The sequence below is a fragment of the Amaranthus tricolor genome, chromosome 5 (genome assembly GCF_026212465.1).
Source record: "Amaranthus tricolor cultivar Red isolate AtriRed21 chromosome 5, ASM2621246v1, whole genome shotgun sequence".
Classification (NCBI taxonomy): Eukaryota; Viridiplantae; Streptophyta; class Magnoliopsida; order Caryophyllales; family Amaranthaceae; genus Amaranthus; species Amaranthus tricolor.
Genome location: NC_080051.1, coordinates 27,206,123 through 27,264,435, shown reverse-complemented (window position 1 = coordinate 27,264,435; position 58,313 = coordinate 27,206,123). Strand labels below are relative to the sequence as shown.

The 58,313-nt window shown below is 33.3% G+C and overlaps 6 protein-coding genes and 1 long non-coding RNA gene across 13 annotated transcripts in view; 4 read left to right on the top strand and 3 right to left on the bottom strand.

Annotated features, from left to right (window-relative positions):
- Nucleotides 1-5,160, top strand: part of LOC130814029 (DUF21 domain-containing protein At4g14240-like) — an 8,734-nt gene extending 3,574 nt beyond the window's left edge. The window contains exons 5-13 of the mRNA XM_057680008.1: nt 1,339-1,422; nt 1,567-1,638; nt 1,740-1,807; nt 2,038-2,125; nt 2,229-2,302; nt 2,380-2,749; nt 3,042-3,088; nt 3,155-3,233; nt 4,211-5,160. Coding sequence (XP_057535991.1) covers nt 1,339-1,422; nt 1,567-1,638; nt 1,740-1,807; nt 2,038-2,125; nt 2,229-2,302; nt 2,380-2,749; nt 3,042-3,088; nt 3,155-3,233; nt 4,211-4,240 — 912 coding nt within the window. The 3' untranslated portion in view covers nt 4,241-5,160. The remainder of the gene's footprint in view (nt 1-1,338; nt 1,423-1,566; nt 1,639-1,739; nt 1,808-2,037; nt 2,126-2,228; nt 2,303-2,379; nt 2,750-3,041; nt 3,089-3,154; nt 3,234-4,210) is intronic.
- Nucleotides 5,161-9,188: 4,028 nt separating this feature from the next.
- LOC130814028 ((S)-ureidoglycine aminohydrolase) lies at nt 9,189-17,835 on the top strand. 2 transcript variants are annotated; one of them, XM_057680007.1, is made up of 13 exons: nt 9,189-9,372; nt 9,466-9,594; nt 10,265-10,352; nt 10,434-10,510; nt 10,690-10,729; nt 10,945-11,011; nt 12,416-12,501; nt 13,915-13,996; nt 14,526-14,582; nt 15,498-15,536; nt 15,876-15,946; nt 17,061-17,114; nt 17,214-17,835. In XM_057680007.1, exons 1-13 carry the CDS (start codon nt 9,318-9,320, stop codon nt 17,284-17,286), a joined length of 918 nt encoding a protein of 305 aa, XP_057535990.1. In that variant the 5' UTR covers nt 9,189-9,317; the 3' UTR covers nt 17,287-17,835. The 2 variants fall into 2 exon arrangements, with proteins under 2 accessions (XP_057535990.1, XP_057535989.1); XM_057680006.1 differs by having other exon boundaries at nt 9,194-9,319.
- Nucleotides 17,836-19,441: 1,606 nt separating this feature from the next.
- LOC130814027 (trihelix transcription factor ASIL2-like) lies at nt 19,442-23,752 on the top strand. 3 transcript variants are annotated; one of them, XM_057680004.1, is made up of 2 exons: nt 19,442-21,007; nt 23,059-23,752. In XM_057680004.1, exon 1 carries the CDS (start codon nt 19,732-19,734, stop codon nt 20,860-20,862), a length of 1,131 nt encoding a protein of 376 aa, XP_057535987.1. In that variant the 5' UTR covers nt 19,442-19,731; the 3' UTR covers nt 20,863-21,007; nt 23,059-23,752. The 3 variants fall into 3 exon arrangements, with proteins under 3 accessions (XP_057535987.1, XP_057535988.1, XP_057535985.1); XM_057680005.1 differs by lacking the exon at nt 23,059-23,752 and adding an exon at nt 22,592-22,733; XM_057680002.1 differs by lacking the exon at nt 23,059-23,752 and adding an exon at nt 22,592-22,723 and having other exon boundaries at nt 19,442-22,139.
- Nucleotides 23,753-24,224: 472 nt separating this feature from the next.
- On the bottom strand, nt 24,225-32,783 carry LOC130814026 (uncharacterized). 4 transcript variants are annotated; one of them, XM_057680000.1, is made up of 9 exons: nt 32,538-32,783; nt 32,125-32,189; nt 31,506-31,632; nt 30,311-31,050; nt 27,851-28,024; nt 27,607-27,723; nt 26,281-26,460; nt 25,609-25,655; nt 24,225-24,749 (listed from the first exon to the last, which is right to left on the bottom strand). In XM_057680000.1, exons 2-9 carry the CDS (start codon nt 32,170-32,172, stop codon nt 24,377-24,379), a joined length of 1,806 nt encoding a protein of 601 aa, XP_057535983.1. In that variant the 5' UTR covers nt 32,173-32,189; nt 32,538-32,783; the 3' UTR covers nt 24,225-24,376. The 4 variants fall into 4 exon arrangements, with proteins under 4 accessions (XP_057535983.1, XP_057535982.1, XP_057535984.1 ...); XM_057679999.1 differs by having other exon boundaries at nt 32,424-32,740; XM_057680001.1 differs by having other exon boundaries at nt 32,655-32,728.
- A 1,332-nt stretch (nt 32,784-34,115) lies between these two features.
- Nucleotides 34,116-41,359, bottom strand: LOC130814025 (uncharacterized). Its single transcript, XM_057679997.1, has 5 exons — nt 41,106-41,359; nt 38,494-38,674; nt 36,957-37,389; nt 36,004-36,072; nt 34,116-34,764 (listed from the first exon to the last, which is right to left on the bottom strand). Exons 1-5 carry the CDS (start codon nt 41,190-41,192, stop codon nt 34,269-34,271), a joined length of 1,266 nt encoding a protein of 421 aa, XP_057535980.1. The 5' UTR covers nt 41,193-41,359; the 3' UTR covers nt 34,116-34,268.
- Nucleotides 41,360-44,421: 3,062 nt separating this feature from the next.
- Nucleotides 44,422-44,838, top strand: LOC130813629 (uncharacterized). Its single transcript, XM_057679465.1, has 2 exons — nt 44,422-44,731; nt 44,813-44,838. Exons 1-2 carry the CDS (start codon nt 44,422-44,424, stop codon nt 44,836-44,838), a joined length of 336 nt encoding a protein of 111 aa, XP_057535448.1.
- Nucleotides 44,839-45,030: 192 nt separating this feature from the next.
- On the bottom strand, nt 45,031-56,967 carry LOC130814024 (uncharacterized). The gene is made up of 5 exons (XR_009042274.1): nt 56,178-56,967; nt 54,695-54,769; nt 48,265-53,909; nt 46,782-46,856; nt 45,031-45,996 (listed from the first exon to the last, which is right to left on the bottom strand). It is a non-coding gene; the product is annotated as an uncharacterized LOC130814024 (long non-coding RNA).
- Between the last annotated feature and the right edge of the window lie 1,346 nt (nt 56,968-58,313).

Here is a 58,313-nt window from a genome sequence, read left to right as displayed (position 1 = left end):
GACTGGCAATGACCATGGGGTCTGAATGCCTAACATTACTATCTACTTTCCGTGTTAGTTTGTATTTTCATCCATATCAGCGGGGTTAAACAGCAGCACACTCATGGAAAACCTACTCTGTAGAATTTTTCAATGTCGACTGGAAACCCAATCATGAACCGACCCAATAAGAACATATTGATAATACTCAAACAGAATCGCATGCTGATTAAGCACATGAAAACCCTGCATATGATCCGAGCCGAACGTCTGAACTACTCTTAAACAATTGAAACCATTGTAGTTGTCATTAAATATTAGTTTCACTTGCTAAGGATAGAGAAAGCGCGATGAGCTCACTAGCTGATGAAGATGGAAGTGTTCCTATTTCACCAATAACATTTGTTCCTTATTGATAGAGCTCTAGAAGTAAGATGACAGGGAGCTAAACATTTTTGCTGAAGGTAGATGGTTGATAGCTTAGTTTAGCTATGTTCTACTGGAATTAAGACAAGGAAAATATTACAGGCTTAGCCTAGCTCTGGACAAGGTTTAGAGAAAGTTAATTTTTAAGAGAGATGGTCAGACAGTGCATAAGGCAAGCACCACAGCAGATAGAGAGCATGAACCTAGTGGACTTCTTATTGTAAATCGAAGCTGTTCAGGAAACAGATTTCATTTTGTAGGCCAACACTCCAAAGCAAACCCCAATTTTTTTTTCCAAAGATAGGCACTTGAAGGTCAACAGTTGGACTTATTTGTAGGTTGTTACAAGAGAAATGAAAGGAAATGAGGAGAGGGCGCTAGCAAGGTAATCAATGTTAGTATCTCATAATTCTGTAATGTGAATTAAGGAGCAAACAATCAAGCAAAACGGCTATGACTAGGGAGGGAAAATCAGGATCAAGAAACCCGGTAAAACAGCTATGATGAGAAGGAGAAAGTTGAGAGGAAGGCATATGAGATTTATTACATCATTTTTTTTTGTGTAGCAGACACTGGTCTCTTTAATTGCCAGATTGTCTTGTGTTTTCTATAATGACTCCTATATTGAAAGCTTCCTTTCCTTCCCTCTAGTTTAATTTTTTGTTTGATTGATTGTATTAATCTAGTTTGTAGCACATTTATGACATGCGCCATGAAATGCATAGTAGACTTTAGATAGCTGGGCGTATAGGAGCCAGGATGGTTTCATCATAAGCTTTTCTGTTAGTGAAGGGTTGGAAAGACTACAGCCTCTTTAGGCGACCGACTAGATCACTGGATAAGCATTATGTGTAGTTAAAAATACTTATAGATTAAATTCACTCTTTATGAAGCTATTTTCTCTAGTATTTGTTTCATATTTTAATTTCACAGGTGCTGGATGCAATTCTTGGACATGATACTACATTATTTAGGCGAGCGCAATTAAAAGCCCTGGTCTCTATACACAGCATGGAGGTATCAATTATTATTTTTTGTACGAGGAAAATTAATCATTTTTACTAGATCAGCTTAAAGACTGTGTCGTGAATACTCACCTGCCAAATATTGATATTTTAATCAACTTGTGTATCTATTCCTCCACTTTGATTTTTTATTTAGGAAGGTAAGGGTGGAGAATTGACACACGATGAGACAACAATAATCAGTGGAGCACTGGATTTGACGGAGAAGGTATCTTGGAACCTGAGGGAATGTTTCTTCTTTGATTTGATGCTTTGCATCTTTTCCTATAAAATTGAACATTACTGTTTTGACTTGTTACCTTTCTACAGACAGCTGTAGAGGCAATGACACCCATAGAATCAACGTTTTCCCTAGATGTGAACTCCAAGCTTGACTGGTAAGTTTGTCCTATGCCTCATCAGTGCTTCCTGGAAATATTCTTCTGATGTGCATGTGAAGCTTAGGGGATACATCTTGACTAGTTTTCTTGGCTTAGGGCACACCTCATGTTTAGTTTTCTTTGTAAGTTTTAGGAGGACTAGAGGCTTTGGTCGGGTTTGTTACTGAAAATAACGATAGCTAAGTAATAAAATTACTTTGACATTTTTATAATTTTGTTAAATGCAGGGAAGCAATGGGAAAAATACTTGCACGTGGTCATAGTCGTGTTCCTGTATATTCTGGGAACCCTAAAAACATTATAGGACTGTTGCTGGTGGGTGAGCAAACTCCAAACTGTGCTTTTGCAAGGAAAATATTTCTTTTAAAGCAATGTACGTTTTTAACCCATATTTCTTCTTGGATTTATGGTCATTTAGGTGAAAAGCCTACTCACAGTGCGGCCAGAAACTGATACTCCAGTCAGTGCAGTTTCTATTCGCAGAATTCCACGGTTAGCTCATAGCGCATATATTTGCTTTTACTCTTGGTTCTGGGTTTCAAGCTGATTGTCAGGAATTGTTAAAACAGGGTTCCTGGAGACATGCCCCTCTATGATATCCTAAACGAGTTTCAAAAAGGAAGCAGCCATATGGCTGCTGTGGTGGAAGTCAAATTAAAAACTAAAGAAAGTCGGCAAGTCAACAATAAAGAACAAGTTGAAATATATAGTCCTCCTGTTGACCCCGAATTGACAACCCCTTTGCTTCAAAAAGCTGACAAAAAATTAGATTGTGTTCTTGATATGGATCAACAGCTTTGGACAGGAAAAAAGAATAGCCAAAATCTTGACGAGAATAATGATAAACCCAACGGATTTCTTGATTGTTCGGAAGATATTGAAGATGGGGATGTTATTGGAATTATTACATTAGAGGACGTCTTCGAGGAACTTTTGCAGGTTGGCTTCGTGTATCATGTACCCATTTAAGTCTAGTTTAATGAAAATTGCATTGTTACAGATCTTTTCAAGAGCATTTGATGTTTACATTCACGCAGTAGCTGTAGTCAGTAGTGTCGTTTTATAGGGCCTCCGTTAGTTTCTTTTATCTCTTCCCTTCTTTCATTTTTTACTCCCTCTCCTTTTCATTACCGAATTAGTCGGAGGTTATTATTTTCTGCCATCTTTGGGGAAGGAGGGAGGGGTTTTGTATTCTAAGCCAGATTCATCATATTGGTTACTGCTTGTGCAGGAAGAGATTGTTGACGAGACTGATGTTTATGTTGATGTACATAAAAGGTAGAGTGGTGAAATCATTAAGTATGTGTTAGTTCATTAATACAGAAACTAATATGCTATTTACAGGATACGTGTTGCCGCGGTAGCAGCTGCAACATCCGTTGCGCGAACTCCATCTGTCTCCCGTAAACTAGTTGCTCAAAAGGTGCGAATGACAGTATCTTTGTTCATAGTATTTATCTGTGCACTGTTCGTGGATTGCATATAGGTGATGCTGTAATGATCCAGATTGTACCAATATGAGGAAGAGAGATTAGGGATTAGGAGTAAAGAAGTAGAGGTTGAGAAGAAATTAAAGAAATAGAATAAGAAATAAAGAACAGAGAGTAGAGGGAGAGAGAGAGAGAGAGAGAGAAACATAAGAGGGAGAATTCAGATCAAATTCATTTCTTTCGTGAATCCTTATGCCTTATTACAATATCTATTTATAGTTATCTAACCTAACAACTTATAACAAACTGATACGATTTGGCCGTTCAATTACAAATATTCTTTTCTAGAATTATCTGGCATATTTCTTCTGACAGAATTGATATTAGATGTTTGCTCACGTGTTACTTGCATGACAGATGCTCATTAGTAAGTGTAAGAAGTAGATTTGAGATAATTTGAGGTTTGCTAATCAAATGTCATATTCCCACGCAAAGCTCATCACGGGCATAAATGGCCCTCAAACGAATCTGTAGTGTAGCATTGTTGACACTTCACTGTTTGAAAATTGAGGTTTGCAAGTGATGTACTTGTGCTTCCATGTCCCACTTAATTTGCTAAAATTGGTTTTCCAACGCGAGAGCTTTTAAGAGCTATAGTAGCAAAGTGAGTGCGATAGAGGGAGTAATTTTTGTGGCATTGAAGGAGTGGGATTGTCTTTCGGGCAATGTTATGATTCTTCTTAGTGGCTTTTTTTTTTTTTTTTTTTTTTTTCTTTCTAAACCTTCTCTTTTCTTTTCCTTTGAATTGTTGAGTTCTTGTTCTTGCTTGCCTGTTGGGTTTTGATTAACATTTCTCTTGCCCTGAAAATTTTCAACACTGTTTTGGGTAAAAGATCTTCATCTTAAGATAATGTGTTTGTATTCTCGATTTATTTACTGAATAATTGTTTTCCTTCTACTGTATGCTTAGGGAGAGCAAAACAGGCCCGCGAAGTTGTGAAGAAGTCTGAACAAAACTTCCACATCAAATGATGCCTGAAAACCTGTTCTGCCACAATGTGTCATATATGCCACCTCAATACTGAGTTCCCGTTTTTCAGTAGTATATTCCACAAAGAAATAGGCTAAGCAGGGTCGTTTTGATCCGTTTCTACTAAAGGAGCTGTATATTATACTGTAATCGTAGCTGTTAAAAGTTAGTTTTGTATCTAATGATGTTAGCAGACTCGGGGGTTGAACAATCTGGAAAAGGTTTACCATTACTGAGTTTGCAGATTGTTCAATGAAATGGTTATGTCAGTGCATTTACTTTGTAGATATAGTGCATGCACTGATGCACCTGATTACAGAAACTTTGTCTATGCCAAGAACCCCTTTACTAATTTAGTCGAGTATATATTCTGTAATTCTGACTTAGAAGTTGAAATTCACATCCAAATACTAAAATTCGGTTTCAAAGTACTCTTTGAAACAGGCTGTAAAGTTCATTGGTACCTGAAGCATGACGATAAACCTCGTCAATAGCAATATATTTTCAATAACCAAACGGCCTGTTAAGATCATAGTAACACGTATTGTATAGTTGAATCAGGAGGATGAAATTCTTGATCAATTAGGTAAGCAGGAAGGATTCACATGCTTGCCTGCATCAAAATCAGTCATTCTTGAGTTAACTCTTACATAAAGAAATAGGCTTACAAATGTTGAGATGGTAATGTATATTGTCTCAAAGGACTGCCAAGGAGCTGCTCTAGTATGGTTGTTAAAAACCATTCACACCTTCTTTTATGTCTCCTAACTAATAATTTATCCTTATTTAGTCATTTTGATCTATCTTCAGAAGCCCGTGTTTAAGTAAATATAACAACAATGTCAAAGCTTTAATTTGGTAACAAGATAATGTGATTATCGTATAGTCAAATATCGAGCAAAATTATAACCGACTTAAAATACATTTTTTTAATCATTTAGTGTTGCAAAATTAGACCCAACAAGGAAAAGGAAGAATGAGAGGAGGCTTACAACATTATGTAATGTAAGCAAGTCAACAATGTCTCTTGAACACCTAGCAGGCCCCTTAGCCTCACCAATACTTGCTGCTCCGAACCTTGCTTATGCTCTCCTAAGCACTCCTCCGTATGATTTGATACTTACCATTTCATTCATGAACCTCTTTAATTTACAAAACCATCTTTCTTAGCAGTTGGCTTATTCAGCTAGCTTGTCCACTTTTTCTTATTTTTTAACGACTTTTGGCCTGTTGGTCTACTTTTTAATACTAAATAGCCAACAAATAATACCTAATTTTACAAAACATCTTCCTACATAGTTGACTTATTTTGCAATTTAATAGGCAATATTTTCAGGTGATCAAATAAGCCAACTAAAAAACCATAGCCAACAACAATCTGCCAAACAATCCCATAAAAACTAATTAACAATGTTACTGATTTTTTCTTATTATATTACAATTTACAAGTATATAATTAAAAAATCAATCAGCTAAACTATTAACAATGTTATTGATTTTAATTATTATTATCAATGAAACATCGTTGAATGTATCAACCTACCCTATCATAATAATAAAAACATAATGCTATTGTTGAAAATAACTTTTTTGACATTGTTCTACAAATTTTGAACGGAATAACATTTGAAGTAGAAAAAAATCTAACAATTGCTAAGGTCACCCATATAAAAACATTTAGGAGAATATGTAGGAATGGTAGGAGTGTAAAATTACATCTGTTTTATGCGATATTTGTTTCAAGGTATATATATATATATATATATATATATATATATATATATATATATATATATATATATATATATATATATATATATATATATATATATATATATATATATATAAATTTGAGGCTAATGGATGTATATGAATATAAAAAATTTTACCATCATGGCCTATAAGTAGTTGTTGGTTGGTGAATATAAAATTTTAGCCGCTCCATATTCACTAGCCTCAACCCTCACCCATAAGCATCCGTCGTGTCCATACCCACCCACGTTATATCTATAATGTACTAATTTATATTAATTTTGTATATCATTATTAAAAACTATATATTGACAAAACATTAAGATATTAATTTTATCTTATTACATTGTGTTATCTAAATAAAATTAGATATATGATAAAATTAAATGGAGCGTATATAACACGAACGAATATGAAGTGAATGCGAGGCAGGTATAAGATGATAGACATGTCCAATTGACAATAGTGGATGTGAATGAGTTTAAATACATATGCTATGGAAGTTTTTGCGTCATAAGTGGTGGGTAGGTTGTAGACAGTCAAAATTCTAAATGGGTAGAATTTAGGGGTGTAAGTTTATTGTCTGGTTTGGATTGAATACAAATCCAAATCAAACCAAATAAAATTCAGTTTTAATTTTTTCGGTCTAAATTCAAATTATATTTTTTATAATCCAAATTGAACCAAACTGATTTATAAATTGTCAATCCTAATTGAATCAATTTAACCAAATTGACAAGATTGCACTGAATTGAAAATTTACACTAAATTAACTAATTTACATCTAAATTATTCGCTTGCACTGAATTTTGTGAAATCAATAACAATGATATAGTTGTGTTGCGCAAGAACTGCACTAAACTTCTTAATAAACTCGTAATTGTTTTCCAATTTCCATCCACAACAACATGAGTTATCAAGTCGAACAAAACTTTATGTAAAAATTTACCATTGTTTACCCTTTTAAACCAGTTATTATATAAAGGGATTTAAGTTTGTCAATTTTTTGCTTCAAAACTTTCATGTTCCATGCATAATTGTTGCTACTCAGTTATATTTTTGTGTAAGAGTATTTAGGTTTTAACTTTATATGTGTGCCGATATTTAATTTTTTCAGTTTACAAAACGCAAAAACCAAATTTAAAACAAATACCGAAATAAAATCAAATTTCAATCCAAATCATATCAAAAGTAAAAATATAATTAAACCAAATTTCTTATCGATTTGATTTGGTGTTTGCTTTTTTACCAATTATTACTTAAACGGTCAAACCCTAGTAGATAATTAAAAATGCATACCACACCTCTCACCACCCAATTTTACCATCCCCAGACACAGGATTGCTGCAGTCTCTAACAAGTCATATTTCTATTTTTAGACAATGGTTTACCAATTTTATTTAATTTCATTCATTATACAATCTATTAAAAAGACTAGAAAATTCCACGTGTCATTCTCATAAAGCTCGACAAGTCATACAATCTATTAAAAAGACTAGAAAATTTCATGTGTCATTCTCATAGAGATCGACAAGATGGGATGCTTTTATTGGTTAATGTTGGTTTACGTGGCAAGTAATTAATCAACCTGTATGTAACACCCCGTTAAAATATCGAAAAAAAATATAATTATTTAATTTAATTAATTATTTGATTATTTAATTTAGTTAGTTATTTGATTGTTTAATTATTTATCTTAAATTAATTTATTTAAGTGGTACACGCGTGTTATCGCGTAACAAGTTTATCGCGTAACAACTTTTCATTAGTTATTTGATTGTTTAATTATTTAATTTAATTAATTATTTGATTATTGAATTTCATCGTTTCAAAGTATTATCAATATTTTTCATGATTATATGCATCGTATTAGAATTATAGAGCGTCAGATGGTAAACTATGCTATCGAATAGTCATAATAGTGGTATAGGCAAGTAGAATGAAAGCATTAAGAGACTATGAGAACAAATTCCTAAATAATAGAGGATGCATTGTGGTTGTGTGTGGTATCGAAGTAATTCCCTAGTTATTGAGCCTTGATTATGATTAGTTGGCGTGACTCAACTGAATTATGTCCTGTTGATTTAGTAGTCTCCTAGGTGAGATCCGACGGGATCACCATAAGGGGGTATGAGCATACTTTTGTCATTGGGCGCCGGGTGGCCGATAACGCCCTTGGCCGTGTCACTATGTCATGAATAGAGAAAAAATCCACTACCTTTGAATATACTTCGAGGGATTAGTAGTTTGAAAGATAAATCATGAGTAAATAGAGGTGTTCAGACAGATGAGTAGATTCGTTATTGCTATGTTTTATCGTTGTCTATCGTTTTGTTCAATGACTCTAATTGTTATAATTTCATTGATTACTAACGTAAATTGTTTGTTGTTGTTTGTTTATGACTTTCTATGATGTTCCTGCTATGACACATTTGACTATGGTCATTACGTTGAGCAGCAGGGGGATCATAGCTTGATATAACAGGTATAGAAGCTTCTTTTGCTTAGCATTGGGGAAAGAGTGGAGTGCGATTATAGCAATTACTATAGTGCGATTATAGCAATTACTATACGATTAGCTTGACGTTGTAGCTCTTATATCAATTGTTAAGTTTTGGGTTGTATAATCATTTTTTTTTGGAACCATGTGATTCCTTGTAAAGTTATAGTCCGCTGCATAGTTTTCTGGATGTATGATCGTAAGAATAGTTCTTTTGAATCCTTTAAACCGATGCGTTAACACTGGAACCATGATCCGTATTGGAATTAGTGAATTGATGAGCCGACGATGATTCATCCCATCGTGACATCTTTTGGAGGGCTTTGATACATTCGATTAGTTTAGTTGAATTACTCCATTTATCGATCTACATTATATCCTCAATATCAGTAGAGATGTTGCCGAAATTTTCACTCACCTCTTAAAAATTAATCTTTAATGTTTATTAAATTCTTTTTCTTTTATTTTTATGTAACACCCGAATTTTATCCCGTCTTTCACGATTTTTGGTTTCGTTTAAGGGGTTGGAAATTCAAGGGTGTTACATTATACTAGTACATTATAAGTCTCTTTTAATTTTATACATAAAATATACTATTTTTATTTATTATTAAATATTAAATATCAACATTTTCTTAAAAATACCTCATTTCTCCTCACTACTATCTCAAAATGACGTAATCTTCTATAAATGTTTTGCTGTTATTGCAAAATAGTTGTTCTACTCCTTCCCTCCACTGTACCGGAAACGCCCAAATCGCCATTACCATTTTCCTTCGAAAAATCACCGGCAATATGTACCGTCTTTCGCCATTAACGAAATTCTTCATTTTCCTCTCTGTAACTTTAAGTTAGTTTCATTTATTCACCGCTAATATTTATTTCTTCTTTTATTCCAGTGTTTTGATTGAAACTGAATCATTTTTGCAAATTATTTGCGCAGGTTTTTACGAAGTCGTGGTTTCCAAAGAAGGGTTTTGTTCTGCGCCGACATCTGTTTCCGATGGAGAAAATTCGGCCGCTTTGTACTGGAAAGTCACTAATCCTACTCTAGCACCTGTTCATCTTGAAGGTTACTTATTTTATGATAATTTGTTGCGTTATTTTGATTAGGGTTTGTGGTTTAGGGTTTAGGTTTTGTTTGATTTTTTAAGTTTTCACTGTTATATGTTGTTTTAGTTTTACGTTTTTGTTGTGCATTTATTTTTTGTGGGGTGTGATTTTTTCTTGATTAAATTTACTGTACTCCTTATTTGGTTTGTGGAGATGGAGACGGTGATTTGGAGATGAAGGATAAAATTCTTAATTGTTCGTCTTAGTGGTTAACGGTCCATGTTAGTGAAGAATGAAGATTGACAAAAGCAACCTTAGCTTTTTTAATGACTGCTAATCAAATTTATTGAGATAAAATCAATTTTAATCTGAAATAGGTGAACCAATTAAAGACGGTGATTCGGGTTAGTTCTTCTAATTTTAATTTAGTTATACTTCTAATAAGTTTTTTCTTCACTTTACCCGCGCATTTTCACTTCTCAATGAGTTAAATTAATTTCTTATAATTTCAGTTTAATACTTCAGTTTCAATGAGTCAGATAGAACAAGTTTAATCATTGATATTTATATATAATATAATGAAAATGTTTGACTTCATAGTTTGCTTTATAATTTTATATGTAAATAGATACATATGTGTCTAGTTCAATCCCTATCTTATCGATGTTCTTTATATATCTTTCATTCAGATTTGCCTGGGTTTACTCGAAGTGTATACAAAAGAGACCATGCACTGATTACCCCTGAAAGTCATGTGCTGAGCCCTTTACCAGAATGGTCGATTTGTTTGCCTTATTTTTATTACTTCCTGCGTAATGTTTGAATAATATTAATTTTATTTATTTGATCTTGCTAAAGGAAGAATGCATTGGGAGCATATTTGATTACTCCAGCAATGGGCTCACATTTCGTCATGTACATTGCAAAGATGCAAGGTAGTGTAAAAGCCCTTAACTTATATTGTATGTATGTCGTTATATAGTGTGTTGAGCTATTTCATATGGTGAGAGCAGCTTCCTGCATTTGGATACTTATTACAATCTTGTGTATAGGCCGTTCCGGTAGAGACACTTGATTTTTTTTGAGTGATTACTCATCATCTCATTGTGTGCAGATAACTCAAGATCTGCTCTCCCTCCTGCTAATGTTGAAAGGTAACAACGCTTAACCTGATGTATTATATACTTCTCCGTTCACGCTTCCGAGTTGAAATTTCATAACACTAAGCTGATGGTGTAGATAGTATGTCTTTTATTACCCATTTAATTTGGTTATTTTTGTACCTCCTCTTCCGTATTGGTCTATTCCTTATGTTTATAATAATTCTTTGCAACGATAATCACCAACATTACTCTGTTTGTGGTGATAGGTTTGTATTTGTTGTTGATGGAGCTATTTCTTTGACAAATGGATCAGACATCATGCACAACTTAATGGTATATATCTTTTTCTTTTTTTTTTTTCGGGCATGGTACTTTGAGAATTTCTAGCAGTTTGGTTATCTATTCAAACACATACTTATTGCAAAGTCAAAAAAGTCTCGTCCTTGGGATAGACTTATGGTTGGGATCTTTTGAGAGATAGGCTACTCTTATATTGGGCAAGATAGTCTCAAAGCTCACGAACCAATTTGAGTTGACTTTGTGATTTGTTGAACTAGTTTATACTTCTTACTTTTGTAATTTCTAGACTTTGACATCCTTAAATTTCATGCTGGTTGCTGGGCTGAATTGTTTAGTACTGATTTCCACCCATTCCTCATGAAATTAATTCTGATATTTTTTGAGACTTGAGAGCATTCCTCATCAAAGTTCTTGCCTTTCTAGTCTCTATTTCTCTTTTTTCTTAGCAGCATGCCAATTAATGGGTTTTTATCTTGGTTCTGGCGGAAAGAGTTTCAATTTGTGAAGAAAAATTATTTAACACTTGATCTGAGTAATCAACCTTAAAAATCTAGCCTTTTTATGGAGTGTAGATGGATGGAACTTCAAAAATACTCTTTGAGCATTTGACACCTATATTTGGACTTTGATATCTCAAAACAGGTTTTTCTAAGCTTTGAGCTTGCCCAAGGCCACAAGCCTAGTAAATGCTAATAGGGTACCTTAGCTTTCTACATCATTTTAGCTTAAGGGAAGTGGATTGTTAAGGTGCGAAGATAAAATAGGATAAAAATGAGGTGCAAGATTAAAAAAAAAGTGTTAAAAATCCTCTGATCTGGGTTTGAGGTGGAGTGAAAGAAGATAAACAATCTCTTTGAAGAGGGTCTATTCTATTAAAGAAAAAAACCAAGAAATCTGACCTTGGTCATCTCACTTATAAATGTGTCAACAGAAACGTTATGTCTAGTGGATGTGTTATACAATCTAAGAAAGCAGACCCTAAGAGGTTGATTAACCACCTAACTATCCTCAAAATACTGCATATTTTTGGAATTTTTTTCTAAGGATTATGGCAAAAAGCTACTTTTGTTTTCCTCACAATCAGTGCATTAGCAAACAATTTTAAGGTTTAGGAAAAGCAAAACAGGTTATAAGCTACCATTTACTTTGTTCTTTGTTACTTTTACTTACCCATCACAACTTTTTAGAATAGAGGTATGAATCAAGAGTACTTTCTGGATAATTGTGCACTTTGCGTACCTTAGACATTACTCAATGTGTTATGTTTCTCAGGGTGTTTCTATATGAACGTAAAGCATTACACTGTTCTTTTCCAGTTTTATATTGTATATATAGCACTCGGGAATGTCCATTATTGCATTTGTTTCTTGACTTTTACTTGATTCTCATCTCATTGATAGTAATTTATCTAATCCGAAGTTTTAATTTCTTATGTAGGTGGATTCATATGCTTATATGCCTCCAAACTTTCAACATTCGATTGAGAGTGCCGTTTCTGCTACACTTGTTGTTTTTGAACAAAGGTTTATCTTTCTTTTGGTTTTACAACAATACTGCTTTTGTTTTGTGTGATTATTCATTTCCATGTGTTATCATTGGATAATGAGTTTTGCATTGAAAATACATTTTTTTTTGAGGAGGTGAGATCTCTCTATTGATTTAGACTGAAATTTTGTGAGAGTTTTCATAATTTTTAGTTTTTGTGAATTTTCCATTCATAAATCACACCAAGTTACAATCATTAAAAATTAGTTTTAATAAGTACATATCAGTTTCAATTAGTAAATATCAGTTTTAATTAGTAAATGACAATTGTAATCAATAAATGAAAATCAGTTTAAATCAGTAAAATTCACTTCCAATTAGAAAAAATCACTTTCAATCAGTTTTAATTTGTAAGGGTCTAAATGACCCAAAACTAGCCCAAATTCTATAAAATTCTCTCATTTTCTATTTTTGCAATTTGCATGGAATCAGTGAATTAGGCAAACTTTGTTCTCTTTTCTCCTACTTTTTCTGGAATCGTTGAATTTTGCTTTTTATTAGCTCTATAGTGTGATTTTGTTTTGAGACAAGAGTATTTCAATTTATTGGTATTAGCTGGAACTTGGTTGCTTTAATGTTCATATTTTATAACAATCTATAGTACTCATACTACAATTTATATTATTATTGTTAATGTTCATATTTTATATTGTAACTATATTAATATTTGTATCATTACTACGTGCCAGCAAGAATATCACATGTAAATAAAATAGTGGAAATAATATTGTTCTTAGTGATGCTACTTTATATCCAAATTAGTTTCAACATTTATGTTTCGTCATGAGTATTCCCAATTTTTATTGTTTTTTACTTCTCTCCATAAACCTACCTCAGACTGCACCTTATTCAGGCACTCTTTCTCCCACTTTGGCCCACAATAATACTATATCTACAAAAAGAAAATCAAAAAACTTCTCTATCTTTTTTATTTATATTACAATTAATATTCACATAACTTATCATTTATAACTTTGTGTTTTTTGATGTTATAATTAATCTAGGATAGAGGAAGTATAGGGTAATTTTACATCACCACAATCATAAAATCTCAACTGGTGATTATTTTAATAGAAAATCTGATTCGTTTGTTTTTTTTACTGTTAAAAATGATTAAAATGCAAATAAAATACTTAAACATAGCAAATGATTTCTAAGAAAAATTATTTCTTAACATAAATTAATAAATATTTATAACTTAATGTCAATAATCTTAAACATAATATTAGTGTTTCATAAATATAGAATTACCCAAGATTATTCTGTATTAGTCTTTTATTTCTTCCTTTTTCCCCTTCTCGTCAAGTGAGTATAATATAGTAGCCTGACGCCCTTATCGTATCTAAACCATCATATTTTATTTGGAAGTGGCTAATTTCTTGTCTTTGCAGGTATTCTTATCTGGGTGATCATGTTCCCCAGCTGAAAATTGGCTCAACAGATAGGCAAGAGCTTCTAGAAACTCCTGGCGAGGTACGCTATACTTTTGTTGGTTTTTCTTCCTCATCTTTTGTTTTTGAAAATTTTGTTGAGCCTTTATTTGAATGCATATTTTATTGCATTTGTATTATTGGCAACATTTGTGTTATGATGCAAGCATTCTTAAAAATTTAAATCTATGAATTTCTATCTTTGGTGTCATAAACGTATTTACTTATTGATGATTGCGCATGATAAATACTTTCTCGTCCATTACCATAAATTATTTAGTTTTAGAAATTCATGGCAATCAGTTAATTTCTACTTTCTTTCACAAGAATGCTAGTGCTGTTGAAAGTTACTTTTTCTTGATTGAAAGAAAAATACCTTTTAAAAATTCACTTTACTCTATTTTCTAAAAAGACTCAATTTATGAATTGAGCATGGAAAGGATTTCCTTACTGCAGGGGAGATTTTAGATTTTGATCATATTTAATGTATCAGGTTGAAAATCGCATATGATCACTAGAGAAAGACACTGCTAATGCAGTATAATATTCCTTCCATTTTATCTTGTCATCAGATTTTCCAGCTAAGGAAGCTTCTTCCAACAACAATGGCCTACGATTTCAATATCCATGTAAGACTTAATGTATATTAGTAGTTCAAATATGTGTTCCTTTTAGTGTCCACTTATAATATACTTTAAACATCCATTTTCCTCACTTTCTTATAAACAAGTACTTTCCAATATGATTTAGAAGGGAAACACATCACTCTTGACCTCCCTCTTTTGCATTTTTCCTTCATTTCCCCTTCTCTCTATTTTTGTTAACCAACTACCATTGTTTTAGTGTCAAAAGTAAGTCACCTAAAATAAACGCTTAAAATAATATATGTTAATGGTTGGGATGGCTGCAAAAATCTTGTAGTGCGGAAGAGGTATCTTGTCGGTGTTTACTTTGCAACCATTGCTTAATGAATCATTTGCACTTCTATTTTGTGTGAAGTTAAAGATGATGTTTAAATCTCTGATCAATTGGATACAACCTCTTTGTTATACAACATTACACCAACGTACATCGCACATCCCAAACCCTACCTTGATGGGAGCCACATGACATTAGGGGTAATAGTATATTGTTGTGGTGTTATTTTTTGTCCATAACTTAAGATATATCATTCCGAACCTTGTAGTTTTTGAACAAGGATGTCACCTGCATGGTTTTGTAGATTATGTAGCATTGGCATTTAGAGAATTAAAAATACAAAATCCATTACAGATGTGTTTTGTTAAAATCCACGCTATAAGGAGATTCTCTTTATGAGAAGGACTGAAATGGCGAATCAATCTATCTAAATGTCATTAGGATTAGAAATGAGATGCTAAAAGGAATAATTTTTTCTTTTTTTTCATCAATAAATCATGATTGAAACATTAGACTAGTAAAGATGGATTTATCTTAACATATGTTCAAGTATTGATATATTATACCTCATTGTTAGCTTCAACACTTCCTTGTTTAACATATTCAATTCTTTTCATTGTGTCCAGATCATGGATTTTCAGCCTGGTGAATTTCTTAATGTGAAGGTAACATGTTGCTTTTCCTTTATTTTGCTATTTTGTAGATAATTTATTGTCATATTCATAGGAAACTTTTTATTAAAATGGAAATTTCTCCTCTTTTTTTTTTGCTCACTTTGGAGGTTGTGATAGAGGACTTGGTTGGAATCACGTTCGTGGACCAGCATAAGCAAAGGGTTTTTTTTTCCTAAGACGAGTTGTCTTTAACATTTCTTGTTGGGGACACGGTGTTTTCTTATTTAAAGACATTGTTTTTATTTTTTATTTATGTATTTTGTTGCTTTTACTTGTTAGAATGGTGCTTGACAACTGTTTTGAACCTTGGATTTTCCCCTCTTTTTACAGGAGGTTCATTACAACCAACATGGATTATTACTTCTCGAGGGTCAAGGAATTTACAGACTTGGTGATAATTGGTAAGCTTATATGCTCTTCTGCAAATGTAGTTGTACAAGTTTATTTTGTTTCTTGGGCTTCTTTCTTACTCCATTAAACTTTTATTTCTTGTTAAGCTGGGCAATGGGCACGCAGATGGATGATAAAATAAAGTGTGTTGGGATTTTTATTGAGAATCATTGTTATTCAAGATTTATGTTCTGAAGGGTCTTATGGAAGTTTATATGCGGTGATGCTTGAATTTTTTAATAATCATGCGGTGATGTTGGTCAGTATTAAACAATGGTGACTTGTTTGTGTCACTGGTTTTTGATTTTAGGCTTTGATTCACATGAGGGTGAAATGAGGGGAAGATGAATAGTCTTTTCTTGTATTAAACTAAATAACAGGAGATAAATAAAGCCTTCAAGTTGAAATTAGGGCGTTCACTAACTTAGAAAAATAAAAGGAGAGAGAGATTAATTATAATATCATTGTCATCCTTAAGCCCAATTTATTTCCTTTATTGTAGCCCAAAACTACTTAAACTCAATTTGTTTATGCTTTAAACCTAAACAGACCATACTCTTTAATTGATAATTTTTAATTCCCAATTCAGATATAATATCTAAAATTCAGATGTTATAGAGGTTGTCGTCTGTGACTGGGAAAGGTCGCCGGAGAGGTGGAGGGTCTTGAAGTGATGGGGAATGGTGGGGCTCGCAAGTCAGTGGAGGGGAGGGTGGCATCGGCGAAGAGGGTAGAGGAGGGGTGTTTGACAGTGGGTAAAGGTGAGTGAAGGGGTTGGTTGTGGTGGAGAGGTCAGGGAGGGGGTTGTTAACAGGCCATGGATGTTGATTTATGTGACATTTGTTTATTTTTTGAAAGAAGTTCCAAGTATAAACTAGGATTCAATCCCTCAACTTCAGGTTTCAAATGTACAACTCTAACCATTGAGTTGTAGTTGTTTATGTGACATTTATTCACTCTTTAAGACTATATATCATATATTAGTAAGATGGGCAAAAGCCAGAATAACAAAGAATTGTGTTTCCGGCCCTTTCCAGCAACCCTCTTAGCTTTGCTCCTGTTCATGTCTCAATATCTTCCTCCTTGAATATGTAAGCAACTTGTTTTTTGCTTATCATGTAACAGGTATCCTGTTCAAGCAGGCGATGCTATATGGATGGCACCATTTGTACCTCAATGGTGAGCTTGTTGTCTTAATATAACAAATCTTCACTCAAAAACTTTAAACTCTTTAATGTTGATCAGTGCTAGAAACTGATATTTTTTCTTCTGTTTCAGGTATGCTGCCCTTGGGAAATCCAGGACTCGTTATTTGTTGTATAAAGATGTAAACAGGAATCCTGTTTACTGATGTACGAGAGATATGCGAGGAGAAGGCACGGTGATGTATTTTTTTTCCTTGATGTGAAAACTCGTTGAGCTCATGGTCAAGTCTCTGTACTCAAAAACTCCTTGATATTGCTCTGTGAAAGACAATTTTCCCAACTAATTTTAGAATCAGATGCTACTAATGATCATAGTTTTTCTATGAATGGAATGCACTGGGTATAATAATGATGATATGCTACTGGTGATCATCTGTGCTTCATCCCCCTTAGGGCATGATGAATTTTTCATAGCGCCCTTGTTATGTTGGTAATGCACTAATGCTCGGGAGTCCACTGTTGTCTATACATAATAAGCTGTTTCGCCAAATAAATAAATGCGGCTTTAAAGCTCAATGGGGACGGTCAGAGAAGGGCTTCCTTCAGCTTATTCAGTTGATGATCTGAAGATGGAAGATTTCAGGGAAGATGTTTTCTTGTCTAGTTTTAGTGTTGGCCTGTTTATGAAGTTGTATATTGAGTGTTAGATTTCGTTACTTATGTTGGTAATCCAGGATGATAATGTTATCATGATCTGTTTCTGCATTGAGGGAGACATACACCCTTTTCCCTTTAGATCATATTTATATTTGTCTTTGCTTTGAAGGTTAACTTTATGCTGATTGCTTGGTTTTATGAGACTATGTTTTATTATCGAGGAATTTCATCATCATCATATCGGTGTCTCCCGCTCATAGTGTAACACCCCGACCCAACGGACCGCTGGTGACTACTTATGGAGACTGTAGACTGGCTTCACAAATCAACACAGATCTTTTCAACACACTTTGGCCTCATCCATGCGTGTCCGGGAAAAAATTTTCCAGGAAGTCACCTATCCTAAAATTACTTTCCATCAAGCACGTTTAACTCCCATGAAAAGAAAATGCGTTGATATGAGTTATTGATACGAGTATTCTATCATTTTCTTTTTAAAGCTAAATTCGGGATATCAAACATAAAAATTATGAGCAACGTCTGGAAAAGAAAGGAAGACGATAAGTCATACTCATAAAGAAGGATGCAGTCAAAGAGTTTCTCTGCACATAAAAGATCCTAAGAAAAGGATAAATATAATCATTGTTAGCGACAATCGCTTACACTAGCCGAAGAGTTTTTGAGGATATGGTCCTCTCCTCTCTTCTCTATGATTTAATACTTTTTTTCCTTGTTTTCATGAATACCATGTCTTGATGGTGGCTTTGCATATTAATACATTTATTAATGTGTTCTATAAATTGAATACATAATTGGAAAACCTACTAACATTGTCACAAATATATATATATATATATATATATATATATATATATATATATATATATATATATATATATATATATATATATATATATATAAAGTTGAGTTTAAGAACACGTAATGTTTATTATATTATATTAAATTTATTTTATTATTTTAAAAATAAGCTATTTTGTTCACCCTAATATTAAATTTAAGGTATTTAAAAATGATTTATTTTATGAATTATTTTTTCCAAGAAAGGTCATTTGTTTGATTGTCGTAGCTTCTTTTTCTTTCTCTCAACTTACCTATATCCAAATATATCTATTAGATTAATATTTTATCCATTAGTTTATTTTCTCAAAATATGATAACTAAATTGTCATTTAATCATTCACGTTCAGCACATAAGTCTCCTTTCTTTTAAAAAAAATGCTCATAAGTCCCTTATTTTGTTAGAGAAAAACAAATTTATTAAAACGACTAATTAAATTATGTGTTTCTTTTTGGCAGTTATGTAAAATAACACATAATATTTACTATCAAATGTTAATCGAAAATAATATTTTTATTAGTGTTAAAACTAATAAGAATAGGATTATATATTTTCGACCTCTAAATCTTATCTTAGATGAAAGACACTTTGGGTGAATGCATATTCAAATTCAACACTTCCCTCAATTCTCAATAAAAGAAAAATGTGGTGAAAAAAAACTGCTCGCTTGAATGAGACATTTTTATTATGAAACCAGTCTATATAACTAGCCTATTACTCTAACCAATTACTTTAAAATTATAAGTAATTATTTTAACACTCTAAATAAATATGAGTCAGCTCAATAGAAATAGTCTTATTATACGACCGTCTCATTAAAAAAAAAAAAAAAAGAGACATGAAAGAGAGAAGTGAGAGAAGAGAATGTCAGGTAAAGGTGGGTAGACTGGTAGGCCAAACCCAAATAACGGTGGCAGGTTATTCAATACAACTACTTTCATTTCTTATCCTCCACCCACCCTCCACTTATCCTACGCTTAATAACCTCCCATGATCACCTACTGCGCACGTTATCATCTCCCCCACCCACTACCCACTAACCCCATGAGTATGGCCAATCATCCTTCTCTCTCTCTCCTTATTTTCTTTTCAAACCCATCATCTTCTTTCTTTCTCTCTCCTCCTTTTTACCATTATGGCTTCCCCTTCTCCCTCCGACAACCCGTATCCGGCAACCGACAACCCTAACCCTATCCCTAACCCAAATCCTAGTCCACCCACAAGCCGCAAGTTTCCGGCTCCATGTTGGACTCAAGATGAAACGCTAGCGTTAATTAATGTTTATCAAGACAAATGGTATTCTCTTCGCCGCTGTAATCTTCGTACTGCTGATTGGGAAGCTGTTGCTGATGAGGTGAATCGTCGTTGTCCTAATCAAGATACGCCCAAATCTTCTGCTCAGTGTCGTCATAAAATGGAGAAGCTCCGAAAACGGTATCGGGCTGAAAAGCAGCGGATCGCCTCTCTTCCTCCTCATATTAGTTATAATAACAGGTTTTTTCCTCCTTCTTCTTGGGTGTTTTTTGATCTTATGGATGCTATGGAAATTGGGCCGGTTTCCAGGTCTGGATCTGTATCTGGGGTCATACCTATTAGTATTAATAGTAATAATTCTAATGATGTTAATTTATTGAAAGATAGAAATGAGTTGAGTATGATTCAGAATGGAGGTTTTGCGAAGGAGGAGAAAAAGGAAAAGAATGATTTAGGGAAGTATTTTGATGAGATTTTGATGGGTATGGGTAAACGGGTTGGGAGTGGGAGTGGGAGTGGGAGTGGGAGTGGAAGTGGTTCAATGAAGTTTAAATTGAAGAATCCGAATCATAATGATAGGTACATTGATGATGGTGATCAAGGATATGATAATGATTATAACAAAATTGGAAGAAATACTGTTTCTGGGTTTATGAAGAGGAAATTTGACGATGGTGGTGGTGGTGGGGAGAGATTTGGATATGGAGAGGATTCATCATCATCGAAAATGATGTTTTTAAACGGGTGTTGCACTAAGAAGGGTGTAGGACTACGCGAGAGAGGGGAGGATGCAGTGGTAGAGGAGATGGCGGCGTCGATAAAGTTCTTGGCTGAAGGATTGGTGAGAATGGAGACAATGAAGATAGAAATGATGCAAGATATTGAGAGGAAGAGGATGGAAATGGAGATGAAAAGGAATGAGATGATGCTTGAATCTCAACATAATATTATTAATGCATTCATTCAAGGGTTGAAGAAGCATAAGAAGGTTAAACTTATGCAAGAACAATGAACTTAAGATCAATATTAAGAATTTAAGATCAATTAAGTGAAAATAAAGTGAGAAGTGATATTCACGGGTTGACATGGTGGTTCCTTGTGACAGGGTTTGATTCTCACGCCTACAAGAAGAATTAATTCCCCTCCTCACCGTTCATGTAAGGGATTCTTTAACCTTACCCCGGTATAAAAAAAATTGAGAAGTTCTATATTTTCAAGTGCTCTTTAAGAATATTCTAGTCTAGTTGATAGTAGTATATAGATTGATGATTGAATTGAGTAAAAATGCTTGTTGGAGACCAATTTTTGTTGGAATCTAATGAGTATTGTTTAGTTCAAACTTCATCTCATGGTTTTGGTTTGGTGCTAGTTAACAAGATTGTGGCATTTTTTAAACTAGAACTAGTAAATAATGTAGAATGTTTAATTTAGAGGAGGAACTATTGAGTGGCTTCACAGTTCACATAAAGTTGAAGTCTTTAGTTTTGCATAAGTTAATCTCATTGTAATTTCTTGGGAATTTATACCACTTTGATGAAAGAATATGTTACTAACTTATGCATTTGATTTCAATTTTCTCTGAGATTAACTGAACTTTTTGGTCTGTATGTTGATGAAATTTCATTGTGTTGATTAAGGATTGATGCTTTGTATTCACATTGATTTGTTTTGGCATATGCATTGCTGCAATATGAGCAACTTTTCTTAGAATACAGTTTCATTGCTCTGTTCAAGAGTTGTTTCTTTTTTTGTTTTCATTGTTGCTATGTGCAAAAGCAAGACCATGTAGTAACCAACTTTGTGAACCAGCTGAATCCATGACCTCAGGCAAACCAGAGTTGTGATCGACCTTTATAGCAGACCTTGTAAAATCAAGTAAAAGATTTGATAGAAAGTTAAATAATCAAAAAGGAGATTCTTATTCTGTTTGGTGATTTGTAGAATGTGTTTTCTAATGTTTGTTCTGGAAATGCAACTAGTTTTGGGACAGAGATACTTCGTGTAGATTATAGATGATGAAACACAATACTCCTTTGTCCCGGTATTGCCCTGGTCTCTATACATAGTATGGAGGTATCAATTATATTTTTCTGTACGAGGAAAATTAATCATTTTTACTAGATCAGCTTAAAGACAATATCATCAATACTCACCTGCCAAACACTGATATTTTAATCAACTTGTGCATCTATTCCTCCACTTTGATCTTTTGTTTAGAAAGGTAAGGGTGGAGAATTGACACGCGATGAGACAACAATAATCAGTGGAGCACTGGATTTGACGGAAAAGGTATCTTGGAATCTGAGGGAATGTTTCTTCTTTGGTTTCATACTTCATCTTTTCCTATAAAATTGAACTTTACTGTTTTGACTTGTTACCTTTCTACAGACAGTTGTAGAGGCAATGTGTTATGGACCAGAATTTTGTTAGGAATTCAAGCTAAGGTAAAGGGTAGGGAGAAGAAAGAGGCTAAAAAAGATAGTAAAGAAGAAAGACAGTAAAAGAGAGAAAATGTGCTAATTTCGAGTTTAGCTACTCCAGAATAGTAAATTCATTCATAAGCTGCCTTTACAATGTATTGACCATCATTATTTATATAGCTTTACTAGAGCCTAACAACCAAGGCTAGGTCATTCTAGAATATTTCTAGATGCTCACTAAAAGGCAAAATACAATGCATATACTAACTAGTCCCCACTACCAAAAATTTTATAACTGATTTGATTCCCTTTTGTGCACAGCTTCTTAATTCCCTTCAACAGAATTCTCAATGGCTTGGGCTTTTCCTTCCATGAGCCTCTTGTATGTCAAAATTGCTTTCTCCTGTATCGGATGCATCACACAATGACACCCATAGAATCGACGTTTTCCCTAGATGTGAACTCCAAGCTTGACTGGTAAGTTTGTCCTATGCGCCATCAGTGCTTCCTGGAAATAAACTTCTGATGTGCATGTGAAGCTTAGGGGATACATCTTGACTAGTTTTCTTGGCTTAGTGCACACCTCATGTTTAGTTTTCTTTGTAAGTTTTAGGAGTACTAGAGGCTTTGGTCGGGTTTGTTGTTAATTTGTTGTGCTCTTGCTTGCCTGTTGGGTTTTGATTAACATTTCTCTTGCCTGTTGGGTAGAAGATCTTCATCTTAAGATAATGTGTTGGTATTCTCGACTTATTTACTGAATAATTGTTTTTCTTCTACTGTATGCTTAGGGAGAGCAAAACAGGCCCGCCGAAGTTGTGAAGAAGCATGAACAAAACTTTTGCAGCAAATGATGCCTGAACCTGTTCTGCCAGGATATGTGTTCGATACTGAGTTCCTGTTTTTCGGTAGTATATTCCACAAAGAAATAGGCTAAGCAGGGTCGTTTTGATCCGTTTCTACTAAAGGAGCTGTATATTATACTGTAATCATAGCTGTTAAAAGTTAGTTTTGTATCTAATGATGTTAGCAGACTCGCGGGTTGTACAATCTGGAAAAGGTTTACCATTACTGAGTTTGCAGGTTGTTCAATGAAATGGTTATGCCAGTGCATGCATTGATGCACTTGATTACAGAAACTTTGTCTATCCCAAGAACCTCCCTTGACTAATTTTGTCTAGTACATATCTGTAATTCTGACTGAGAACTTAGAAGTTCACATCCAAATACTAAAATTCAGTTTCAAAGTACATAATCTTATTTGAATATTATTTTTTAATAAGATTACAGAGTAGTCTAAAGGAAGGCGAAATCAAGAGTGAGATGAGAATCAAATTTAGGACCTTACATGGGGATCACAAGATGCGACTCAAAATCTTGTGCAGTTACTTAAATAATGTTCCCTCCTAGTCTAAAAAAGTGATGGTTTAATAGCAACTATGTAGATATTTAGATTCCATTACCCAAAACCAAGTATAAATAAGGGTAAAAGGCTACCAAATAAGAAAGAAAATAAGACATTTAATGTAAATATGTCAAAAGTGAAAATTTAACATTTGATCAGAACAAAATTACAAGAGAAATGAATGACCAAAGCATCAGCTCATAAAGTGGGTTCGAAAACATACACTAACTACACTTTAAAATGTGTTTTAAAAAGTTTAGAACATATTTAATGTAGCAATGATTTAACTTTAGAAAAAGTAACAATGTTTGGTAAAGTAACAATTTTGAACGCTACAACTTATAGCATTCTTAATGTTTTGATATTTTCTTGATCAAAATGTTTATCAACAAAATGTATTGTTACACTTGCCATAACGGTTATTTTTATCGAACAATAAAAACAAACTTAATAATTTTAATTAGAGAAAGATCCAACAAAAACAATTACCTATAGCTTACAATTACCTAGACAACTTATGATTTTATCTTGAACCGAGGCAAAGTAGAATTCTTGAGCCAAATATATAATAATCTATGAATTCATTTAAATTACCATTCCTTGCAGTTTTCTTATATACAAAACTTTAATTTTCTCAATTTTTATTCAATCCTCCAAAGAAAAAATGCAAAAACTGGTCCAGCCAAAGGAAATTATCTTATTATCTACGCATCAAAAAGTACCCAATCCTCGTCTGAAAGCACCTTGCCATGTGTAGTCCCCGGTTGAATAACAACGTCTTCCACATTGCTTTTGGGTGTTTGACACTCAACTGATAGTGCTGGGCTCATCCTTCCGGGTGTCTCGGATAATGCCATAATATACCCAGTAGCAGTCTCTGAAACTATGTTCACTGAAGAAGTCGACGATGTCAAAGCCCCAGACGTAGAATCTGAAGTTATGCTCTTTCCTGAAGAAATCGAAGATGCCATTCGAAAGCTTGTCTGCTCAATGGAACGAGACTTACTAAAAGATACACGATTGTCAAACTTTTCCTTCAGGGACTTCACATCCTGGCAAATAACACCGATTTCTCCCCTGCAACATAAGTGAGTTTGGAAATAAGTTGGTTTTGCAAGTATTATTATACCTAGCAGCCTAGGACCAAGTGATTTTCTTTACTGTCTAATACCAAAAGGAGGAAACAAACGCTAGCACGACTTGTATGAAAAAAATTGTGTTTTTCTTCGGATGTTTGACCTATATAAGGCGAAAAGATATTTACCAAACTAGGTCTAAAAATACTACTCCCTCGATCTACATGAATTTGCCAACCTTTCTATTTTGGTCTGTTTTTTTACTCTGCAATATTTCTATTTTGGATAATGTCCCAATCACTTTCACTAATTCTTATACACACATTCTCTCATTTTCTCATTCCTATCCACACATATCTAATGTTCCTACCACTTAACACTTGTGCAGTCGTCCGTTATGGCAATATCATGAGGACAGAGGAGTATCAAATCAGTTTAAGGTACATAACCGGTCTCACATTTCATTCGTTAAAAACAAGAAGTGATATAATCCACCATAAGGGAGGGGTGTGGTTGCCCTACTCCCCATTTAATTTTCAAAAGGCTGAGGATTCCAATTCCCATTACAAGCAAAAACAGAAGAACCTCCTCTTCAACCTACTAAAATCCATTATATAATAACCAAATAAATCCTAGCATACAATAAGTATTTTTCGAATTTACCACCATTAAAATATGTCGGAAAATGCAAGTGAGCCAAGATAATTACAATTTATAACCACAGAGCAAAGAAGCACAATATGATTTTTTTAATGAAAGAAGCACAATATGATAGGAAGCTCGGTTCAACATAAAATTATAATTAAGAGCAAATTTGCAAAGTTCCAAAAATTTGCAAAATATGGGCACAGAAAACTTACTGCAGTTCATCCACCAGACGGCCTTTCTCCACTAGGAAGTCTCTCAGCTGAATTAAAGAGGAAAGACATACTGAGTTATCTTTAAATAAGAAGAAACAAAATAAAACGAGAAGGGAACCATTGTAGTTATGACAGTGTATGAAAATAAAACTAAATCTTTCATCTATTCTTTTAGGTTTTTCCTCTATTGCATAAACACAAATTTTGATAGAAACTGAATCTTTAAAGTAAAATATTAATATAATGGAAAAAAATGTTAAGCGATCATGATAGTATTTCTATACAAAAATGCAATGATTACATTTACTATACAATCATAAATGCAGAAAAAATAAAATCCCATGAGGACAAGATTATTTACCCAACTTCATAAAGATAAAATTGTCCATAATATTTACAAAAATAGAAAGTATTTTGAAGCGGCCAAACATTTTGAAAATATCTGTAATAAAAAGTAACAAACATAAAAAAACAGAGAGACTAATCTAAATGACTAAATACTAACAAGTCGGATCGAAGAACATGCTACTCACCAAGTCTTCAACCATTTGCAAATAGCTAAATATTACACTATATATACAAATAGCTATCTTGTTACAAATTGAATAAGTACTTAGTTAATCCATTACAGATGTGTTGTAGCTATAAAACAGATCTGAATCAAACAATTACCTTAGCATTCTCCTCTGCTTCTTGTTGCAACATTTTTGACTGATGAACAACTTTCTCCATAATAAGTTCTTGCTCAACAAGAGCACCTCTAGCAATTTCCTCCTTCATAAGCAACTCTTTTTCAGCAGCTTTTTTCTCTTCCTCAGATGCAGCCAATCGTTCTTCAAGGGTTTTCCGCATCTGTGAAAAGGAATTATGATATCCTAGAGAATCAAAGAGTGCTAACAAACTTATTTAAATTAAGAAATTTCAATCAGCAAGGGTCAATCGGATACGACCTCTTTGTTTCAACTAACAAGGGTAAGGTTATGCACATCTTATCCCCATATCCACCTGGATCGGAGCCACTTAATGGCATTGGCATGATGGAATGTTGTTATAATCATCAAACATAAGCATTAAAAGAGGGTCAATTTGAACATGTAGCAGATATTATTTGCTTATTTAACTGTATAATACATTAATACATAAGTTATGATTTCATTACAGTTTTAAAACGAATAAAATAATGCGAATATGCATGTTTCTTAACCAAGATATTAATATCACAAACATAATGGGATGTAATACCAAACTAAACATAAAAATCTGTGGACAGAACTTCAGGTCAAATTCTATTTCAATTACATGGTCATCATTAAGCAGAATTAGAAACACTCAATGATTCATACAATAAATCCATATTTCTTTAACATCCATTAACATAAAATTTGACCTTGAAAAATAAAAGCCATCCCACAAAAATGATAATTTCTTATTTGACAAATCACCAAAACAGAATTTATTTTATAATTATCACAATATGTTGCAACATTCACCAGATAAAATACACGCTACAGTTCAATATAAAATAATTCCTTAAACTCAACGAATCATAAATCATCATCTGATCATCTGAGCAAAACCAGATTCATAGCATCACCAAATCTTATCAAGAGGTACATGCATGATTTAAAGTTAGCCCTTAAAGGAAGTTAGGTTCTTGCATATCCATACAGGGAAATCCACCAAGTGAATTATGTCAAATCTGACATAACACCACGTTTCAGAAATAAATCCCATTAAATAAATCAGTTAGTGAAGTAAGAATTTTCACATCGCCTGGAATGCTACCGCATCTTCTGGTACAAAAACAAACTTCTAACAGATAGCAATGACTTCAAGATAAGTAAGCAAGATACAAGCAATTATGAGAACTCGTTGAAGTTTAAAGCGTTTTGGTTCTACAAATAATCAACTGCCAATTGTGGGTCAAGATCCAACAAATGTGTCCCGTAACATAAATCATTGCTTTTAAACGCTTAACGATAAAAAAATATATCATACCTCTTCTAAAGTAGAAAGTGATTTATCTTTTTCATCTGCCAATCCAAGCAGACGAGTTTGTAGCTCCCTAACTTCTGTAGCCAAAATGGACTTTTCCCCATACACCTCACCAGCATGCTAAATATTTTCAATGAAAAGGAGATCAAAGAAATAAACTTTAAAAATAACATCATGAAAGAAAAAAAAACAATATAAGAATTGTGTCGATAATGATTATAGTACAATCTTAAGAACAGATGTATACCATTTCATTTGCTTCCTTTGCATGTTCAAGCATTTTCTTCATTTCTTCAACCTTTTCAAGGATGTCGAAGCCTCCCCTGGCTGCAGCAGCTCTAGCTTGTTCTGCCTCTTTTTCACGGTCTTCTACATCCTCAATCAACCTGAGCACTGATTCTGTTTCTGTTAACAGCGTGTCCTGCAAAATATAGAAACCAATTCAAATCAAATACCTTATTGAGGGACTACAGTAATCGAACATATCCATCTGAAGAAAGGATGACGGATACTGATGAATAGTACATGTCAAAACAACACAAGAACAGTTGAAGGCACATTATAATAGAAATGTGAGCAAAGGGCTCTATCAATGGTGAATTTTAGAAACTTTTACGTTCCATGTTTAGGGTGGGGACATAAGATTTTAATTAGGCAGTATGTTATTAACTCAAAAAGCAGTTCTTCCTTGTCAATCGAAAATGAATCTTTATTTAACTATGCTAAAGACTAAAGTCTTGAACACAAGATATGAGATCGGATACATGAACCAAGCAAATCAGCGTGAGAGATTGTAACAATTCAACTTTTTTGTTCTATTTCTATCTGGTGCTATGTGGCCTTACAAAAAACTACTTCAAATATCCTTTTTACCCCTTCCATCAAAGCCATGTAGTCATTGATTGTCCAACTCTCAGTTGTCATACATGTCTGAAGGCTGAGCCAACAAAGTCGATCCTCATGTATTTTATTTGCAATATTACCACACCCAACTTTAGTTGAATATCTTCATTTCAATCACATCTCTTAGTGTATACCCCCATATCTATGTCAACTTATGTATCTCAACTACTCCCATTAATATAATAAAGACGTGAAAGTGATAATCGTCCCATAAAATTTCACTTGAATTTTCCCAGTACAGTAGATTCATAATAATAGAGCTGTATCTATCCTGTAATTCACAACTTGGTCAATCTCTCCACTTCTCTGGAAAATTGAACCAAAGCACTTAAAACACCAGCATTGGCATTGCCTTTGGCACGTTTCATCAAATAAAACAACATCTGCAAATAGCATAAACCATGGTACTTCATCTTGAACTGATTTTGTAAATTCTTCCGATAATGTTGCAAATAAGAAGAGGGCTTAGAATCATCTCTTGAAGCTGCATTGCAATTGTAAAAGAAAATCTATTCTTGCTCTTCCATAGGTCTATATATTGACCCTCACTTGATCATATGTGTCCCCAATTATATTTAAAGGTGACAATTGATGAACCACACATAAGGCATTGAAGAGCTTAGAATCCTCTCTTGATGCTAGATTGAGAGTAATTCATTGTTTATCTATTTATTATAAAATTTACATTTAGATAATTATTTTGATAAACTATATAGTAAAATAAATATAAAATATTTGTATATTTATTTACTGCCATGTCCATGTCCATGTCTAATTCAGGACGATACCCCTGTGAAAAAGTTTCAAGCATAACTGCGTTACAGCAGTAGTTTCATGGAGTATACCAGCTTAACAGTTAAAAAACTATAACAAAGATTTGAAAAGAGTACAGTAATTGTTAGATAAAATGGTGTTACTTTCTCATTAATCTTTTTAGCACATGTCTGTTCATACAGCAGTAAATTACACTCTAGTAACCTTTACAATAATTTAAAGAGTGACTCTAACCCAGTAAATTACCAAGAATGCTAGAATTCAAACAACTATTCCAGTATATTAAACTTGAAACTAAAGCAAAGCAATTTTTAGTGAGACATAATTACTAAAAGTGGCAATATTATGGCACTTCAATACCTATTTTTCCTTCCTCTTAATTACTCAAAATTTTCATACATTCGAAACAGGCAGAATTTCTCAAAAGCTAACAATAAAGTGATTCAATTTCCTTATCTAAAAACAAAAATAAAGTGACTCATCAAGAAATAATATTCTGAAAATTAATAAAGCTCCATTCAATCATCAACGGCAAGACATAGTTGCATGACTTAAACAAGTTCAATGTAGACTAAAAATTGGTCGATATTTTAATCAAATATATCATGGTAAGTATGCAGATTATCAAACATGTCTTGATCTTTCAAAATATGTATTAGAAATACAAAACAATTGATTCAGCAAGGAATCCACACTTGGCATTTCAAATAGCAAATGACCCTTTTTCTTTTTAAGAAACTACATCAATGTGAAGAAATTGAAGGTGAAATACATGTAAGAGATTTCTTTGTAATTTATGTAGTATCAATATGTAAGACTACTTGCGATATAATTAATTTCATAACATCTTCAAGCAACAATTGTGTGTAATTATAAGCAAAACCTTTTTCTTGTTTTAGATGATCATTTATATTTTTTAAAAAAAATTCTAAAAATTGTCAGCCGTACTTTTGTAAACTCTAGGGCCAATGTTGTTTAATTGTAAATAAATTCCAAACATTAGAAAGGATAAACAAAAGGATGCAAGTACCTTGTACGTTTTTGCATCTTCAATAATTTCCTCAACAAGGCTTATTCTGCATATTAGGCCAGATTGGGTCACAATAGTGCTCAACGCAGTCTCAGTCTGAGTCTCAGGCTCAACCTCAACAACACCAAGATCAGTGACAGGGAAGTCCTGTAAGGAGTATGCATCATGGCAACTCATTTGTTCATTATTGAATTCAGAAGGCATTCTATTCTCAACTTCTGGTTGTGTGACAGATATAGGAGTTTGGTTTGTGGAAGCCATAAAATCTAACGTATTGCAGTCCAAATGATGTTGCCTCTGATGATCATCACTTAAAAGTTCATTTATGACATCAATCAAATTGCTGACACCGTCAAATTTAGCTTCAACTTCACGATATTCAGTGTTTATCGTTGATGAGACATCAGCCGTCCCATTGGAAACTACATGAACATGAGTAACACAGTCCTGAACAAAATCATCCTTATTATCTACACTAGTAGAGCTTCCAGACATGTTCAACTCTTTGGCCTTAGTAGCGCCTAGAATCACTTCTTTATATGTTAAGTCTTCATTTTTGCTGTTTCCATTCTGCAGATCATCTGTGTCATTTGCATCATAAAAGGATGTAGCTAAAGAATCATCATCCATATTATGGGCATCACTCAACAAATGAGAATCATCAGCATTGTTCCCTGAAAGTAATTCGACGATTGAAGAGCTTTTCGAATGTGTTTCCGCCACATTCCCAACATTGCAAACTGCATGAAGCACTATGTTAAAATCAAACCACTGTGCTATAATACCAGATAGCTACACAACCAAGAGCTAAGTCCCCAAAAAGAAAAGATTTTAGACAAATTTCAGTACCACAAACATATTACTCATACCAAGCCAAGGAGAAGATTACAACTCACAAATCACAATGTTATACTGAACAAATATTGATATTAGCACCCACAATGAAAAGAAATCCAATATCTACAACATATGTCCTTGAAAACAAATGTCACTAGTCAAATAAATACAACAACGCATTTCAAGCTTTTGGTTCCTTTCATGTTTGTAATTCAGACTTTTACCAGTTGCGGAGCCACATAAGGCTTCTCACACATAAAAGGGATATGTTCTTGAAAACGAACGTCACTTATCAAGGAAATACAACAACACATTTCAAGCTTTCAATTCCTTTCATGTATGTAATTCAGACTCTTACCAATGGGTGTAGCCACAGAAGACTTCTCACACATAAAAGGGAAAATCTCAGTAAGAATTGTTTCCACAGCCGCATTAGGATCCTTTGCATGTTCTATAGCTACAGCTTTCAACAAACGAGCATCCACCTTCAAATACATAGAAAAAGTTCCATGAACACTACATATAACTCAAAAAGAAGCATCGAACAAAATCCAAACAACATTTTCACAATAATTTCTATCCTTCTATGAATTCATAGGCTCTTAAAGCAATAAAGACCAAACCCCTCATGGGTAAATTGCCCATCTGATAATCAAAACCCATAAAGAAAAGTGCCTCAAAATTACAAGCTCCATTCCAATTTATTTAAATTAAAAAATAATATGAAACAAAATAACCAAAATTCATGATTTTTTTTTCTCCTCCTATAAATAGACACCCATTTTGCATATTATCATAACCAAAAAAATCACTTTATCTCTCTTTTAAAAATATTTTTATTGATCATGAGTGTATAAAGCATAAGATAATAATTTTTGTGGTTTTTACATCATCACTGGGGATGGTCTAAGAAAAATTCTAAACAATAGATTAAAATGTAAAAGGATATTAAGTTGAATAAAATATAAAATAAAAACCTGGGGAAAAAGCTCCTTCAAAGTCTGGTATACTGAATTGAAACCCATTATCCAAATTACTTGACCTGCATAATTGTGCATCATAATAGTATTATTAGCTGCAGAATCAAAATAAAACAATATAATTGTATAATTCACAAACAAAAAATTAAGATTGTTGTGATCGAAAAGCCTTAAAAATCAAGAGACTTGATAGATGAACTGCTATATTATAATATTAACGTTGAATCAAGTACAAAATTATGGTAAACAACGAAATCAAGATAAACCCAGATTAAAAAAACTGAGAAGAATTCCACCCAGAAGGAAAAACGATTAAAATTCTGCACCCAAAAGAAATAATTGATCATACGAAGAGAATATGCAAAAAGGCAAAGGAATCAAAAGGGTAAGATGAATAGAAAGTTTCACACAAGAACAAGATGGATGATTTCATCAATCAATAAAATTTGTCCGCCATAATTCCAGAAAGGTAAAGATTGAGGAAGTTTCCTTGATTAACTACTTGTAGAAGTACTCCTTATTTATACCTGCCGATTTTGCTTTTTTGTTAGGTTTAGAGATTTAGAGATTTAGTTGGGTTGTAAATTGGATTGGATTTATATAGGTTTTTTCTAATATCCTAGTTTCCAGTTTTCCACCATAATTTTAGGGTCTCGGTTTAATTTGTTGAGACTTAGTAGTTAGTAGTACAAAAATTCGAATAAAATTTGATGTTTTAACAATTTAATTTCAAAAATAAGATTTGTGAAAATTTAATTCTCAAAATAAATGTCCGTATATTCAAACTTAACCTTGGAGTAAGTACAGCGACTTAATGAATTTTAATTTTTCAGTTCTCAGTTACTTCCTCGTTCCAACCTACGAGATTAATGAGTTGATCAGTTATTCTTAAAGTCGTTGTTACTAATAGCGACTGGTCAACTCCCTAAGTAGCTGTTAGTAACAGCGACTGGTCAACTCCCTAATTAGCTGTTAGTAACAGCGACTTATGACTTTTTAAGTCGCTGTTACTCCAAAGCTAGATTTGAATGTACGGATGCTTATTTTAGGAATTAAGTTTTCACAAAGCTTATTTTTGAAATTAAGTTGTTAAATAATCTTATTTTATTCAAATTTTCTTAGTAGTAGTATCACTATGAGTCTATGAGTATGGATTTGGTTTTAAGAAAAATAAATAGGATTAAATGAGACGATCTGACTCTTACCATGATATATAATTTATATATAAGTTAAATAGTTTAATTAATACAAATTATTAGAATATCGATTGAACGTTTATTTTAATTTTTTAAGGTTTAATAATATTTAAACAGAGATCTTCATTAAACGATTTTATTTGAAATATTCTCAAATTTTATTAAAGAGTCCATTTAAATTAATTAAAACGTCAACTTTATAATTAAAATACCAAATTTTTATCCTAAGATATTAAACTCACTAAATTAATAGATTGCGCAATGCGAAAATAGTCCATCGCCAAAGTTGAGTTTGCAATACATGCTTTAGTGCATATTATATTATGCATCATCAAATATATTTCAAAACTATAGTCCTTATACATGATGCATATATCTAGCTATGGATGTAATAATAATTAATTTAACAATATGTTTATTTTTGTTAATTTATGAGGCTAAATAGTTATTTATCCAATATTATTATTTTGATTTTTTCACCAATTAATAAGTCAAAAGGCCAAAGTAATATTCCAATTCACCATACAACTCCAATTAACTTTTGACTTTTTGTTTGTTTGTTAATCAAATTGTCAAAAAATATGTTTTGTAAATAACTTTTAATCCTAATGAATTCTTAGATGGAAAATTTATTTTTAAACCAAAATGAAAATAATGCTTTGTTTCACTTTTTCATATTTCTTTTTTCTTGCTGGTCAATTTTTGTCTAATAAATATTTTTAACCAAACATTTAACACTAGCTTAACAATTAATAAAAAAGTCAATGCTACCAACTAGTCAAACAAGTCAACTGAACCAACAAACTAATTGCCAAACACCCTTTATCTTTTGAAATATCAACTACAATTGAAAAGAAATTGAAACAAAAAATCACAAAAAAAGGTCAAGTTGAATTATAAACATTGAAGCACAAGGTTTAGACCATACAATATCATTCATCACATTCATGCTAACCTTAACATAAACACCACCATCAAAGTAGCAGTACGGATGAAAATGTCGTTCACACTTTTATCGACTTTCATCATGACTTCGTTTCCAAGTTCCGCCTTCGCAGAGTTCTTACCGATATATACGACAGTGTCCCTCAACTTATTCACTGAGCATGAAAGCCAAAAGAGTCCAACACCAAGACCAGAAGTAAGGAGATTGGATGTGCATAGAGTTATGCTTCCACAAGCCATTTTATAAAGGATAGTGAAGATAACAGCAAGTCCAGTTCCTGTAATGCTAGCAGAGAACTGCGTCAATAGTAAAGGTAGTGCAGGACCCGCTTTCTTTATTGAATTCGTCAATGACTTCTGATTCCGGCTCTTGTCCATCATTAGAGATAGAAGCAACTCACAAGCCTGAAAAGAGTTTGTCTTATAAGGATCCCTATCCCCAGCTCCTCGCTTGTTCTTTCTTCTTGAAGATTGCTTTCGTTTTACTTTCTCTGGACTGTAATAAAAGCAAGCAAATGCATCAACATAAATTTACCAATAAGAACTATGTTCATGACATTAATGTAATGTCGGAAAAAAAATCAGAAATAGAATTATAAGAGATTTGGTTAGTTCCTACATTTTGTACCATATCAGTTAGTTAGTTATGATATCTTTTATTTATACATAATTGTATGTTGTGTTGACTAGTAGAAATTATGGAATCTTGCTTTGGTTTTAGTTAGAAACCTACTAGATGGACAAGTATTATAGTTAATTCTACATGTTACTGAAAAAATTTAGTATCCCTTGGGGGTGGTTGGGGGAAGAAGGCAACATAAGCAAAGGTGCCAGCTTGCACTAGACTTGTTCCATACGTGCATGCATGTACTTAGTCGAGTGAGAGAGAACAGTCCAGGTCAGACTTACAGTGAGCAGTTGTAAATTGCAGCAGCAAGGGCAACACACTGTTGAGTCTTGCAACCGAAGTCAATGGTGACTTATCTATCATGATTCAGTTAGAGTTTCCTCACTGTTAGTTGGTTGGTTGGTTCCATATAAAAGTTAGTTTTCTTCTTTTCTTAGCAAAAGGCTTGTACTCTTCTAACAGCCCGTTTGTTAATTGGTACTAAATGCTGGGAATGAGAATGATTGGTAGTGTAAATTTTCATGATATCTATTATGTTATTCTCATGGTAATCAAAGATTGGTCATAAATAAGTTTTTGTGTTCACAATTTTCTAATACCACCTAATACCACATTTTTAAATGGTAATGCATTGGAATGAATTTTGTGAAGAAAATGAGATTGTTGAAGGATAATAATCATGACCATTAAACTTGTCAAGAGATATTCCTACCATAATTACACTAATTTTCCATCACCATTCCTACTCTTTGTACCGATTACCAAACGGGTCGTAAGTGTACTATGTTTGTTACTCATTACTTTCAGTGTTTATAAAGGCTTTTACTATTAGTAAGGCTTGAATAAGGGAATTGTCCTAATCAAGGTAGGTTACATTTACTACTTTAGAAGAATTGTAAGAGTCAACCTAAGCAAGACGGTATGCAACTTTTATAACCCTAGTATCAATTATCAATCTTTGGTATCAAATTTCACCAGTTCCGACAGAGCACGAAACCGGAGAAGATCATTAACGTTAATTATTGTAATTTATAAAGTTTTATCCTTGACTTTAATCTAGTTTGTAAACAACTGACAAAATAAAATTCCAAGAAGATGAAACATTACCTCTTAAGGGGAGCAGCAATCCGGGATTCTACCTTCAAAAGTTCATCCTGCAAATCGATTGTGGCACTCCTGTAAAAACAGAAGTATCTCCACTAGTTCAGAACCATTGCTAGTCACTATGTCAAGTTCGGGATCATATTTAAAGAACAGTCAATTTCAATAGAAAATTTGTTAAGGTGACTCATTCCGGAGAAAATAGCTCGAAAATCAACATTGTGCTATCATTCAGATAACAGAGATAAAAGAATTAATTTAATTTAAAAGACATACGAGTCATAAAATTGAACATGCCCAAACGAAATTATATTGCTTGTTCATTTTGAATAAGATGGTTGACCTATTCCTAAACAAGCCACAGGGTTATTTTTTTGCTTTTGCCCTGCTCAAATAGAATCACGCTAATGTAGACATTTTACAAAATAACAGAAACACACAGATCATATCTCCATCGGAAAATGTATTACACACTCATTATAGTTGATCCCACTTCTAATAACTTCACTTAAAAGCTATGTAAGACATAAATTTAAATCTCAAACTACTAGCTAGCGTCAGAAGAGTTCTCAAAGAAAAAAAAAACACTTGAAAACAATTTCAACATGAAAACAATAATACCAGCAACCAGTGTTGGAATTAGGATAATTTCTAAGTTGAAAACCCATTTTATTCTAAAAGAATCTATGAAAAAAATTAAAGTAACTTGATTGGAAAAGAAAAATGATGGCAGTGTTGATTGTTAGATCAAAAGCGCAAGTACATGGGACCTTCATGTTCCAAATACATAAGCTAACAATTAGGTGGCTTACATAGAAAAGTTGTTAAGCATTTACAATTACTACTGTAACTGAGCGCATATTAGTATTTTACCAACCATTGGCACCAAATGGATCTTTGAAAACATGTAGCACAAAATAATAAAAGAGCAAAAGATTTGAAAACGATGAAATACATACCATCCAAAATTAGGCACAAGCACCTGCTTCCTCCATGCTGAATCCTTCACTTTAAACTCTTCTAAAACAGAAACCATATCCTTCACATCAATCATACTATCCACAATTGGAAGTTTCAAGTCAGATATTGTTGGACAAGGAAGATCGTGAACCAAATCAGAGTTCGCCTCCAAATCATAATAGCTCCCACTTGGGTGAAGCAGATGTGTATTTGGTCCAGATATATTCTTCGACTCAAAATCATTACTAGCCAGGTGCAGCAGGTGCATATTAGCAGCTGTTGCTTTAATGTCCACCAAATCAGGAAACATAGATTCCAGATATTCCTTTTCGAACCCATTTGAATCAGACATCATAAACTCTAACAACTGTTTATGCTTTGACCACAGTTCATCAATACCATAGCTGAAGACGATATGATCTGTTTGCTTATCTGCAACAATACCATGTAAACACAATTATAAATGTCATGTATTCTACAACACCGTACATAACAGAATCTGTTTTCGACAATTGAGATGCTTTCCATTTTAGGCATTTTTCCCGATCATGTAACAAACTTATCAGATATATTACCTCAAGTTTATAGCTATCAGTTTAATTTTGTTCATAACAGGCATCCATATATGTATTCACAATTCAATCGCAGTTAATAACTCTCAACAAATAAATCAGTTTGTTGTGTGTGGCATTGGTCATGGAAATCAAGCAAATGACAAATATATGATTTTCCAGCCAACAAAGTGAAACATACTGAGAAAGCTTTAAATCGAAGGGCAAAGCTTTTAATCTAAACGCAGATCACTGACTGTATCACTTCGTTTTCCAGTTACGGTGGCTTGCGAGGCCATAATTTGAGGGTATTTGTAAGATATGATTCTGACTAAAGACCATCTTAAGTGTCCAACAAAAAATATTAAAAGTTAAGATTGAAGGACACCTCTTTCTTACTACTGGTGTTGGCCAGGAATTTAAAAGGAGTGTCTTTTCAAAGTGTTTTCCAATTTAAAAGTGGACAGTTTAAGAAGAGACTCTTGTTTTACTGTAATTAAATGTGCAAAAGGATCTTATTTTTTATCTTGATTTCTGCTTGTACATTTAAAGATAGATGACCAAGATGCCATCTACAGCTAACAGCTATCACACTCAAGGTCACTGTATATCCCCTTCAAGCATTTCTAGATCCAATTCTCAGAACAGAAATGTCTCCACGGAATTCTCAAATGCAAGAAAGACACTTTTCAATTTCCATACAAATTACAATGACCTACTTACAAGTGGCAGGTTATGTAGCTAGTAGTATTGTTTAGGATAACGAAGTACTGTAATAGCTATCATCCACATCTCCAATCTAGTGTCATACACAACGAACTTTCAGTCCCTTCTTTACTTCTGTTTTGTTAAAATGTGTCACCCAAAATCAGAAATCACCACAAGGCATTAGATGCATAAACAAAACATAGGCTACGAAAAGGACTCTTCAGAAACTCATAGTCACACCCCATGAACGTTATAGAAAATTCGACAGTAGGCAAACCTCGCACATCACTGGGCAGAGGCATTCGTTTGATAGGAGCAGCCCCTGCAAACTGACTGAGTCTATAAACCCCATTCATTGATTTAAACAGATTATCCTGCTCGTATGGCATCAAAGAAAAATTATTTGATCTTGTTAGCTCTTGCCTGGATCCAGAAGTTGGTAAATGTTGAGAAAAATCCTGCACATGAGACAAAGCAACTTAACTTTCCATTTGTAAAAACATAGTTTGATGGAAGATTAAATAGCTGCAATCCCAACTATAACCCTCCCTGTAAAAGACAAACGTAAGGCAATTCAAAAGCATCAGTATCATTACTATATACTCCTATAGTATAACCAACATAAGATTTAAACTTGTGACCTCCAACACACAACTACAAATGATATTATCAGGTACCACATAAGTTGTTATTCATGTATTCCCTCATTTAGTCTATTCCACCCTAACTCCCCTAAGTGTCCCATTCAATTTAGCATACATGTCAATACATTTATTCAAGTTTTATCTAATTTACCTACAACAATAAAACTAGACAGTAATCACAACATTGACAGAGCCTTTAATCCCAAAATATTGGAGATGGCTACATGAACCAATATATCAATTTCAATTGTCGACCACATGGATTATCCTTCTCCATTCATTTTGATTCCTACCATCTCAATTCATAAGTCTAGATCCTTTATATCATTATCCACTCATGTCCTCCAAGTCATCTCCGATATTCCTCGCCCTCTTTTTAAGTCTCCTGAGCTTCAACTTTCTATCTTCCTTACCGGTTCACTAATGCACGTCTTTGCATATGTTCAAACCATCTTAAACGATTCTCTTTCATCTTTTCTTCAATACTTATAACCTACACTTTTTCTTATATCTTCGTTTCGAATTCTAACCTTCAAGATATGCTCACTTATCCATCAAAGCATTTGCATTTACTCTACTCCCATCTTCCTATAATGATCCTTTCTAAAAGCCCAACATTTTAATCCATATAGTAGCACTGATTTAATGGTCGTTCGATTAAACTTGCTCTTTAGTTGTAAGGGCACACCATCAATCACATAATATCCCTATAGTTACTCTTCATTTTTGCCACTCACACTTAATTCTAAAGACGCATTTTGTTAGATGTCCCCACTATTCTGAAATATGGACCCAAGGTATTTAAAACATCCACTTAGAGCTATTCCTTTCTCTTATAGCTTTATAGTGTTTCTCGTTATCTAGTTGTACTAAAGTTACAATCCATGCAATATGTCTTACTTCAACTTAATTTGAAACCTTGTAACTCCAACTCTTGTCTAAAATAATTATGACTTAGAATTTACCCCTTCCCTGGTCTCATCAACCAAAACAACATCGACAAACAACGTGCACCAAGACACATCTCCTTGGTATCAAATCAAACAAGATCTCACTTAACTATTATTTAGAGTAAGAGTAAAATAGAAATTAAAAATGATTGAAATAGTGTAAAAACCAAACAAAAAACTTAAAAAAGAACGGACAGAGTACTGCTTGAAAGTTTCTTTACACCACGAGTGCATTGAAAGGGTGCAAAACTAATTTTTATTCAAAAGCAACATTCAAGCAAAGCTAACTGCCCAAGGGTCATTCCATAAAGAATGGAATTGCACTTATGAACTTGAATATGTACAGCCTTAAACATGATTTTATCATTTATGAAACTATAAAACAAATCCACAATCCTATAGTTTCAATAACTAGTTAAAATTTAATGAAAAATGGTTTAAAATAATTAACTTTTAAATATTTCAATATTTTTTTCATTTTCTAACAAGGACACCATTATATAAATTATTTGTCGCACTGTCACATAATTCATTAATCTCCACGCGAATCGCGAATCGTAAAGGCGAATTTTGGTCGATTTTCGGCTACTTTATTTTGAGCTTATTACGAATTGAAAGGCGAATTTTGGTCGATTTTGGGCCTACTTGATTTTAAGCGAATCACAAATTGAATCGGCGAATTATGCTACACTAGTCTATATAGTCACCCATCTAACCCTCCTCAAACCCCAATTATATCTTCTATGATCGGGATATACTAGAGATGATCGATTTTCGGCTACTTTATTTTGAGAGAATCGTGAATTGAATAGGCGAATTATGCTGCACTGGTCTATATAGTCACCCATCTAACCCTCCTCAAACCCCAATTATATCTTCTATGATCGGGACATACTAGGAATGATCGATTTTGGGCTACTTTATTTTGAGAGAATCGTGAATCAAATAGGCGAATTATGGTACACTGGTCTATATAGACACCAATCTAACCCTCCTCAAACCCCAATTATATCTTCTATGATCGAGACATACTAGGAATGATGACGATGGTGACCATTATATAAAAATCATATCAAAATATAAATAATCTACAATAGAGACTCCTGAATTTGCACATGGCTCCAAACCCTTGACTACAACGATTTAAATCAACAAAAGAATTCATAAGTTCACACTCTAGAAATGTAAACGCGAATTGGTTTAACAACTAAAATTCAAATTCAGCAGAAAGAACAAATTGATTCAACAACTGAAATGCAAACAATAAATAAGAAATTAAAAGATGTAGGGCAAACCTTATAGGATCTGGAAATGGGTTGTTCATGATAAAATACAAGTCCAGGATGATTATGAGTAGACGCCATTAAAGAAAGCAAAACCATATCGAATTTCAGCGAGAATCTGAGATCAGAAACTGAAGAAAGAGTAGTTTCTGATCCCAGAAGTCTCGGATCCTTGTGTTACTACCATTACCATCATTTTTGATATTATTATCTTGCTTCTCAACTTCTGACCTCAAACCTCTTTTTAGTCGGTATTCACCCAAATTTTGTATTGTCATTTTGGGTGGTTACAAATCAATATTTATTTAGCCCACAAAAATTGACAATTTCGGTCAGATGTCTTGCATCATTAATTGACATAAGAGTCTATTGAGATATAACACCCACTAAATTATTAAATTATTAAATTATTAAATAATGTGATTATAATTACAAAAGAAAATAGGAAAATGATATTTACACTGCTATGTTATATATAAAATTTAACAAATTTTCTTTATCATTAGTAATTTTATTTTCTTTTTAAAGATAATCTAATCTAGATTTTGAAAAATAATTAATATTTTATATAATTATTTTAATTTTTCAAAAAAATTATTAAACTAATAAAGTATAATAAAATTTCTATGTTTTCAAAGCAAAAAATAATATTAAATTATATAAATAAAATAAAATATTTTTCTTATATACAGCTTTTAGGGCTGTATATATCATCATTTTAAGATACTTAATTCCTTCGTTTCATATTGGTTACAACATTATAAAAAATGCCACTATTTATTTATCACTCTTAATTTATGATTAGTTTTTAATCTATAAGTTAAAACATAGTCAAGTGAGATTTTGTTTGTTTCGTCTCATTGCAAAGATTATTAATATTAAATTTTTTAAAATTTTGTTATACATAATTAGAAATATTAAGGATTGAATTAGTACATTGGCATGCGTAAAAAAAGCAAATGTTGCAAGTAAATAGAAACGAACGAAGTATAATGAAAGAAAACATGTGTTGTTTCATTCTTTTGATTTAATATTAAAGAGAAAGTGATGCATTTTTAACAACCTAGGATATTGTTTAATAAATGAAGAAATAATTTAAATTGTGTAGACAAATAAAAATGAATTAGATGGTATAAATGGGTTTAAAAGAAACTAATGAGTCCATTTTCAAAAATAAAATTGAAGCAAAATGATATAAACAATCTAAAAAAAATTATGATAAATAAGCGAGAAATAAAGAGATGCAAAGGGAGTAGATAAAAATTAAAGAGAATAATGAGACACTAAATACAAACATTGCAATGTTAGATGAACAGACTAAAATTGAAAAAATATAATACAGATCATCTTTTTAAAATAGTTTATCCTTTTGATATGATTACAGTTTTTATTTATTTTAGTTCCTCTTAAAATATTTATTACAATTTTGCTACCCTTATATTATTATCTCTTTATTTGTCATCTAACTAGTAATTCATATTTTCATCCAAGTACAAATTTATCAACTCTTTAACTCCCTATTAAACAACACTTTTCCGACCATTAACATTATTTAATATGTAGCAATTCTTTAGGAAAAAGGGGTAAAATTAAGATGATCCAAATCATATACTTCTATTAATTTTCTAGAAAATGAAAATGAAATAAAATAAACGACCAGTATATCGGTTTCACAATCCTTAAACATCGCCATCCTTTTCATTTTATCGCCACCCTTTATTTTAATGAATTGACAATATTGCTCTTGGACTATAATAATAATAATAATCCTGGACTATAATAATAATAATAATAATAACAATAATAATAATAATAATAATAATAATAATGATAATAAAAAAAATTTAAAATAATATTAAAAAAAATAATAATAACAACAATAATAATAATAATAATAATTAAAAAAAAAATTGAAGGGGTGAGTCGCACAAAACCTGCGACTCAACCGCGGCTTAGTCGCACGCGACTCACCCCTTTAATATTTTTTATTTTTTATTTTTTATTTTTTAAATTTTTTAAAATATTATTTTTATTATTATTATTATTATTATTATTATTATTATTATTGTTATTTATTTTTTAAATATTATTTTTATTATCATTATTATTATTTTTATTACAATAATAATAATAATAATTATTATTATTATTAAATATTGTTTTTATTATTATTATTATAATGATTATTGCTATTTTAAATCTAGAGGTATTTTCGTCATTCATTAATATAGAGGTGACTATAAAATAAAAAAAATGACGATCTTTCCCATCGATTTTGTGATTTTGTCATTAAGTTTGTGTTTTCTCTCGAAGTGGTGCCTGACATAGCAATTTTCATAGTGCATGTTTTATGTAAATCATTATGGTTTTGTTTTTATTGACTTCATTAGATTGATTTTAACCGATTAATAATTTTTTATTGAAAATTGGTTTACTAATTGAAATTTATTATTCTCTCTATCACTTAGAATTTACACCATAAAATTTAAATATGTGAGATTTTTAAATTACCATGACTTACATAAGGACTAATTATCTCACCCCTTTACCTATAGGATGTCATCAGTGTTGATTATGAGGATTGTTGTTCCTATACGACCTTCCTTTACGTAAAACCACCTTTGACGACTGCACAAATGAACAAATATTACATAGCGCAAAGGGTTTACAATGGGGATCACGTGCCCTTCTAGATACGCAGAGTCGCGACTATAGCACAAGTTTTGTCTCGTTGCACAAGTCTAATCAAGTCTCTGTCGAACACCAAGCCTCGTGGCTTAATTATACCACAATCTCTAAGAAGTGTTTGGTACATGCGATTGAGACTTTGGCCTAAACAAAGTCAGATTTTTATTTGTTAAAAGGAATGAGATTGAAAATAAGATTAAAAAATGAAAAATTCCCAAAAAAATATTTACAGAAGAATAATATTTTAACTTTCATTTTTATATCTTTCATTCAAGTCATTAATATAAGGGAAAATTGTAAACAAACACCTTTTAAAACCCGGTTTTTGTAAAGAAACACCTTTTAAAATTTTTTTTGCAAATAAACACCTTTTAAGACACTTTTTGTTAAATTAGACACCTTAATTGGAATTCCGGTGGGTTTTGTCCAAATTCCGACGTTGACTTTGCGTTTTGACCTCCAAAAACATGCGCGTGTTTGCAATTTCCTTATAATACACGCTCCTTTCTTTTCAACTTCCATAAACACTCCATTTACACCCTCAAATCCCATTTGAAATCATTCTTCTCCTTCTCTCTCTTTGCTTTGAAGTTCAATTTCTAGGGTTTTCAAAGGTTGATGCTTTGATCTTCCATTTATTATGTCTTCTTCTAGTGGTTGTTCTCGTGCCATTGGAAACTCACAACATTGTAGATGCTACTGTGGGTTGCGAATTGCGATAATGAGGTCCTGGACCCCCAAAAATCCTGGGCGTAGGTTCATGGCTTGTAAATTATATGACATTGAAAGTGGAAGAAGGGGTTGCTCGTTCTTCAGGTGGATTGATGCGGATCAAGTAAAGTGGCAAAGGGTAACTATTAATGAGTTGGTGGAGGTGAAGAAGGAATTGATGAATGAATTGATTGTGCTGAGGAGTCGGTTGAGTAGGTCGGTGTATGACAAATCAGACGGTTGGCATGTTGGGAGGTTGAAGGTGCCCAAAAACTGCAGCAAATGTCAATTTTTGGCTCTTTTGGTTGTTTTATTTTTAGGAACTGTATTTAAGATGATGGACTAGTTTGGTTGTTTTGTTGGTTGTTTATGCTTTTGCCTCAATTTCAATATGTACTTTTGAAGTATTCAACCAAACTCATCAGTTGTTTATCTGTTTTCCTCCATTTGTTAATGTAAACTTGTAGTATTGAATCAAATATGTTAGATGTTTTTCTTTTTGTATCCATTTTATACTGTGCAGCTTGCATATCATCCATTTGTTAAGCATTCAACCAATTCTCATAATGCATAATGTCATCCATAACATGAAAATACATATAAAGTCATTGACTAAGCAATAAAAAGTAATAATGTTTAACAAACAAACTTCAGAGCTACTAAATTCAAGTGTGAGATGTTTGAGATGAATCTACTGGTTGTGAGGAGTTGTTGTTGATTTCTTCTTGACTTTGGCTCATTTTTCCCCTTTTCTTCTTTATGGCTTGTTTTGGAACACCATCACTCATTGGCCTTCCCTTTTGTTGAAAGCCCTTGCCATGACATATCTTCTTATCCACTCCATCATGCTCAATATAGGTTTGTTTCTACACTCCCTCGAAACCGAATTAAATGACTCACAACAATTGTTCAACACCATGGCTGACTTGGTGTAACACCCCAGAATTTCCGGCCCCTTAACGAAACCAAAACCGTAAAGGACGGGAGGAAATTCGGGTGTTACATAAAAGAAAAAGGAAAAGAATTTTAAATAAACTTTAATTATTAACTTAAAAAGGTGAGTGAGTGGAAATTTTGGCAGCATCTGCCTTAAAATTGTGCGTCTTTGTAGAAAACAAAAGTTAATTCAAAAACTAATAAAGTAAAGGCACCAATGGCCTATCAAAGCTATGTCACGGCGGAATAATTCGTCGCCGGCTTCTCAAATCAACATGCCAAGCATGGATCGTGGTTCCAGTGTCGACGTTTGCGTTTTAAAAAGACTTAACTCCTCAAAACCATACAGAGTTATAAACTACGCAGCGGAAATACAAATGCACGTGAGAGGGCACAAGGCCTCATAACAAAACATATACAATCAAAATTTACAAAGGATAACAAGAGATACAAAATCGAAAGATAGGGGTAATGACACAAGTTATGCTTCGCGCTCATCACTCTTCCCAAATGCAATGCAATACATAAGAAGCTCCAGTACCTGCTAAGCCAGTCTATAATCCTCCTGCTGCTCGACATTAGACCAAAGGCCAATGCGTCATAGCAGGACAATCATAGAAAGTCATCAACAATTAAACATAAACACAAACACGTACACGTCAGTATCCAGCAACAAGTTATATATATGCAACCAACAATCAATTCAACAAACGAGGGAAGAAGGACACTCCAATGTATAAAAATCTACTCCAACCATTCCTCATTTCTGTGCACTTCTCAATGCCTTCACCATTTTCTATTCCTTCCTTAATTCCACGTATCTTCTTTTGTGACTAGAGGCCACCATATTGGGGTTTGCAAGACCCACATGGCAACACCTCAGCCAAGGACGGTGACGGCCATGCCGGCGCCCAATGGCAAAGTATGATCATACCCCCGTACAGCGACCATATATAGATGATCCATGCCTCCGGGAACTAAACCAACTGGGGTACCAATCCAGTGGAGTCACAGTAATATCCAACTTAATATCTCATCAATAAGGGACTCATTCCCATTCCATCTCATATAATCCAACATTCTACTCTTGCGATATCAGAACTCAATCTCTACCATCTTTACAACTGATTTTCACTTGTAGCACAAACTTAACAGTATTTAAATAGCAAATCATATTCAACCTAGCTCGTATAATATTATCACACAAGGAAAATATATTGAAGATGCATGCAAGAATCAGTTACTGCGTGTACTTACTAATACTTCATAGTTTCAAGACAATGCATATTATCAAAATAAACAATAATGTCTTAAAGAAAATTGCATATAAGGGTTATTACTGCGTGTACGTACCTGTAAGCGTCACTGCACGATCAAGAATCACAAAATCACCCAACTAAGGCTCTACTTTCTCTTAAGAATGGGCACCTATATAAGTTATGAGTAGAACTAATGAATTCCTTTAACTACTTTGCCATACCAAACTAAATACCAAAATAACCGCTATCACCCATTCAACATGAGTTTTCGATTACTCTAACACGCACACAACTCATTCAATACAAGTCAAAATCATTAACATAACACAACATAAGACTTTCCATCTACTAAACCAACAATCAAGTAAGCTTTCACAACAATAAGTGCATTTTATGACAATTTCTATAAACCAATGAGGCTCAAAGTATAAGGCCTCGTCACTATGAAATGTCCTAGGCTACTAGCACTTGTATAACAAGATCAACACTAGCAACATATGATGATATTGATGTTAGTGATAGCCTCACGTTGTGATATCGTTTACTACAATGTACAAGATTACTTATGATGACAAGAAAGCATGAAAAGAAACACTTCCCCAAATAATTCGAAACAAAGATGGCAACAAAGGTTTCTTCTTACTTCAACAATGATAGTGTTCAACTTTAATTATCACGACCATACCACAATCGACTAACAATAATACTCAATAACATAACAGTATCCACCATCATCTTTATAATACAAGTGACAATTACTACCACTTTTGTGACTAATACTCTCAATTATAACAACTATTATCACCTATTCACAATCAAATCATATATTCCAATCTCATACCAATCTATTCAAGTTTAAGGTGGTAACAATGAAAAAGAAACAAGTTATTCAGATAAATCATGAAACTAAGTTTACGCAACTTACGACAACGATTCACAGAATCAACAATGTCAATCACTATTAACAACAATGACACCATGTCATTAAACAAACAATAACCACACGACAACTAACAAATACTACTAATCATTTACAACCACCACAATCACTATCATAGTCAGCTACAATCATCACCATTACTAATTATCATAACAATAACCAATCGACTAAGTCTCAAAACAACTTTAAAGGTTATTAAATAATTCATCACAAATTATTCATCACACCACCAAAATATAGCATAAATCCACATTATTAGTAATTTAATCTCTAAATCCCAAATCCTAGTCATTTCATGTTCAAAAATAACACTTTAATTTACTACCCATTAAGACTCAAAGAAACTAATACAAAATCAACACACAACCCATAATTTCAATTCAACTTTCAAGTCATGAACATGTTCAATTCATCGAACACTCTTACCCACAAAAGATTCAATGAAAATAATACAAGTTCAACACTTTTCATCCACATTTCAAAAACCCAATTCATAAGTACATTCAAATCATCAATCAAATTCTCACCCACAACAAGATTCAATGACAATCATACAAATTAACACTCAACTCATAAACTTAGTAAAATTCTAATTATATACTAGGAAAATTACTTAGAGTGAGCTTGAGAGGCTTACAATGGGTGAGACTAGGAAATGGGTCAAGAGGTTGGTGGTTCTTGTGGTGGTGGCGTGGCTCAAGACACGGTGGTGGAGGGGGAAGGCTGCACGGATCCAAAGAGGAGACCCCGCCTGCTGTGGCGTGTTTCAGCCGCCTGCTGCTGGGCGTGCTTGCAGCCGCCTGCTGCTGGGCTGCCGTGGGAGTGAGGCGAGGCTCCGGTGTGGTGTTTTCGTGGGCGGCTGGGCTGCTTCTGTTTGCGAGAAGAAACGCAGCCCCTGGCTGCTGCTGCGTGCGAGAAGAAACGCAGCCCCTGGCTGCTGCTGCGTGCGAGAAGAAACGGCCGCTGCTGCTGGTGGTCGTGACTGCTGGCGGCACAGCAAGGGAAAGGGAGAAAGAAAGAGAAGAGGGAGGAAGGAAAAAGGGGAAAGACGGCTAGCTTTAGTGATTAGGGTTTCATGGGCTTTTTATACTCGTTGCTATTATCATTATTGTTTATTATTATTATTATTATTATTATTATTGTTATTATATTTATTTATTTATTTATTTATTTTTCATCTCGATTTGTTTTCTTACGAGACCCAACTAAGAGACTCACCTTCGAGGGCTCACACATTTTAATAAAATAATCATTTTGATTCGAACTTCTTTATTTAAGAAATCGTAACTATATTTTTGATATATATATATAAATTAACATTTAAATTTACGTATGCAAGAAATTTATTAAAACTAATTTCAGAAATAATTAAATATAATCGTAAAATCTTTAAAAACTATTAAAATATTAAATAATTACGTCATTAAAATCTCAGGGTGTTACAGACTACCTCCCTTAAAAGGAGTTTCGTCCCCGAAACTAGCGCAACCAAGTGCCAAATTGTGAAAATTTATATTTCTAATAGCTCAAGGAGGCGTCTTAACGATTTTAAGCCTAAGGAATTAACTCAAAGATCGTGACCTTATTGACACTATTATACACACTCTATTCAAATATTCATGCATATTTCGTTTCGACCATTCATAATCATTTAAATTAACTCAACACCCAATCAAAACATGTAAATGTCACACAATTAACCTAACACAATCAATCAAAAGCATGTAAATATCACACCGATTGATTCACACAATCATCAAAGCGTGTACATATCACATAGATAGGTTCAAACAATCAATCCAAAGCATATAAGTTTGTAATAGGTTGTTATCATAGAGACAAAAATGCGTGGAAACGCAGGAGAAAACGCGTGTAAACGCGCGAAATTCTATCGCGTTCTACCCCCCTTAAAACTTAGTTACGACCCCGTAACTCACTAACCTCGAAACATGTGCAAGGATAGAGTGGTTAGACCATGGAACTTTAGTTATTTCATATCTTCGATCTCAATACTACATATCCTAGTATTTGGGTCTCAATATGTTCTATTAGTAAGACAACTCTTCTTAATGTTTACAAAAATAACAGATCTAGCAGATGTGGCTTTTAAAAAAAATATATCACTTGAGTTCGTAACAACACGAAACGTCCTGTTATCTAATGTAATTCTTCAAACGACTTTTTCAATTCTACGTGACCATCTAAGGTCGACTTTGTGATAATCTTGTAATGTACAGAAGGTTTAACTATTATAATTTGATTCATGAATGGGGGTAAAATATCAAAACAACAAAGTCCTAAAAGTAAAGTGCACGAAGTTGCTCAACACTTAACTCGTATTATAATTAGACACCCTAGACCTGAGGATACTTGAATCTTACCAGACTGGTAGGTTATCAACTCCCAAATCGATTCACTGCTTATTTTACTTATCATAACATAATCCTAGCCCTTTACTTAACATGAAATCCTCTTTTCATTAATCATATATGGTCAAATCATTTTATAACATTCTAAATCATGCATCAAGACTTGATTAATAGATTAACAATTCGAATTAATAACTCATAACATCATACATGTTTCAAGTATATAATCCAATTATATATGACACATATTAGCAAGAGACTGTAGTTAATAATCATACATTCACAGCCACGATACTAATACACATATCATAGTTGTTCAATAATAAAACCATTATGCATCAAAATTTCAAATTCTAATTATGACAATGTGAGGATGACTTAGAATTATGAAGGGCAATGCCAAAGGTTACCAATATTTTTCAGCTATTCTCTTACCATACATATGTTGAAAGTATAGAATTTATATCAATTAAGATCATGAACTTATATATGACTAAAGTAATGCATCATGTACGTATATAACGACGGTGCTAATGGTACTAACAGGGTAATAATAGTAGCGATGCTCAACAAAGATGACATCTTATGTATACATAAAAAAAAATGCAAGATGAAAAAAAAATAACCGATGAGCACACCTACATCACCGCAAATTCCAATATGAATAGCAAAACAGTCATGTATCATACAATTTGATAAGGTTGTGATACCAACGCTAATTTCACGATGTCCAACCTACATCATAACATTTTCATCACAATACTACCTCTAACTATAAGACCGTTATCGCAACCATATGACTACTACATTAATAATTCTAACACTATACTAAAGTACCACGACACAATCCAACCAATTAACGCAACATTTGAAATTTTGCATTACAATTATTCCTTCGCAAACAAGTGGAATTCAATCACCCTTCAACGTAAAACGCGAAACTTAGAACTAACAACTATAACATAATCGTTTGTATTAAAACACGTCAAAGTTTCAACACTCTTTTCATCAAATGTTTATTACGATCCAATGATTTAGTACCATCAAATTAAAACTCTTCTTAACACAAGTGCGAATATTATTTAACTCTCTTTATCGCATAATAATGATTGCGTATAATAATCGTTTTAAGACATAACCCATTATCTCGATTCATCTCTCAAATTATAATTATTCGCATATTCGTTGTCGTTTCTTCAATGTTTAGGTTTAAAACACCTCTTGACTTTTATTAGGACCACATTATCTTTAGTAACTCTCCAACTTATCACATCAATCATTATTAAACAATAACTTGCGTAAAGTCAGCTTCATTTAGAATCTCATCTAGGTCTTATCATTTCAATACACTGGCTATTAAATTGGCGATCAATGAGAAATTCTAAAAGACTTCAAACATTTAACTATATCTTACGTGCACAAGGACGCTTATTCCACCTCATCATCAGGTTATTTTATTCTTATGTCTTGTAATAGCCCCGAAGGCCATGAGGAAAACAAATTATAATATCACTGATTCCTTTTTAATTTCAAATATCATTTTATCCAGTTAACGCTTTAAAACCGTCACGGTTCTTCTTCACATTATCATCTGATTAAAATATTCATTACTCTATATAAGCATTTAATAAGACAAAATGTCTTAACTCAATAGTGCTCCCTTGAATCAATCCTTAGGCCCTTAACATGAAAATTTGTTTACGATGATTATTCTTTAACTATCCACTTTAATATGAAGTTATCGACTTATGTATGAATGATATATCATGTCTCAACGAAATACAGAACTCAAAGGACTTGCGAACAATAATTTTCTCCTTTGATACTCAAACTCATATGTCTTCAAAAAAAAAAAAAAAAAATCACCCTTATTTTATCCAAGGAATCCCTTTAAATAGAGATTTAAAGGTTGTTAGCCTTCGACAAACATGAAATATTATATTCATTATGATGAGAGTTGAATGCTTACAAAAATTAAAATCAATGACAGAGGACCTTTATAGTATATAATTCATCAAAATATATATAAAGTGTTTACTAAGACTGATAGGTTGACTATCGTTTTCACTCTCAACTGATTCTCAAGGTCTCACTACAAGCATAATATGTTGGGTTTAGAACTAACGAATATATGTTACATAAACCAATTTAAAGCATCAGTCTCAATCACTGTATGAGACTAAAAACGTTTATTGGTAGACACATTTATGCCACACTAAAACTCAACACCAATGTTACTATAGCTAGTTACAAAGGTCGAGAGCCTCAATCTAGTAAGAATTATAACTTCAAATAGAAATATTAAAGCGATTCTAGTATGAACAACAATACTAACGTGATAATTTGGTTCAGCTAATATAGCATTATCTTTAAACACTTAGCGGCGTTGAAAACAATCTCTTAACTTCAACTCAGCACTATATAAAGAATATATCAATAATACTCTTATAGATCATGGTTCGAAATTGAGGATTGAATTCTCAAACTATAAACTCTTAACGTGCTCTCGAACTTCTGCTTATATTAATATGTAGGTTTTAACGCATCTATACTTTAGCTATGACCGCATTATTATCATCAACTGGTGATTAAAAATTTATTTACAAGGTATCGCATACAAGACCCTTTTCTTTCATTTACAATACATCAAATTCTTATTACCCTTTAGCTCTTATGCTTATTCTAGTTCAAACTACCTATGCTCATACATGCACAGTCATTCAACATATTCAAGAGAATTATGATCACCACCTTCTATGTTATGATATGATGGACGAATGCACCCAACAAAGGAAATGCTCAAGCAGATAATAATTAGTGGGTTCATGTATAGAATTAATATCAAAACTACTAAGCTTTATGAAAGCAATTAACATGAACAAATACTCAAACACATAAGGCTAAATTTCATATAATCATCACGAGCAAGAGGAAGTTCCCGATGCAACCAACTTCTCTAGAATTTCTTCATTCATACTTCACATCTTCATAATGACTACTTATAATACAACTCATGAGTTGAAACAAATACTCAAAAATTTCATTATTTCTTGATAATACATCATTCAATTCTACTGATTTGTTAAATCATGTCATCATTCAACCAACATCATAATTATTATTTATAATAACACACATGAAAATGAATCTCATTACAAGCTAAACAAACTATATATTGATCTATGCACGTGCAATGGCAATCATTATGCATTATGTAATATATGCACCTATCCCATGTCTACCCAAATCTCACGAATAACTTCTAACTTCAAGAAATTTCTCAACAAATTGGAAGACACAAAACGTCGAAAATAGGGACCACTGGCTCTGGTAACCACCTGTAACACCCCAGAATTTCCGGCCCCTTAACGAAACCAAAACCGTAAAGGACGGGAGGAAATTCGGGTGTTACATAAAAGAAAAAGGAAAAGAATTTTAAATAAACTTTAATTATTAACTTAAAAAGGTGAGTGAGTGGAAATTTTGGCAGCATCTGCCTTAAAATTGTGCGTCTTTGTAGAAAACAAAAGTTAATTCAAAAACTAATAAAGTAAAGGCACCAATGGCCTATCAAAGCTATGTCACGGCGGAATAATTCGTCGCCGGCTTCTCAAATCAACATGCCAAGCATGGATCGTGGTTCCAGTGTCGACGTTTGCGTTTTAAAAAGACTTAACTCCTCAAAACCATACAGAGTTATAAACTACGCAGCGGAAATACAAATGCACGTGAGAGGGCACAAGGCCTCATAACAAAACATATACAATCAAAATTTACAAAGGATAACAAGAGATACAAAATCGAAAGATAGGGGTAATGACACAAGTTATGCTTCGCGCTCATCACTCTTCCCAAATGCAATGCAATACATAAGAAGCTCCAGTACCTGCTAAGCCAGTCTATAATCCTCCTGCTGCTCGACATTAGACCAAAGGCCAATGCGTCATAGCAGGACAATCATAGAAAGTCATCAACAATTAAACATAAACACAAACACGTACACGTCAGTATCCAGCAACAAGTTATATATATGCAACCAACAATCAATTCAACAAACGAGGGAAGAAGGACACTCCAATGTATAAAAATCTACTCCAACCATTCCTCATTTCTGTGCACTTCTCAATGCCTTCACCATTTTCTATTCCTTCCTTAATTCCACGTATCTTCTTTTGTGACTAGAGGCCACCATATTGGGGTTTGCAAGACCCACATGGCAACACCTCAGCCAAGGACGGTGACGGCCATGCCGGCGCCCAATGGCAAAGTATGATCATACCCCCGTACAGCGACCATATATAGATGATCCATGCCTCCGGGAACTAAACCAACTGGGGTACCAATCCAGTGGAGTCACAGTAATATCCAACTTAATATCTCATCAATAAGGGACTCATTCCCATTCCATCTCATATAATCCAACATTCTACTCTTGCGATATCAGAACTCAATCTCTACCATCTTTACAACTGATTTTCACTTGTAGCACAAACTTAACAGTATTTAAATAGCAAATCATATTCAACCTAGCTCGTATAATATTATCACACAAGGAAAATATATTGAAGATGCATGCAAGAATCAGTTACTGCGTGTACTTACTAATACTTCATAGTTTCAAGACAATGCATATTATCAAAATAAACAATAATGTCTTAAAGAAAATTGCATATAAGGGTTATTACTGCGTGTACGTACCTGTAAGCGTCACTGCACGATCAAGAATCACAAAATCACCCAACTAAGGCTCTACTTTCTCTTAAGAATGGGCACCTATATAAGTTATGAGTAGAACTAATGAATTCCTTTAACTACTTTGCCATACCAAACTAAATACCAAAATAACCGCTATCACCCATTCAACATGAGTTTTCGATTACTCTAACACGCACACAACTCATTCAATACAAGTCAAAATCATTAACATAACACAACATAAGACTTTCCATCTACTAAACCAACAATCAAGTAAGCTTTCACAACAATAAGTGCATTTTATGACAATTTCTATAAACCAATGAGGCTCAAAGTATAAGGCCTCGTCACTATGAAATGTCCTAGGCTACTAGCACTTGTATAACAAGATCAACACTAGCAACATATGATGATATTGATGTTAGTGATAGCCTCACGTTGTGATATCGTTTACTACAATGTACAAGATTACTTATGATGACAAGAAAGCATGAAAAGAAACACTTCCCCAAATAATTCGAAACAAAGATGGCAACAAAGGTTTCTTCTTACTTCAACAATGATAGTGTTCAACTTTAATTATCACGACCATACCACAATCGACTAACAATAATACTCAATAACATAACAGTATCCACCATCATCTTTATAATACAAGTGACAATTACTACCACTTTTGTGACTAATACTCTCAATTATAACAACTATTATCACCTATTCACAATCAAATCATATATTCCAATCTCATACCAATCTATTCAAGTTTAAGGTGGTAACAATGAAAAAGAAACAAGTTATTCAGATAAATCATGAAACTAAGTTTACGCAACTTACGACAACGATTCACAGAATCAACAATGTCAATCACTATTAACAACAATGACACCATGTCATTAAACAAACAATAACCACACGACAACTAACAAATACTACTAATCATTTACAACCACCACAATCACTATCATAGTCAGCTACAATCATCACCATTACTAATTATCATAACAATAACCAATCGACTAAGTCTCAAAACAACTTTAAAGGTTATTAAATAATTCATCACAAATTATTCATCACACCACCAAAATATAGCATAAATCCACATTATTAGTAATTTAATCTCTAAATCCCAAATCCTAGTCATTTCATGTTCAAAAATAACACTTTAATTTACTACCCATTAAGACTCAAAGAAACTAATACAAAATCAACACACAACCCATAATTTCAATTCAACTTTCAAGTCATGAACATGTTCAATTCATCGAACACTCTTACCCACAAAAGATTCAATGAAAATAATACAAGTTCAACACTTTTCATCCACATTTCAAAAACCCAATTCATAAGTACATTCAAATCATCAATCAAATTCTCACCCACAACAAGATTCAATGACAATCATACAAATTAACACTCAACTCATAAACTTAGTAAAATTCTAATTATATACTAGGAAAATTACTTAGAGTGAGCTTGAGAGGCTTACAATGGGTGAGACTAGGAAATGGGTCAAGAGGTTGGTGGTTCTTGTGGTGGTGGCGTGGCTCAAGACACGGTGGTGGAGGGGGAAGGCTGCACGGATCCAAAGAGGAGACCCCGCCTGCTGTGGCGTGTTTCAGCCGCCTGCTGCTGGGCGTGCTTGCAGCCGCCTGCTGCTGGGCTGCCGTGGGAGTGAGGCGAGGCTCCGGTGTGGTGTTTTCGTGGGCGGCTGGGCTGCTTCTGTTTGCGAGAAGAAACGCAGCCCCTGGCTGCTGCTGCGTGCGAGAAGAAACGCAGCCCCTGGCTGCTGCTGCGTGCGAGAAGAAACGGCCGCTGCTGCTGGTGGTCGTGACTGCTGGCGGCACAGCAAGGGAAAGGGAGAAAGAAAGAGAAGAGGGAGGAAGGAAAAAGGGGAAAGACGGCTAGCTTTAGTGATTAGGGTTTCATGGGCTTTTTATACTCGTTGCTATTATCATTATTGTTTATTATTATTATTATTATTATTATTATTGTTATTATATTTATTTATTTATTTATTTATTTTTCATCTCGATTTGTTTTCTTACGAGACCCAACTAAGAGACTCACCTTCGAGGGCTCACACATTTTAATAAAATAATCATTTTGATTCGAACTTCTTTATTTAAGAAATCGTAACTATATTTTTGATATATATATATAAATTAACATTTAAATTTACGTATGCAAGAAATTTATTAAAACTAATTTCAGAAATAATTAAATATAATCGTAAAATCTTTAAAAACTATTAAAATATTAAATAATTACGTCATTAAAATCTCAGGGTGTTACACTTGGACTTGGGGTTGAAAGCATGCCTACTCCACCTTTGAACAGGGATGTTGTCTAAATACTTGAAAGCATCATTAGACAACATCTTAATGGCTTGCATTTGTTCATTGAATTTGTCCTGCATTATTTAAGTGTGTTCATTGATTATTTAAGCAACAATACACTAAAATTGCCTTATTTAAACAAGAGAAGAGTTTATAATATTGCCTTGGTCCCTGCCCTTGCTGCTTGCCAAAACAAAGATTTAAAAGCCGTTCCTGCAAAATTGAGTTTGAAGTTGGCCCATATATGTCTGCAACAATACCTTATATCTGCATTTGGCACTACTTTGGAGAATGCATCCAGTAGTCCCTGTTTCACAAAAAATGTGTTAAAATATTTAATGGAATACTTGAAATGGAGCATAAAAGAGCCAGGGTATTGTACCTTTTGCCTGTCAGACATGAAGGTTAGCTGCTCATTTTCATGGACCCAAGTGATGTGTTCAGTAACACTACCAAGATCTTTCGTCAACAGATCAAGAAACCATGTCCAACTATCTTTATTTTCAACTTTTGCAACAGCCCACGCTATGGGAAACAAGTTATTATTCCCATCTTTACCAACAGCTACCAAACATACTCCTGGCCATTGCCCTTTCAGGTGGCAACCATCAACACCAGTTATGTGCCTACAACCTTGTAGAAACCCCTCCTTACAAGGCTGCAAACAGATGTATATTCTTTGAAATGTTGTTGGGGGCCTTTCTATGTCACTGACAACAACAAATGCAGATGAACCAACAACATACTTCCTAACTGCAGCAGCATAGTCCCAAACCCTTTGGTATTGCTCTAATGCACTACCATGAATCATGTGAAGAGCAATGACCTTGGCATAATAGGCTTTATGATACTTCACACTTACCCCAATGTCCCTAAGAATCAACTTCATGAAGTATTTGAGCTTCAGATTGGGGTCATCCCTAAAATGGTCTAAATACCTTTCAGCTAAAAATTCAGATGTAACTTTGGGATTTGCACTGTGAAATCCACAACTATGTTCACTGGTCATGCTTTTAATCTGCCAAGTTTCCTCCAATTTTAATTTTCTACAATGAATTCTAAACAAACACTTCTGCTCCTCACATATGCATTGTATATACCTACCGTACTTCAATGGGCACTTGCATCTATGTTTACAATATACACTAACTCTTCTTGTATTGTTATGCAAGAAATAGTAATCATACCTGTTCATAATAACATGGTGCCTAATGGCCTTCCTAACATCCTGCACACTTTCAAATCTAATTCCCTTCTTCAACTCCACATTTTTTTTAAAGTCAACC

Excerpts from the sequence above, each read along its gene's own strand:
- LOC130814028 (XM_057680006.1), top strand. The coding sequence starts at position 9,214 with ATGTTTTGCTGTTATTGCAAAATAGTTGTTCTACTCCTTCCCTCCACT. Across the intron at positions 12,502-13,914 it reads CTTGTTGTTTTTGAACAAAG|GTATTCTTATCTGGGTGATC; the intron begins GTTTATCTTTCT and ends TTGTCTTTGCAG. Across the intron at positions 13,997-14,525 it reads TTCTAGAAACTCCTGGCGAG|ATTTTCCAGCTAAGGAAGCT; the intron begins GTACGCTATACT and ends TCTTGTCATCAG.
- LOC130814025 (XM_057679997.1), bottom strand. The coding sequence starts at position 41,192 with ATGGTTTTGCTTTCTTTAATGGCGTCTACTCATAATCATCCTGGACTT. Across the intron at positions 37,390-38,493 it reads TCTGCCCAGTGATGTGCGAG|ATAAGCAAACAGATCATATC; the intron begins GTTTGCCTACTG and ends GTATTGTTGCAG. Across the intron at positions 36,073-36,956 it reads CTTGTGCCTAATTTTGGATG|GAGTGCCACAATCGATTTGC; the intron begins GTATGTATTTCA and ends CTGTTTTTACAG.
- LOC130813629 (XM_057679465.1), top strand. The coding sequence starts at position 44,422 with ATGTCTTCTTCTAGTGGTTGTTCTCGTGCCATTGGAAACTCACAACAT. Across the intron at positions 44,732-44,812 it reads GGTGTATGACAAATCAGACG|GAACTGTATTTAAGATGATG; the intron begins GTTGGCATGTTG and ends TTTTATTTTTAG.
- LOC130814027 (XM_057680004.1), top strand. The coding sequence starts at position 19,732 with ATGGCTTCCCCTTCTCCCTCCGACAACCCGTATCCGGCAACCGACAAC.
- LOC130814026 (XM_057679998.1), bottom strand. The coding sequence starts at position 32,208 with ATGATGCACAATTATGCAGGTCAAGTAATTTGGATAATGGGTTTCAAT. Across the intron at positions 28,025-30,310 it reads AAGATGCAAAAACGTACAAG|GACACGCTGTTAACAGAAAC; the intron begins GTACTTGCATCC and ends TATATTTTGCAG. Across the intron at positions 26,461-27,606 it reads CACTTTCTACTTTAGAAGAG|ATGCGGAAAACCCTTGAAGA; the intron begins GTATGATATATT and ends TCCTTTTCACAG.